At 50.7% G+C, this 71,112-nt stretch overlaps 1 protein-coding gene across 1 annotated transcript; it reads right to left on the reverse strand.

Annotated features, from left to right (window-relative positions):
• Positions 1-8,285: 8,285 nt before the first annotated feature.
• LOC134434776 (uncharacterized) lies at positions 8,286-22,137 on the reverse strand. The gene is made up of 2 exons (XM_063183388.1): positions 21,981-22,137; positions 8,286-9,938 (listed from the first exon to the last, which is right to left on the reverse strand). The coding sequence occupies exon 2, from the start codon at positions 9,746-9,748 to the stop codon at positions 8,351-8,353; it is 1,398 nt and encodes a 465-aa protein (XP_063039458.1). The 5' UTR covers positions 9,749-9,938; positions 21,981-22,137; the 3' UTR covers positions 8,286-8,350.
• Between the last annotated feature and the right edge of the window lie 48,975 nt (positions 22,138-71,112).

Raw genomic sequence — 71,112 nt, forward strand, 5'->3', positions numbered from 1 at the left:
CTTAAAAACACACTACAACATCTCCCCGTTTCTTAACAAATAAAATAAAGGAAACTGAAATGTCCATATAAACTCAAAAATTGGAGACCCGCAGCTGGTCCGGCCAGTCCTCGCTTTCTTCGAGCTGGAGGTCGCCTGCCCATTGATGTTCGTGGGGCGCCACGGTTGACCCCTCTTCGTCCACAGCTTCCTTGGCCTCTGAAGAGAAGTCTCCCAGCTTGAAGTGCTCCTCCATCGGAATCGCGGCGTGATTCACAGTGGGCGAGGAGGCCTTTGCTAGCAGTCTTCGGACCAGGCCGCGGATCAACACGATTAAAACTGAAAATATAATCAAACTCGAGACAACTTTACAAACTGATAACTGAGGCCATGTGGGAGATACAACTGAAACGAAAGAAAATAGTGAAAGTATGACGAAATCACAAAAATGGTTCCTCTCCAAACAACCAATTTAAATAAAACATGCGGGGAGTAATATCTGGAGCTGGGGGAGAATGGGAAGCAACATGATATAAAAGGTCGAGGGGAGGAGGAGAAGCTGGAGGAGAGGGTTCTTCAGGAACTTGGGGGAGAACCGGAGAGTAAGACGAAAAAAGATGGTGTTGTTTCCTCCCCGCCGCCAACAAGCTTGCCAGACCTGTGGTACTGCTTCCTTCTTGGTCCTCTGTTTTGGGACGAAGGGCCTAACCCACTTTGATGGAACCCACCTGGGGCCTGAGGGAGTGGAAACACAGGCATATCCCCTCTCCCAGGTCACCAGGTCAAAGGGGCCCTCCGTCCGCCAGGTCTCTGGATCTTTTACAAGAACCGGTGGCCTGGCTTTAGGCTGCAGCTGCTGGTGACTGCCGAAGTGCCGGACCACTGGAGGATTCTGGCTGTCGAAAGAGCAATTTAGAAAGTTAAGGGTATACAACGCTCTTGACAGCCGGACGTGGGGGGTTTCCACCTTCATTGCCGGTTGTTGCTGGGACAGAATCTTCTTAAGGCTCTGGTGGGCCCTCTCCACCATGGCTTGGCCTGTCGGGGAATAGGGGATGCCGGTCTTATGCACTATTCCCCATTGCTGCAGGAAGCTCCGCAGCTCCTTGGAGGTATATGCAGGGCCATTGTCTGTTTTTAAGGCCCTAGGGATGCCCAAGACAGCGAATGCCTGAAGCAGATGCTTCTGGACATCCGCTGCCTTTTCGCCTGTGTGGGCAGAAGCATAGATAGCCCTGGAGAAGGTATCCACTGAGACGTGGACGTAACACAATCGGCCAAAAGATGGAATGTGTGTTACGTCCATCTGCCACACCTCGCAGCTCGCTAGACCTCGGGGATTGGCCTCCGAGGCCATGGTGGGCATTTGATCGTGCTGGCATTGGGGACATGTGGCCACTATCGCCTTGGCCTGATCCTGCATCAGATTGAATTGACGGACCAGGCCAGGCGCATTCTGGTGGAAGAGTTGGTGGCTGATCTTAGCCTGGCCGAACACATCTGGGAGAGGGGCCTGCGTAACAGCAGCCGTGGCCAGCGAGTCGGCACGACGGTTGCCTTCCGCAATAAACCCGGGCAGGTCTGTGTGTGATCTTACATGCATAACATAGAAAGGGTGCTCGCGGTGGGAGACTAATTCGACGAGCCTATTAAGTAATTCAAATAACCTTTTGTTAGTGGCCTCCTGAAGAACTGCAGACTCAGCTCGCGACACTACACCTGCGACATACGCAGAATCTGTAACCAAATTAAAAGGTTCAGGGAATCTCTGGAATGCCCTGATGACTGTGTCCAACTCAGCAATTTGTGGAGAGACCTCCACAATAGCAACATCTGTCTCCCACTGCTGAGTCTGAGGATCCTTCCAAGTCATTACTGACTTGTGGGATGCTCCAGACGCGTCGGTAAAAACTGTCACGGCATCCAGCGGCTCCCTACTCTGCACCTTTTTCAGAGATAATTTAAACTCCGAATTGAACAATTTGTGGGCCGGCCGATCTACTGCGATGCGACCAGTGTAGCTGTCGAGTGCAAACTGAAGATATTCATTAGTTTGCAGCAGTTCTTCAAAGGTCTTTAATTTAAGTTGGCCTGATTCCAATTTAAGTGGGATATGTATGCATGAAAAATCACAACCTGCAAGATCCCTGATCCTCGATCTTGCTTTGAGGATCAGTTCAGCTACCAACTCCTGTGGCCGTGTCATTCTTTTGGACCGCTGATGGCTCAGGAAGACCCACTCTATGATTAAGAGCTTATCTCCTGAGCCTTGGTCCTTTAAACTTTCATCCCACTGGTAGATCATGCCATGGAGGTGTGGCAACTTTCCCAGTATAATGAATTTGAAGGGCAGGCCCGGATGATAACGGTGGGCCTGCCTGGCCGAAATAGCTTTTTGAATCCTCTCCAAGGCCACCTCTGCCTCTGGGGTGAGAGCCCTAGGGGAACTAAGCCCCTCTCCCCCTCTACACAAATTGAAAAGGGGGGCTAGGTCTTCGGTTGAAATGCCTAGCCAGGGTCTCACCCAATTTAAAGACCCACACAGTTGATGGACATCTGCTAGGGTCTGGACTTTAGTCCGAATAGCCAATTTCTGCGGAACAATGGTCTGCTTTGTGATCTCGAGGCCCAGGTATTTCCAAGGTGGCATCCTCTGAATTTTGTCCTGCTGGAGCTCGAACCCTGCAGCAACCAACGCATTAGTTGTCAGGTCAAGAACATGGGCAAGCAGACTGTGGTCGGGTGCACACACGAGGATGTCATCCATGTAATGGTGAACAATGACAGCATCCCCGAGGGCTGTACGTACAGGTGACAGCAGCGAAGTGACGTACCATTGGCAGATCACAGGGCTGTTCTTCATGCCCTGTGGAATTACTCGCCAATGGTAGCGCTTGGCTGGGGACTCACGGTTGATGGATGGAACCGTGAACACAAAGCGCGGGGCATCATCTGGGTGAAAGGAATTTGGAAAAAACAATCCTTTATATCAATTACTGCCAAATTCCAATTTTGGGGGAGCATTGCTGGGGAGGGCATCCCTGGCTGGAGAGGACCCATGTCAATTATTAAATCATTAATTTGGCGAAGGTCGGTCAGGAGCCGCCACTTATCCTTGTTAGGTTTTTTGATGACAAACACTGGGGAGTTCCAAGGTGACATGGTCTCCACCAGGTTGCCTCTTTGTAGCTGCTCCTGAACGAGCTCGTTGAGCGCCTTCAATTTTTGCTTGTTAAGTGGCCACTGCAAGACCTGTACTGGTTTATCTGATAGCCAATTCAGCTTCCAGGTCTGGCGCTCTTCAGTGGCCACTGCCCAAAAAACCTGGGGAGCCTTTGGTAGGTCAATTCTGGCTCCCCACTGGGCTAAAAGGTCTCTCCCCCAGAGAGGCTCTGTGTAGTCTAAAATGAACGGGCGTATAGAAGCCAATTGCCCGTCGGGCCCCTTAATTTGAACAATGCTCTTTGATTGGTTCGCCAATTGAAGACCCCCGACACCTGAGATCGTACCCGCTGCGCTTTGCAAGCCCCAATGTGACGGCCACTCCCGAGAGGGAATGATCGTCACATCTGCACCCGTGTCCAAAAAACCCCTCACAATCTTTTTGTCCCCGCCTAATGAGAGTTGACATGTCAGGCGGGGTTTCTCCCTGCCCACTAGCTGCGCCCAGGCTACCGTCAGCTGCAATGTCCTCTCTGCAGGATTCTTCCAGTGGTCTTGCTCTGGAACCGGGATAGCCTGGGCAATGATCTGTCCCTTGGGGAGGAAGAGTGGGGGTCAGACACAGTACAGCCCTACTGCGAAACGGTCCCAGTCAGTGGTTACCAAACCCGGGACGATGTGAATGTCTCACGGTGTGTGCTTAGTGTCTCCGACAACAGTCCACCTGCAACGTGCAAGTTTCCTCCAGCAACCCGGGTGTTGAAGGTCCACAGACACCAGCTGGATGTCACTGCTAGGGAGATAAAAGTCCCTAGTTAGCTGCAGCCTGTATGGGGAAACAGAGGACAAGGTGTTAAGCGCAGGTACAGCACCACAGGTAGGCGATGTCAAGTCAGTGAGATATGTCAAATCCGGTAAGGTAAATGTCGGCGGCTCTCTCTCAACTCCTCCCTCCCCGCATGCTGTTGGTTTCCACACATATCAAAATCACAAATACGCAGGTTGCCGCCATGTACCTGACACAAAATACAGCTTTGTATTTGAAAAAAGGAGAGAAAGGAGAGCGATTTAGAAAGATGCATCACCAATTGCCTAAATTGTTTATCATCTTGCAGATCTGCACTTGCTGGGGAGCCTGATTTTACACCAAGGACCTGGGGAACCATTCCCAGCAATTGGGAAAATCCGAGGTCGTCCACGGGCTCATAGATGAGGTCTCCAAATTTACCTCGAAAGTGGGTCCAGCTTTTATAGGCCAAAAAGAGGAAGTACAAATGACTCAATTATATTTTCAGCCCTGAAAGCCCTGCAGCTGATGGCACACTTCACAGTCAGCAGGGGACATGTCAGTTTCTCGGCTGTTTAGGTGGCCTGGAAAGGCCCAGGGTGGCCTTGGACAGTCCGGCGCTTCAAAGGACAAGGAGAGACTTCAAATCTTTTCTCGGTCTCGGTGTTTATTAATTGTTTATCTAAAAGATTTTCTCTCGGCCCAACAGAGGTCTGCACAGCATGTCAGTCATGGGCACACTGAGAGCCCCCAGGGTGGTCACTTATCTTTATACTCAAAATTACGTATACAATATTTATAATTTTTCCCCAATACCTTCTACCCTTATTAACCGGTGCACTTTTAGTAATAACTAATCCCAAAGTGCCAACATCACCACAGAAGATGGAGGCCAAGAAGAAGAAGAAGAACAGGACACGCCCCAATTCCTCCATCTTACTTCTTTAGACTCCCCTGTACAGAAATCCTAAACCCTGTGTTTTACACTCTAATTAACTTATCCCTTCACCATTCACCCAGTGAAATCCTCCCAGTCCTCATACAGGTGTCGTCTCCTGTGTAGGATCAAAGTCCTGCCACCAGACACTTCTGGCAACATTCCAGGACTCCCGAGCCCCCAAGGGTGATCTTGGCAACTCTGCACCTCCATTCTGAGGTGCTGAGATCCCACATCTCCCCCTTCTGTTTGCACCAGGAAGACCTCTTTTGCTATCTGATTCATAGCACGTTTTAAACATGCAAATATGCATGGGACGACAAGTATGAGGACTAGGAGAACTATTAAAACATAGAATCCTACCCTTAAAATTCCTCTCCAAATGGGAGAGATGTCAAAGAATTCTACCATACATTTTGCTTTGGCTGACTAATAGGTAAATTACCCCCATTGCTTATTGCAATGAATGAAAGAACGATGCGCATAAGCATCATGAAACCCATGACTCCGCTTCTGCATGAAATCATTGTTCTGTTTTTCATTCAAGACCCTAGAGGAAAATTCCCCCAAAGTCTTTAGCCTCTTTTTATTTTTCTTCTGAATCGCTCTGTGCAGTCTGAGTCTCGACTTCTGTCCGAGTACTCGTCTCTTTGTTTCTCGGATCCGCGTTTTCGTGTTCTTGCACTCAAAATGGTTTCACGTGTCGTGCCGACACCCACTTCAAACCTCGATCTGTGGAGACACAAGTGAAAGCCTTGCCCCCCACTAGGTGGCGCTGTCACCGGCCTCCCCAGCTCAGATGATGGAATGAGCTCAACTGCTCTTCCTTTTCCGGTCGACTGCCGTGTCGGCGATCTCATTTGAGACCGTGTTGGCTTGGCTTTTAATTCAGCTGAAAATGGAGCTTGAACACCAGAATGTCTCCCTTGAAGGGAAGGGACTGGAACTCCGAGGGTTTTAACCAGAGGCACCAAGTCTGGAGAGGGTGTGGAGCCCCGGGACGTAGAATCCCTAACACAGCCCCTCCTTGCCCGAGACGTCACAGGGGATCGGGCCCTCCCGCGCCCGCGCTCTACTCTCTGTGCATGCGTGCTCTCCGAGCCGCTCCCTGTCTCTCCCGAGCTGACATCACTCTCTCCCCCTCGTTCCACCTCCGAGGTCTCCTCCCCTCGGTCTGTCCCTGACTCTGTCTCCTCCTCTTCTGACGCTGTGTCCATTCCTCCCACCGGTGTGTACAGCCCGTCCCCCACCAGCACCCGGGCCCTCTCCGTGATCCGAGCCGACCTTTGCACCGGGTCTGACGTCACAACCGCGCGCCTCCCGCGTCTCACTACGGTGGCCCTTTGGGGCTCTGCAATTTCCCCCATTTCGCTGTCCATGGTTACCGCCCCCGCGCTGGTATGTGACACCCCCCCCCGGTTCTTGTGAGTTTTGCCCGCCGCGCACGTCTCCGCTACCCTGCCGGCCAGGGCGACTGCCACCCCTGGCGCTGCGCTGACAAAAGCCGCATCGGAACTCGTGTCTCCTATTATCTCTTCACCCGCGCTCCCCGCCTGCACCGCCGCCGCCTGGCCGCCCTGCCCTCCGCAAGAAAGCGCCCACCCCGATCCCTTTTCTCCCCCCTGCACCCCCCCTTCCAATCCTGACTCCCCTGTACTCTCCGGGGTTTCAGGACGCTTTAGGAGTTTCCTGGGGTTTCTGGGTTTTGGGACCGGGGGTTTTAATATTATTTCCTGCTCTCTTTTCTCGAGAGCCCTTTCCCCCTGGCTTCTTGAGGCCAGAGCTAATTTTCTCCCGGAGCTTTGCTCCCCGCCTCCTTCCGAGCGTGCCGCAACTTTTTGTTGCTCTTCCAGTCTTTTCGACTGCACCGAGATGCCTTCCAGCATCAATCTTGCTGGAGAGAGCAGCTTTAACGCTGTCTCGTCTTTTTTTGTTGCTAAAAGATATAAGTGCCTATTGATTTCCTGCCAAAACCCCACTTCGAATAGCAGGCATGTTTCGGCAAGTGGGTAGTTAAGCCTTGCCCACAACAATAACTGTTTTAATTCTTTCTTTGGGATCCCTTCCGTGTATGCTTGAGCCACGCCTTGTAAGGCGGACAAAATTTCCGGTTGTTCCTGGGAGAGTGTGCCCCCCATGTTCTTATTTTTTGACCATCTTACCGAATCTGTCGTCAGAGCTGTCCGAAGGCTCCCGGTCTCTGTCCAGCAGGTCACAGGAGAAGGATCCAGAGGCGCCTTCCGGTTCCGATCCGGGCTGCTCTGCTACGAACTTTCTTCGGCAGAAGCTGAGAGATGGAATTCTCAGGGACTGCTGTTTTTTGCAGACTCTTCTGGCCATTTTTTTTTTCTTCTTTTTCTTTTTTCTTCAGGCTTCTCTCCTCAGGAGCTATCAGTGCTCTCCTGGGAACTCGTCCTAGATCGGAGCTGTCCTCTCGGCTCTTCAGGGCTTATCCCCCCCCCAAAGGGTTGGTGGGGAGTAGCCCACGCAGCGAATGCCACTTGTCGGTTTCTCGGCTGTTTAGGTGGCCTGAAAAGGCCCAGGGTGGCCTTGGACATTCCGGCGCTTCAAAGGACGAGGAGAGACTTCAAATCTTTTCTCGGTCTCGGTGTTTATTAATTGTTTATCTAAAAGATTTTCTCTCGGCCCAACAGAGGTCTGCACAGCATGTCAGCCATGGGCACACTGAGAGCCCCCAGGGCGGTCACTTATCTTTATACTCAAAGTTACGTATACAATATTTATAATTTTTCCCCAATACTGTTTTGCGGAGAAAAGAAGAAACCTCACAACTTTAAAAAAGTTGTAAAGCCCGGTATGTTTATTTACAACGCGCGCCGGACGCAAGTCCCTCAACAAGGCATGCGTGCCTCTGAAGACCTCGGGTCTTCTTTTATCCCCCTTCCAAATGCATATGCATACAGTTTCACAGTAAGTTCATACATATTCATTCCGTGTGACATTTAGCACTAGTTCTTCTTTATCAAAGGAATTTCTAAGTCGGGGGCAAATCGACCTTGTGGTCTTTTCTGTTTTTCTTTCTCTGTCTCCTTGCTGTCTCGGCATGCGAGTTCTTCCTTCAGCTTTGGCCTCACAGACTTTTCACCTCTCTTAGACACTTCACCTAATTCAGAATGGATCTTTACTCTGTCTCATTCCCCCCTTTCCTAGGAAATAAGTAAATTCTTTTACTCAATGAAAACCTTCACAACAGTAAGTGTCTTTTAGTGCTTCACCATGTGCTTTTGACAAAGATGTTAGTACAGCTATTCGTTGTAGCATTCTCTAGTTCTAAATTAACAATATAGTAGATAATCCTAAGCTTACCCCGACTATTAGTAGTAAAACTACAATGGGGTGGCACAACTTATTAAAGATTCCATTTGCAGTTGGTGACCACCCAAAGATCACATCCAATAATCTTAACAAAATTACATATACAGAGATTAGAATGGTTTCTACTAGACAGAATAACATCATTGCTATCAATTTGTACAGCAGCACAAGCAGTTCTCAAGCATACACCCTTTTCCAGTATATACGAGCACAGTTTTATGGTCAGTGACTGGATGAATTTCAAAGTGACAAATACTCTGCTCAGTGTCCAAACACACATCCTGAGCATTAATAGTAAGCACAAAGGCAGTTGCCACATTAGAAACAGGATCATAGGTGAAATTCACCATAGTCCACCAGGACTGAAACTTCCTTTCAAAATCAATTGCATTATCCCACACAACCTTCCGAATTTCAGCTGGAAAATTACCTTCACCCCCTTTCCGTATGATCAGAGCTGCTGTTGCCTGCATCCATAACTGTGCTTGTATACAACTGAAAGCTAAGGACACATTATCTTGAACTGTACCAAGTGCTTCTACTATCAGCTTGTGGTCTTGGTCCCCGGCCGTTTCCCATTTTGACAGAACTTTCGAAATCTGCCACTGGCTAGTTCCTAATGCCAATAGAGATGACTGCAAGGGTTGCTTCAATTTTGTTAGGCTACTTGCTGCAGTGGCCAACCTATTCATCAGTATTTCCGAATCAATTCCATTTAAAACTCCTAATCCTGTCCCTAATATGCCAGTTAGATCCCTTCTTGTTCTGCTCCTGAGGTATGCCTGTTTTTGTAACCATGTTGTCCAGCCCTCAAAGGAAGTTTTTAGGAAGGAGGAGCAGGCTGGTTGGATTTTTGAGATGTTAATTTGCATTATCAACTCCACACGTTTGAGAGACCATTCTGGATTGAATAATAGTTGCTGCTCACCCACATTCCTTACTACATAGGGGCCTACCCCATACACCTCAGGTTCAAGTTTGGGTTGAGTCTGAACTATTTGAGTCTTGGTGTGGGCTGTATAGGATTCTGCTGTGGTAAAAGGTGTAGTATCTATTTTGAATTTAAATGAAAGCCCGATATCTTCCTGTGCCCAAAGGCAAGTTATTTCTACAGGCTGTATTAAGGTGAAATTGCACCAGCAGTCTGATTCATTTGGGCTATCACAGATTTCCTGGTGTTCATGTACACCAGGAGAGGTTGAGACACTAATTTCATTTGGTCTCTCATAAGCTGTCCCATTTATCATCCGGCACCCTACCTTAATTTCTTCTCCTCTGATCCCTTGAAGTGTCCACAGCTTCCGTTCCTGCCATTCCTGCTCCCCATATACCTGATCTCCATGAATTACCACAGTGGATAGGTTTAAATCCTTTATCTCAGAAGGTTTTCCCATGGATCCAGTATACTGATTAAACGCCTGGGACCAAGGCCATTCAGCATTGCTCTGAATAAAGGTACTTTCAAGTTCTAAAACTTCAGTTATGATAACACACAAAACAATTCTACAAACTAAAATATGAGCTACTCCCGACCGCAATATACTCATTTTGCCCGAGTAAGTTTTAGTCTCAGTTCATTGTCTCCTGGCGTCACTCCTCAAGAGGTTTCTGGGCCTTCTTCACCTGAGAGTGATGAATCCAGGCGTTCTGCTCCTTGATTTTGATTGCAGTGAAGGTGGTGAGAAGCACTTGGAATGGTCCTTCCCACTGTGGTTCCAAGGTCTTTTCTGTAAGAGACTTAAAATATACATAATCTCCAGGTTGTATATTATGTACTGGCCCATCTAATTCCCTGCTCCGAGTTCCAGCCACATGTTTCTCAATTTCCTTGAGCTGTTTGTTTAAAGCCACCATGTAGGTGGCTAGTGTTACCTCTCCAATATGGGTGGACACTCCCTTTTGTATTCCATATGGTCTTCCATAGAGTATTTCAAAAGGGCTTAACTTTTCTTTAGCTCGAGGTTTCGTTTGAATTCGCAACAGTGCTATTGGAAGAGCCTGGGGCCAAGGTAGATTAGCTTCCTGCCCCAGTCTTATGATTTGCTGTTTAATCAAATGATTCATCTTCTCCACCTGGCCGCTTGATTGGGGGCGGTATGGGGTGTGGAGTTCCCAGTCTATGCCCAGGTGGCTACTAATCTGTTGTACTATTTTGGAAACGAAATGTGATCCTCTATCTGAGGATATTGTGGCTGGAACTCCGAAGCGTGGCATTATTTCTTGTAATAATACTCTGGTCACCTCTCTAGCTTTGACAGTTCTGGTGGGAACGCTTCTGGCCACCCTGAAAATGTGTCTGTCAATACCAGCAAATATCGATACCCCCCTTTCCTTGTGAGTTCTGAAAAGTCAATTTGCCACTGCTGTCCAGGCCCATGGCCTCTCCCACTCTGACCGAGTTTCGGTCTGGGGGTATTTTTGGGGTTAGTCTGGAGGCAAAGATCACACTGTCGGGTCACCTGAGTAATAGTGGCATATAAATTCCTAGCAACAATTCTTTCAATCAGGTATGTGTATAGGGCATTTATGCCCCAGTGCGTTTTCTGGTGTTCCTCCCTTACTAGTGACCACAATAGATGGGAAGGGATTACCAGTTTCTTTTCAATGGTATACTTTTCAATAGTATAACCCTTCTTGGTTATACGTCCCTTTTTGATCTTCAATTAATTTCCTATCTCTCTTGTTGTATTCTGGCTTACCTTCAAGGGAGATTTGTCCATCTGGAATAAGGACTCCTTCAGTAGCTACCTCACCTTTTGCTGCCTCTTTTGCCTCTCTATCCGCCAGCTCATTTCCTTCTTCCAATTCTGAGCTCAAATTTTGGTGTGCCTTAATATGCATAATTGCTACCTTTTCAGGCAGCTGAACTGCTTCCAGCAGCTGGATTATCTCTTGTGCATGTTTGATGTTCTTTCCTTCTTTCCCTGTGAGGTAAGCAGTCCCCTCTCCTTCCAGATGGCCCCATGTGCATGTACAACTCCAAATGCATACCTCGAGTCTGTGTAGATGTTTATTCTCCTCCCTTTTGCCCTTTCCAAGGCACGGGTCAGGGCAATTATCTCAGCCTTCTGCGCGGAGGTATCTGTTGGTAAGGGTCCAGACTCTATTACCTCTCTGTAGGTGGTCACTGCATACCCATCATGTCGCTTCCCATTGGCAACATAGCTGCTCCCGTCAGCGAACCAGGTCTCTGCATCATCCAGATGGGTATCCTTTAAGTCTGGGTGGCTGGAGTAGGTAGCTTCAATGGTCTCCAGGCAATCATGGTGTACTGCTTCTCCTTGATTTCCACTGAGAAAGGAAGCTGGGTTGACAATATTAGTCACCACGATCTCTACATCATCTTGCTCTACCATGATGGCCTGGTATTTCAGAAACCTCTGTGGTGAAAGCCAGTGGCCACCCTTTACTTCCAGTACTGCGGACACTGTGTGGGACACTAGCACAGTCAATTTTTGTCCCAGAGTAAACTTGCGTGCCTCTTGAATGTTCAGCACAACTGCTGCTACAGCTCTGAGGCAACCTGGCCATCCTTTGGCTGTTGCATCTAGCTGCTTAGAGAGGTAAGCAACTGCCCTCCGGTATGGACCCAAGTCCTGAGCCAGTATTCCCAGGGCAATTCCCTGTTTCTCATGGGAAAATAGAAAGAATGGTTTACTCACATCTGGAAGTCCCAGAGCTGGAGCTGACATGAGAGCATCCTTCAGCTGGTGAAAGGCCCATGTTGCTTCTTTTGTCCACTGGAGATCTCTGCTTCCATCGGCAATCAGAGCATAGAGGGGTCTGACAAGCAGTCCATAATTATAGACCCACAGCCGGCACCATCCTGCCATGCCTAAGAAGGTTCGGAGCTCTTTTATTCTCTGGGGTTTTGGGGTTTGGCATATGGCTTCCTTGCGAGCCTGCCCTAAAGTCCGTTGCCCAGCACTCACCTCGTACCCCAGGTAGATAACTTTCTGTTTTACTATTTGCGCCTTTTTCTTCGATACTCTGTATCCTTGGAGTCCTAGGAAATTCAAAAGGCTTACCGTCCAGGCCACACATGCTTCCCTCGTCCGAGTGGCCACTAGAAGGTCGTCCACATACTGCAAAAGCCTCCCTCCTTCCTGTGGAGCTTCCCAGGACTCCAGATCCTTTGCAAGTTGCTCCCTGAACAAAGTAGGGGAATTTTTCCAGCCTTGGGGTAGTCTGGTCCATGTGAGCTGGGTTTTGCGCCCACTCTTAGGGCTTTCCCATTCGAATGCAAAGATTTTTTGGCTGGCTTCATGGATGGGGAGGCAAAAGAAGGCATCCTTTAAATCTAAAACAGTAAACCAGGTTAGCTCAGGTGTTAGGCAAGTTAATAAAGTGTATGGATTTGCTACCACCGGATACAGATCTTCTGTTATTTTATTGACAGCCCTCAAATCCTGTACTATCCGGTATGACCCATCAGATTTCCGAACAGGTAAGATGGGAGTATTGAAATCAGATTGGCATTCTTTCAGTAATCCTAACCGCAGAAAATTTTCAATTATTGGGCTGATTCCTTCCCTATCCTCTTTCTTTAGGGGGTACTGCTTGATTCTCACTGGTTGCGCCCCCTGCTTGAGTTTGATTACTATGGGGGAGGCATTTTTCGCCCTCCCTGGCACATCAGAGGCCCACACCCCAGGAAATACCTGACCTAATATTTCTTCATCAGTTTCTTCCTTAATGCCAATAGCTGTCAGAGTTAAACTTAATACCTCTATGTACTTTTGATCATTCACCTCCAGAGTAATTTCCCCATTTTTGAATGTAATGGTTGCTTGTAATTGTTCCAATAAATCTCTCCCTAAAAGTGCTTAATTCACCAAATTAGGCATGTACAAGAATTTATGAATACTCTATTGTTTTCTCAATTTATACTTCAAAGGTTTACAAAAATATGCCCTTTCAGACTGGCTAGTTGCTCTTTGCACTACAACATAATCATTTTCTACTGGTACTAAAGCTTTATTTAAGACTGAATATGTAGCTCTTGTGTCAACTAAAAATCCTACTCTTTTCTTCTCTTAGCTTCATTGTTATGGATCTGCTGGGGTAGAATCCCCCGGTCCTCTTCAGTTGTTTTGTACGTGTGCAGCTATCTGTTGGTCACTCCTTCTTCGTTCTGGGCATTGGCTTTTCTAGTGACTAATTCTTTTGCAGATTGCACACTGGTTCTTGCTTAGCTGAGGTGGTCTTTGTCTTGGCGGTCTCTGGTTGTATTTCTTCTGCTTTTCTTCCTGTACTACTGCCACTAACTTTTTCATTCTTTGTTTTTATCTTTCTTCTTGGTTACTAAATACTCTCTAGGCTTCTTCTAACAAGGCTTCAAGATTCTTCTCATCTGGTCTCTGAATTTTCTGAAGTTTATGCCTGATATCTCTAGCAGACTGCTTTAAAAATGAATTAACTAGTTGATTTGTCCCTATCTCAGACTCCAGATCTAATGATGTATGACGACGCATAGTATTCCTTAAACGCTCTAGAAATTCAGATGGAGTCTCAGAAGGCCCCTGCTTAAGGGAATATAAGGCAGACCAGTTTATGGTTTTTGGAATAGCTCTTTCTACTCCTGTTGCTATCTACTCTTGATACTCTGCTAATTTCTTTACCTCTGCCGACACATTAGGATCCCATTCTGGGTCTTGGAGGGGGAAATGTTCTTTTACATCCAGCTGTGTGGCCTTACAGTAATCTTCTGCCCAATTCTCTGCTGTCTTTAGGATCAGCTGTTTCTCTGTTTCAGTGAAAGCATCTAGTAGTAGCTGGATGTCAGCCCAGTCTGGATTGTGTTGTTTGATAACATATCATAGGCATTTGGCAGTGAGTATCAGGTCAACACAATAATTCTTCGCAATCTTTTCTCATGTTTCTAAATCAAGGGTGGTAAATGGCACTTTAATCATTAATTTGGCTCCTTCTGGTCCCACTGCCTGTCGCAGAGGAGCCTGTAGCACTACTTGCCTCCTAGTTCTAGATGCAACTGGACTCCCACGGATGGGGTGGGTTCTAGTAGATGTGCATTCTCTACTTGAGTCCTCCTCCTTTTTGGGGAAGTACTCTTCCTCTTCATCTTCAGTTTCAGCTTCAACTTCTCTAACCTCCCCCCCTCGGGGAGGAGGTGGAGGAGCTTTCACTCACTCAAATGTGTCTCGTTCTTGCTCCTCAGAACGATAGGCCTTATCTGATCTCATACATCGTTGTCCTATACTGCATGCTGAACAACAGCGTTTGATTTGCATTCTCTTTGCCTTGTTATCTTTTTCAAGGGCTAAGACCAGTAGGTCTGAGGGTGATTTAATCTCACAGTCTTTTTGCTACTCTTGGTGATTTCCTAAAACAAAAAACTTATCAGCATACGAGACCTCATCTCATTAACTTTCTCGTCTTAAAAACAACATTAACTGCAGTAAAGTATTATAGTCTAGGGTTCCAGTGGGTGGCCACTTTGCTCTGTCTTCTAACTTGTATAAGGGTTATTAGTGTGTGCAATACTGGATTAGATTTTTTTTATTCTCAGAGCTCCCCCGGCTAGTGACTTCTTTCTAGTGGGCTAAGATGCACCCTAAGGGGTTGGCCTGTGGAACTTCTTTGCTCTGGTTAGTTCTCATTATTTCCTTCTTGCCCTATCTCGCTTCCACCCAAACCTCTTTTCAGAGGACTTCACAGTAGCTTCTCAATCTTCCTCCCACACACTCCAAGTGGCAGGTATCAGATGCGATTTCCCACACACAAGTTTTAAAATCTTAGACTCTGAATCAGCTTGATCAGAAACTTCTAATCTACACTTGGGGCACGTGCTCTGTCGTTTGTTAGAACAGCAATACCAGTGTTTCTCACAAACTATACACTGTAATAATACTTGTGCAGCGTGCCAGCCCCTTGATGTACCAAAGGCTACCCGAAATTTTTTGCAAAGGCAAGCTATTCTATTTATTACAGGGAGCTCTAAATCTTTTACGGCAAGTTGTTCTCAGTCTAGACTTACAAGAGTGTTAGCTGAAGTCTGGTAGAGTTTTTTTAAATGAATTTGCTCGTCTCCCCTATCTATCCAATAATCTACCGGATTCACAAACTCTCAGGGGTCGAGTCTAAACCACTGAGGCAGAGGAACCCCTCGGGTTCGTCTAGCCACAGTGAAAGTATGCACAACTTACACTACAATTTACTACTTTTACTCAATAAACGTCTTCACCTACGCTTTTCTACAGTTTACTCTGTTTTCTCTGTCGGGCGCTCCCCGCCCCCAAAGCCTGCCTTGGCCGGTGTTTACTCAGCTTCTTCAGCGGCGGGTAGGACTTCCCCCCCCTGTGAAGTAGAGCACTATGGATCTACTCTCTTTTATACAACATACACTTTATACACTTGCACAATTACAAATACAGCGTGCCGATCACTCAATGCAACATACAGCAACACAGTGTCCGGACACCACTCACACACACACAAACAAAGAAAACACACACGGGTTCAGCTCTGCCCTATCAGAACAATGAACCCCAATACACGCATACACGGGTTCACCCAGCTCACCCCCAGAGCTGCTGGCGGTTCTGCTCTATCAGAACGATGAACCCCGTCTCTAATACAGCTGCTCTATCAGCTGAACCCAGACGTCTCTGGGTGGTTTACTCCTTTGCTCTCCTTCCTCTCCCCTGGGGGCCCCTCAGTACATACCGTATCTTCCTCCGCAGGCCAGCAGGTCCTTGTCTGTCCCAGCAGGAGGCAAGTCAAGAGGAGCAGAGCCTCCTTCAGGAAAATATTAAGGCATGCCTAGGAGTCCGTCGGCCCCCCCCCGCCCCTGCGAGGACAGAGATGGAGACGGAAAGTGTCTCCTTCTCCTGGCTGGCTCACCAAGAATGTTTTGTGGAGAAAAGAAGAAACCTCACAACTTTGTAAAAGTTGTAAAGCCCGGTATGCTTTTATTACGATGCGCGCTGGACACAAGCCCCCATAAAGGCAAGCGTACCTCTGAAGACCTCGGGTCTTCTTTTATCTCCCTTCTAAATGCATATGCATGCAGTTTCAAAATAAGTTCATACATATTCATTCTGCGTGACATTTAGCACCAGTTCTTCTTTATCAAAAAAATTTCTAAGTCTAAAACAGATTAACTTTGTAGTCATTTCTGTTTTTCTTTCTCTATCTCTTTATTGTCTCTAAAATGCAGCTTTTCTTTCAACTTTAGCCCCACAGACCCCTCATCTCTTCCAAACACTTCACCTAATTCAAAATAAATTCCTACTCCGTCTCAATCTCACACCTTTGCTCTGGCTCAGTGCAGAATTGCAGGGTTGCAGGCGCTTCCTCCCAGAGCTGCGTGAGGCGCTGGCTCCTGCAGATAGGCCCCGTCAAGCTGTCCCTGCCTCACGCTGGCCTCGCTTCCCCTGGCACAAGTGCCAGGCCTGAAGGAGCTGCCCTGTGCTCCAGCCTGCCGAGCAGCCCGGCTCCCTGCCCCGGTGCCCAGAGTGCTGCACACACTGCTGGCCTTTGCCAGGAGTTCCAGGGCAGCCGCAGAAGAGGAGGAATCCTCAGCCAGCCCAGCGGCCCGCAGCTGCCCTTGGCCTTTCTCTGCTCCTGGGCACACTCCAGACGGCCATGGCCTCCAGGGTGGGCTGTGCCCAGCATGGCTGCGCTTCCCCTCGGCAGCAGCCAGCTGCCACCTGGGCTCTGAGAGCGGAGGATTCGCCCGCTCCCAGCAAGAGGCACCCAGGGCCCAGCTGCTGCCTCTTGCAGCTCCAAGGGCCTCCTTCCAGCCTGCCTCTGCCGGGGCTCAGCCTGCTCCGGCCTCTGCCGGAGCTCTGCTGGGGCTCCAGCCCGGGCAAGGCCGGGCCCGCTCTCACCTCACAGGCGCTGACAGCTCTGCCCCACAGGAGACCTTCCCAAGCACCCTCTCTGATCTTTCTGCTTTCTCACTTGAGCAAGGCTTTCCTCCAGCCAAAGAGATTATTGCATGTAGGGATCCAAATCCAAGTGGCAGGAGCCCAAATGCTCTCCAGTCACGGCTGAAGGCCTGCATCTGCACAGGGTGTTTGGGCTGCCTCATTCTTCTTTTGGTTTTGCTTTCAAATGCCATTGCCCTTTCTGCCTCAAATAGAAGTACCAAAGCTGGCCAAAAACAGACCAGTGGGCCATATTCCAAAGGCAGTGTGGTCTGGAGAGGATGAATGAAGAACATCTTTCCCCACTTTCACACCATGCCAAAGACACTGTGTCACTTTCCACCTTTAAGAAACAACAGACAATTCAGAAGGAATTTTTGAGCTTATTCGCAGAGTGAGAAGGAAGGGAATCTTCAAGGTGAGGTGTGGTTTCAGAAACTTTATTCATTTCCAATCCTACTCTGCAGTCCTATTAGACAATCCTACTCTAACCCTAACCCTAAACCTATCCCGAATCCTAATCCTAATCCTAATCCTAATCCTAATCCTAATCCTAATCCTAATCCTAATCCTAATCCTAATCCTAATCCTAGTCCTAACCTACAATCCTACTATCAACTGGTTGAGGAATAAATGGTCCTGATGTGATTGTCATGTTCTTGTCTCCCTCCTCTTCTTCCCTGAAACAATCAGTGGCACCAGGCTGGACGCAGGCTCAGCAAATGTTACAAATGGATGCTGCCCAAAGGGAAAAAAAAACAAATCAACAAAAAACAATGGACCATGACTTTCCAAGCTCAGTGCTTCACAGGATTCCTCTGGCTCCTAGAAGGATACAGGAAGAGGAACAATGGGACCATCTACACCTCCAACTTTATGTGCAGGACTTTGCCATCACAGGCAAACCTGGCCCAGAATCCCACTCATCCATTTATCCAGGTGTCTTCATCTTGCTGAGATTTTTGCCTTGCCAGTACTCTAGAAATGGTGCTTTCTGTCCTTGGAGTTTCAACTTTTCAGGAAACTCCAAAGCCTCACACTGGTCCCTCTCTTTGAAAGACAGGCACTGTGCTGATTTCCACAGGGAGACAGAGCAGTGTCTACCGTTCCATGCCCTGCCCCTCGTGTGCTGGATGGCTCCTTCCTTCCCAGCAGGGCCAGCCCAGTGGCACTGGGCCCTGCAGTTCCCTCTCTGCCACACAACCTGGCAGTAACCCTGGCACAGTTCCCGTCTGCTTGAGCATGCCAGGCAGCAGATGGGGCTGGGACAAGTCCCTCCCAGCTGTCCCTGTTTGCATGGCAGAAACCTCTGAGGGTGGGCTGGGGGGCACCAACCAGGGCCCCTCAGAGCCTCACAGTGAGCCCCCCACAGCCCCTCCTGCCCACAGCCAAACCTAGGCTGGGACTGGCTTCCTTGGGTTTCTCCACCACCATTTCATGTCTCTGAACCCTGCATTGCTCTACTTCAATTCTTTTGCCATTAGATAAAACTGAACACCCCACCAAATTACAAAAGAGGGTGACAGAAACAGCCAGAGGACCTCTGTGACTCAGGAAATGCAGAGGGAGCTGGAGTTATTCAGTTTTGTGAAGAACAGGCCCCAGGGAGACGTTATTGCCACTTTCCAAGACTTCAGAGTGGCTTTGAAGAAAGTGGGCAACACCTTTTTTAACAGGGCCAGATACAATAGGATGGGGGTGAATATTTTTAAACACAAATAGGATCTAATCAGAACTTGTTTACTCCGAGCATGGTGTGACCCTGGCACAGCTTGCCCCAAGAGCTTGTAGGTGCCCCATCCCTGCAACCATTCCAGCTCTGGTGGCAAAGGGCTCTGAGAAACTTGATGTCTTTAAATAGGTCCCTGCTCATTGCAGGACACTTGCACCAGAGGACCTTTACAGGACCCTGCCAGCCCAGCCCAGTCTAGGATTCCTCACCATTTTCATTTGAAGAGCAGCAAGAGTGGAGGTGAGGAGGAAGGGGGCTCATCTGATGCCTTGGGCTTGAGTGGAGGAGGAGCCCATCCCTCAGAGCCTATTTCACCTGCAGCCCCTTCACATTTTACCTGCAGGAGCTCCTTGGCAGACCAGCGCCGCGCCTCGTCTCTCTGCAGGCAGCAGCTCAGGAAGTCACGCAGGCAGGATGAAAATAGGTTGGGCTGCTTCAGCTTTTGTCTTCCTCCTGTGGCTATCAGGAGTTGGGGCTGGGGAAAAAGGAGACACCAGGCTCCACCTGCTTCTTTCCCATCTGTCACTGCTTTCCCAGATCCCATTGATTAAGCTCCACTCTGCAGTGGCAGTTTCTGCCCTGGCAGAGACCCAGAGATGACTTTTCTTTACCAACCAAAACCCCAAACCCTGATGCAACCACAGACTCTCCAACATCCCACAGATCTTGCCTTGGCAGCTGATTTCATATACTGACCTAGTTAGTGGGAACTACATCAGCACAATCACATTTCCTTCCCTGAGGATTCATACCAACTTGAGAGGCTTTTTGGAAGAAGGACTTTGCTATACTAACTCTACTCTATCCAAGGGTTAGTATATGAAAAGTATTTCTGCAGTGCTTCTTGGTCCCTTAAGCACAGCTGCCATAAAACAAAATGAATCAAGTTTTTTGCTTTGTTCTTGAAAACAATGGGAATTGGAAGGAAAGAAAGGAAATCCACCAGGTATTCCTCAGGTAAGGAAACAAACATTGGGAATCTCATCTTCAACATAGACACATTAAGATGCATGCACAAATGTACTGGCATGAAAACACCTGCTTGGACATACAGGAGCCACCTGCAGCTCTGTCTCTCAGCAGTCTGAAAATTTCTGCTTTCCTTACATGGAAAAGAAAAACCTTTCATGGTCAAATCAGAAGGAGAGGTTCCATTCCTACGGTCACCCTCTGCTCAATTGGCTACTCAAGTCAATGCATGAATGCTAGGCCCATCCCAGAAAGTGCCAGGAAACAAATGGGAGGTTTTGGCAGGCTCTCCACATCACCAGGCTCTGGCTTGGTGATGTGCAGAATGTGGCTTGGGCTGGGAGAGAAACATGGTCACTGAGTGTTTCAGCATCACTGCACAAGAAGCAGAAGAGACTCTGTGGCCTTTACACCCTCATGGCCAGGTTTCAGGCATGTTTCCCAGTGAGAAGAAACTGCACAGGGAGTTAAGTTCCTCCCTAAAAACCAGTGCCTTAGCAACTTTCTTGTGTTTGGGCTTCTTTTCTTCATTTCTGGAAATGTAACACCACTTCTGAGAGGCTTGCCTTGTGGTTTGAGGGGCATCTTCGCAGCCAGATAAGTGGGAACAACTTGAAACCCAAAGCAAATGTTGCCTGAGAAGAGCTGGGAAGTGTTTGCCTGTGGTGAGGCTTGAGCTGTCTGGCAATCCCCTTCCATGATGTGCAGAAACATCCAGCTGCTCCCCAGAACTTCTTCCCTCTGGGCACGCAGGCCTCTGGAAACACCTGAGGATTCCAGCCTTTCTCCTGCTCAAGAGCATCTAACCTAAGCTGAGCTCCAGTGTCTTCAGCAAGGCCAAGGATGCTCACTTCCATGCAGCTGACAGTGTCCATGGAGCTCAGCAGGTCTTTCTGATACTCCTCAGGCCAAGGAATTACAGTGTAGATTGGCAAGACATCGACTGATCATTATCCAGTGTGGTTCATGTGGAACCAAGCTCTAACACGCTGACAAGTCAGAGGGAGAGAGCTCATTCTGCTTTTGCAAGATGGTATTTAGAAACATAAGACACTGACTTGGAACTATTCAAACCTCAACTTGCAGACTCCATCTCAAATAGACAAAAATAACAATGGCAAGAGGCCTTGGAGTCTCCATAAAAATGCCCACCACTGTCATGATAACTCTGTGCTCTTGGCACTGAAATAGATGGTGACCAAAGAGACTTTGCTATTATCCTCTTTAACCCAAAGGAGAATTTCAAAGCCGGAAATGGCAATGCACTCCCCTTGTGTACAAATAATTGATGCGGCTTTCTGTCCTTTTCCCACATCACCAGAGGTGACAAAGAGGGTTTTATCCTGACTCTCAGCTGAGCTCAGCCACTGGCCATGGTGAGGAGCTGGAGCCCTCCCTGTCATTAGAACTGTGCAGGCCAGGGATGGCCCTGCTCCTGAGGTAAAGAAACACAGCACCGGTGTCAACTGCCCACGTTGGATCCCTGCCCAGGCACCTGCCTGCGAGCTCATCAACTTGTTAAAGTACCAAGAAACAGCCAAGGGTTTGGCAAACAATTCTAACTGCAGTCGGAGATAAACACATCCTACACTTATCCAGGCCACCCACACACATGACTGAACAATGTACAGATGACTTGAAAGCCTGAAAGTTTCAACGACCACAGGATTTGGAAAAGATGCTACAGAATGGAAGAGAAGAGCTGCGTTTAAAAAATGAAAAAGCAAGCAGAACAGCTTGGGCATTGCTTTGGTAGTAAGTTTTTTTCTCTTTTCCTTTTTTGTTTACTTTTCTTTTTCCTTTTTTCCTATGTTTTCTATGAAATTTAAACTGGAAAGGTCTAACCTCTATTTCTCTAGATATTTATCACATGTCTACCCTGTCCACTGAAAAATTCTTGTCCTTCAGAAACAGAGTTCCAACATTGTTCAAAAAACAAGTGGGAAATGTCAGGCATGGCTGGAGGCCAAAATGACAGGTTTCTGAACTGGTTAGGTTTCTGAACTGCCACTTCCCTTTCTGATACAACCAAAGCTACAGCAGATGCTGATGTGTTGCAGGGGCATTTTTAGAAGGGGACCTTGGTGGAAGTGGTGCCAGCAGATGGCAATGGGATTTTGTCCAATGGCACACAGAACACGGGACAGGTGAGAAAGACAGTGGGATCAGTGAGTATTTGCACCTTACCAAGACAGGCGTTGCATTCCAGGAAGGAACTTCTCGTTCCACCATTTCGATGCCCACGATTCCCAAAGACCATATGTCCACTTTGGGGCCACATGGTTGACCTGTCACCACTTCAGGCGCCAGCCACCCAGCAGCGCCGGCCACGGAGCTCTGTCTGTCCTGCTCAGGGCTGAGCTGAGCAAAGAGGCCAAAGTCAGCTGTGGAGAAAACAACAAACCATGAAAGCCAGCTCCAGTTAGGAAACCAAGCAAAAGAATTCCCCACTCTCAGGCTAAGAATGTGCTGTTGGATCTCCTGGAGGACTGTTCATGCTCGATTTCCTTGGGGCTTTAGCCAAGGGAGTATGGAATTGGCCACTTCCAAAAAATCCCAGGTTTCTTAACGCTTCTCACAGCAGTGGACTTCATTCCCCTGAAGCTTTAGATTGTAGATCCCTCTGTCTAGAAGGGACACACACAGAGCAAGGCCACTCTTGACTGCTTGTGGTTCCTTATACCTCTGTGCACATTCCAACTGTACCCTCAGCTTGCAGTTGGGGTCCCTGCACTGCCACCAGCACCATTTCTGGGGAGCTGGCAGTCACTCCAAGCAGCCCCACACCCACATCCCTGGAACGCTGCACCTGACCAAGAATATACTGACCCAGCTTGACAGAACCGTCAGTTCTGAGAAGGATGTTGCTGCTCTTCACATCTTGGTGGATGACGTGGTTTGAATGAAGAAAATCCAGTCCTTGCAGGCACTGAGAGAGAAAACAGAAAGAGGAGGGCAAAAATGAGTGATGCGATTTCATCACAAAAGAAAGGAAGCAAAGAATCTAAAAGATTCCCTCTCCAGGGGAATGGGAAGTAATGGCAGAACAGTAATGGCCACTGAGAGGAAGAGCTTGCTGCTCCAACACTTGCAGAGCAGGACCTTTCTGAGGAAAGGCACGTCAGCTTTTGAAAGAGCAACAGCACCTGCTGTTGTAGGCTGTCCCCTGCAAACCAGCCAGGGTGACTCCTGCTGCAGTGGACGTGCTTTTTCCTTGCAGAGGACAAAGGAGGGGTTTGGAAAGGAAAAGTCCCTCCCTTTGGTGTTTAGTGGATCACTTTTGGGTGGGAGGCTGCATGGAATAGATTTTCTTGCTGGCCTCAGCACAGGCGTGTAAGTATCACACCAGTCACTTTGTGGAAGCAAAGAGCATTTTTGGCTGCACTTCTATCCTTTTCAGCTGAGGACTGTGAGAAATGAGTCTTTTTTCTTTGCTGGTCATTTCAAATCCTGCCACCAGCACCTTTGCTTTTACTGGCAAGGAATGCAGTGAAGACAGACTCCAGGCAAACATTTAGAGAGGCAAGGTGGAGAAGAGCAAATACAAATACAAATACAAATACAAGAGACAGAGTGAGAATACTACAGCAGGAGATAAGAGTACTGGCACTGAGTACAGGGAGTGAAGGGGCACTGGCAGGCCTTTCCCTGTAGATGCTTTTACTTGCCCATAGAATAGCAGCAACACAGAAACAAAGCTTGGCACAGGAAATCACTCCAGCTCTGAGCCCCCGTTTCCCAGACAATCCTGCCCAAGCCCCTGGAAACACAGATGGGATTGCTGACCTCCCGACTGATGGCTGCCATCTCATCTTCCGACAGGTAGGTCTGGCTGATGACATTGCTCAGAGTGCCTCCATCCATGTACTCCATAACCAGGGACAGTTCCTCACCCACAAGGTAGCTGAAAGAAGGAAACAAGGGCATGGAGATGAATGTACATGGCTAGGTTGCTGTTTGGAAAATAAGGGTTGATTCTTCTTTTCAGGTCTCTTTGAGACAAAGACAAAAAAAAGGAATAGACATTTCCTCTTGGCTGTGCATTGTTTACCATCTGTGCAGTCTCAAGGAGAAAGGCACAGCTGCAAAAAAGGAGATGTCTTAGATGGGCAGTAAGCAAAATGTGCAGTTTAGAAACAGCCCAGATAAAAAACCTGTCACGCATGGTTTTTCTGGAAAAAAGCACCTAGTCTTCCTGGCATGCATAGCAATGAAAACCAGTGGCAACAATCCAAGGGAAATCCTTGTTAGTTTACCTGGACAGAAGAAGACACTTGAAAAAAATCAAGCTCCAAAACAAAGTGGTGGCTGTGAATATAGAGATCATTGATTTAGTAAGACACAACTCATCCGGGTTTTTGAACAATTTTCAAATACCATGTGCCAGCGAAGACTCATGCAGACAAAATGCAATCTCTTCTCATCCACTGGAGATGAAAAGAGCATCCACTGGAGATGAAAAGAGCAATAATAATTAGCCAATATTAAAGCTCTATTTTCTGCCAGTGACCAAAGTGGGATTTTACCTTGCATGTTTGCAATATGTAAACAAACATTCATGGGACAAAAGCACAACTCACCTGTCTAAACAGTTGACCAGGTTGGGATTTCTATTCACCTTCATGACCATGAGTTCGTTGACTTTTAATTCCTTCTTCCTCAGTCCTTGAAGCTGTATTTTCTTGATGGCCACCTAAAATGACATTGAAAATCAGTAATTTGAGAGGTTGGTGGCACGAGACCACAAGGCACATGGAGCGAGTGATTTTGCAATGACACAGCTGAGCTGTGCCAAACTGCCTTGTGATCAGGCACTGCAGTAAGTAGGAACTGACATTCCAACAGCCCATTTCTCTGCTCCCTTGGGAGCCAGTTACAGGACATGTGGGGGCACTGACATTTTGCCTTGACCACTTGGTAGCAGCGGTGTCTCAGTTATCACCCACAAACCTCTGACCACACTCTCTGCTGCGTCATTTGGGATTCAGAAGAAGTAATCCATGCCTTAATACTCTGTGGGTACATCTTGTGATATGGGCAGGGCTTAGGGCTTTCAGGGACGCCTTGCAGATCTCTCCCTATGTGCAGTTCCCAAGTGCAGCACTGCAGGTGGCTAAGGATCTGCCAGTAACTTTCAGATGGATTTGCTGGCAGCCAGAAATGAGAATTCAGGACTCTGAAGCTGTAGCCCCAAAGAGCAGTGAGGTGCTCAAAGGCACCACCTCTGTTTTAGCAATGGAGAGCGAGTGAGCGCGTCCTTCTCTGGAAGGAACCGCTGCCCTCCGTGCCTTCCTTCCGGCAGCTGAGGAGGACAAAGTCCCAAATGTGTTTTGTGGGCTGGCACCAGTCTGTGCTTCTTGTGCCTTTTCAGCACAGCTCTGCCCAAAGCTCCAGCCACAACTCACACCAGAGGGGAAAGCCCTCAAGTGCAGCAGAGCCTGCAGGGGCTGTTGACATTTACCTCTCCTCCTGTGGCAGTATCGAGTGCTCTATAAACATCTCCAAAACTCCTAGAAACAAAACAGAAGCAGAGAAAGGAGAAGCCATTTAGATCTTGCAGTGAAAGCCAGCCCACACAGGAGATCTCTGCTGTAAATGCCTGCAGGACACTGGAAGCATGAAGATGTCTTTGACAATGCCTTCTGAGCACACCTAGAAATTCTGATCAGCACTGACAATCTAAGCCCAGTGCCTGAAAACATTTGCAGTTTGTCTGACTTCACACTTGATACCTATTCCACCAGGAAAACACCTGATGCATAGTTTTCTACCATTAACATTGCTTGGACTCACCCACTGCCAATATTTTCCAGTTCAATGTATTTTAGAATAGGACTTTCCATCTTCACCATTCTCCCTGAGGGAAACAAAATGCAAGATGTTCGCTTTAAAGCAGAGATCACACCTTCTAGGAGATACAAAAGGCAGCCCCACTGTCTGGAGCTCTGAGCCTCCCTTGGTGGACAGCTGGCTAACAACAACAGGAACAGCAACTGGAACACCAAGAAAAGAACAGCAGGCCCACAGCAAAAGTGGCTGTCACAGAGACTGATTTCCAGCATCCTTTGAAGGGAGAAACCTCTTGACAGCAGACACACAGGGAAGCACAGGGAGATACATTCACAGGACACTGAGACCAGAAGAGAATACCTACCTAGGCAAGTAAGTTTGTCATCTAGAAACATTAAGGAGAGCTGGAACTAACAGTGCCTTTGTTTTCTTGGGAATAAACACTGTGAGATTTAGAAAAGGTTTCCTACTTGCTAAGATTAAATGCACCTGGACATGTAGAATCAATTCCTCTGAACAGATGTCAAGTCCAGAACAGGAGGAATATTGCCAAGTGTTCCCATCTTTTCCACCTTGCAGCAGTTTGCCAGAAGAATGCCTCTGCATTTGTAAACCAGAGCAGCTCATGCTAGAACCGATCCCCACGGGGCTTTCAACATCAGGACCCTCACCCTTTATGAGCAGGCTGAGCTCACAGACGCCCTTGCCCGTGCTCCACGTGAAGAACCGCGCCGCTTCTCTTCACCCTGACAGCGCGGATCAGTCGCTCCCATTGCACTCGCCCTCTCGGCACCCCACACGTCCCCATCTTCCCAACCCGGCAAGGCGGGCACGGGCACAGAGGACAGCAGTGCTCCTCAGGCGTCCCTGTGACACAGAGAGCTGCCCAGAGGAGATGCTGACCCTCTGGTGAGTCCAGGCCGTGTGAGGCAGAAGCCGGCCCAGAGAAGGGGCTGCTGCCTCAGGCAGCTCCGCGCTGCAGCAGCGGGACCCTCCCAGCTCAGGAAGGCTCCAGCCTCTGCAGTCCCACCAGCTCTCAGGGGCAGGGCAGTGACCACAACAAGGCTGGCAAAGCCCAAGCATGAGCACTGACAGGCACTGATGGGAAGAAGCCAGAGTGAGCCTGAGCCCCAGACAAGCTGTTGCCCCCATTCAGGACACAACAGGATGGGCTTTGAGATCAGCTACGCCGAGGCACAGATCAGTGCCCTTTTTGTCCCAGCTGGTGATGGTTGACACAGAATCCACTGGGCTGTGTTCTCAACCCTACCAGATCTTATCTGAGAGCACAGCACTGGCAGCCGTTAAGGGCAAGAAGCAGATTCATTGGGTTGTGCTGCAGAATCACAAAGGGCTTCATGTGTTTTCCTAGAGACTGATCTCAGCAGGGCTTCTGCCAGTGGCTGGGACTCAAGCAGTCACAGCCTTCTGCTGATCCAGGAACAATCCCTGCTTCTGCCTTCGGGAGAGAGAAGGGAAGCCCAGGCAAACTCCAGCCAGTCTAAGCTGCCCTCAGAGGCAGCAGGAACACCCAGAGCTCTCTCTTGCTTCCTCGGAGCACTGCCAGCACTTCTGTGACACTAAACTGAGCAGAACCCTTGGTACAGCTGTGCTGACGTGTGCACACAACTCGCTGTCCCTCAGATAAGAAAGATACCAGACGTACTCTGCTGCTCCAGGGAGTCACCCGCCGTCTCCTGTTGCTGAGCAGCAGCTGGGTCAGCACGGCAGGTGAACCAAGGGCTCAGGCTCCACTTCTTCAGCTGGGGAGCAAAGGCTCCTTGGGATGGCACTGCTGCTTCTGCAGCAGCTTCAGTGTCAGAGTCAATGTAGATCTGAGACAAGAAATGAGTTGATGTCAGGAAGGTGTGGCAGAGATTGCCCTGAAATGCAAGAGAGATTGCCATTTGAAATGCAAGCCCTTAGGAAGCTGCTGTCAGCGACATGCAGAGCTCTTCAACTGGATTGCTTTGGATGTCCACTTGTGAAACCAAATGGTCAAAAGCAAAGGCTGGTTTGACTCGAGTTCATAGCCAGTTTCGTGTTCTGAAGGATGACTGCAGCAACGACCGCTCCAGTTCCTCCCAAAGACTCCTTTCCCCCTCCTAGGTCTGCAGATACATTTGCAGCTCCTCATTCTAATGTTCTACCTCCTGCCATGAAATTCTCTTTTTCTGCACCTTCCTCGGGACGTGCTTATCCTGCAGCATCTCTGGATGGGTCAGTTCCTGGGCCTCATGCCAGCCTCAGGGCTCTTGGCTGCCCGTCATTTGCTGGAACTCTCTGCAGGCTGCCAGGTAGGATGGCGACACTTCCACCTCAAGTCAAACAGAACAAAGCAGTCAGAGACTACAGCTTGTCCCCGTCAGCCAGGAGTCATCGACTGGGAAGAAAGTAAAGGACAGGAGCAGATTTGCAAGGGATACAGACAGCTTGTAGCTCGTATTCCAAATCTATGTGAGTGACCATGTTCACCTGCAAAAACACCTCAAGAAACAAGGCCACCTGGAAGAAACCAGCAGGAGTTCATTCGCATGACTGCTGGCTAAATGGCCAAAGGAGTAATGCCACTGTCTAGAGCATCAGCTGAGATCCAGCAGAGCAGGAAGTGTCCCTGAGAGCAGCTCTGACAGAGGCCTCATCAGGATGGCACTCAGAGGCATCACCCACCCCCTGCTGCTGCTCTGCAATGGAAAGGCAGGGCAGGCAGAAACCACCCCTTGGGTGACTGCAGTGCCTGGTGCTATTTCACTCGCTTTCCTAGAGCCTTTTGCTCCTGAAGGAGGTGATTCATTTTCTCTTGGATGATTTTAATTTTTTCATCTAGCCTCTTCTTCCTTGTCTTTATCCTAGTCTCAGTTTCTTGCAGCTGTGCCTCCATCTGTTCGTCAATTTTCTGCAAACAACAATGGAAAGGACTCTCTTTCATGAGTGGAGTGACTGCCATTCCTTCATTCACCTGTTTTTGTTGATTGCCCCTCTGCATAGGGAGATTCTTCTCCTCTTGGATGTCTTCATTCCTCCTCTTCACTGCCATGATGGCACTCTGAGCTTCAGGCAGCTCTGCTTGTGGCTCTGCCTTGATGTTCTGTGCACACAAAAGCAGAGCAAGTGACTGAGAGCTGCCATCAAGCTCAGCTTTTCCCTCTTTTAGCCTCAAAATCAAATTTATTCAGCCCCTTTTTCTGCTTCTTTTCCACTCAGCTCTGTTTCCAATGTAACCTTCCTGTCCTGGTGCTGATCTCTGCAGATTCCAAGGCTCTGTGCTTCCAGTGCCTGTGGGACCCCTGGCCTCCTCAGTCCCAGGAGCTCTGGTTTATGCCCCTCTCCCTGCCCTTCCCTCTGTGCCCTGGCCAGTCAGGCTCACCTGGCCATTCTCCTGTGGCTCTTCCACCTGCTGCCTGAGCTGCTCTTCCTGCTCTCGGGCAGGGAACAGCTCTCCCTGAGTCTGGCATGGCAGCTCAGATGAGGCAGTGTGCTCCTGCTCTTTCTCTAGAAGCACCTGCACAGAAAGCAAGAGAAGATGGGTTTCAACTTCCCATACGCCCTTTGTGGGCCAAGACTCACAGGCTGCTGGGCTCACACGTTCCCAAAGCACTGTGCTGCTGCTCTCCTGGGTCGTTCTTTGCCCGAGGGGAGGCAGAGATTCCACAGTGCCCCTGGCCCTACAATCAGGGGCCATCTGGGACTGAAGCTCCAACAGCCTCTCAGGCAGCTGACAGGGAAGGGGTGGCATTTCTCAAGGGTCTGGTGAGAGCCTCCCTCTGCTTCTGCCATGTCCTGTTTGTCTTTGAGTAGTGACTGACACCCCGCCCTGTCCCACAGCTCCATCCTGGCTCTGCAGGGGCTTCCTGGGTGAGCTCACTCCTTGTGAGAGACACTTCTGGAGTTCACCTTCTCTTCAGGCCGGCACCAGCATTCCTTCCTCCTGACATCCACACTCTCGTTAGAAAACCGGGTCATTCAGGAGATAAGGATGCATGCAAAGATCTCTGATGGAAGTCAGAGAACCCCTATGGCCACCTCAGTATATGGAGGACGACCAAGGTGTTTCTTCTCCCTCTTTTGTCAATGGAGAATTCTGACCAGCACTAACAGAGTTTCTCATAAGGCCCCATTAACGAATGCACGTACACAGCCCTGGGGATGCCAGCGAAGGAAACCATGTGTCATGTAATGCAAACCATGTGTCATGTATGAGCAAAGTCACCAGACCCCAGCTACAGCATGGGATAGTTCCACTCCCTCAGGACATGCAAAAATTTAAAGAATAAAAAGAAGGCTTCAGGGCACAAGAGGCTGGAGGAGGAAAACATGAGGCGAAAAAACAACCATCTCTGGAGGGGGAAACATCTCTGTCTGCTCAGGATCAGTCAATGGAACTTGTCTCTACTCCTCTCCTGAAGGGATGCCTTTAGGTGAGCTTTGCATCTTCCACTGGTTTGGAGCTGAGCCAGGAAGATTCAATAGACAGATAGATAAACAGATCTCACTTTTTTAATCTCTCTTTACTGTGCTGTGGCATTTACATTCTTTGAATACAGAGAGATATAGTTCCTCTCTCTCTCCTAGGTTTTTTTTAAAGCAAGGTAGTGAGAAACTTAGAGAAGAAAACAATTATCTCTACTGGCTGTTCTTGTTGTTTAGTACATGTAGAATGTGTTATAGTGATTGTTTACTGAAAGTGATTTGTTAAGTGGATTTTAGTGATAGTTGTTTAGCTTGATTAGCTAATTAGATAAAATCTGTGTTGTGACTGTCTGGAGACAGTCACGAGTTTTTCTTTTGTAGCTTTTTAGTATAGTATCTCTATAGTATAGTTTTAATATAGTACTAGTGTAATGTAGCATAGCCTAAGAAAGCATTTGTTTAACCTTCTAAATCATAGAGTCAAAGCACATTATTCCCCACGTGGAGGTCACCCTGAATCAATTCTGTCCCTTCTGTCACTACACACATCAGCACTCTGCAGCAGTGCCCCAATCAGCAGCCATCCTGAACTTGCTCTCCTGTTGCTTCAGTAACCCACACTCTTCGGGAATCTGGAGCATGTCGGTCCTTATGGAATGCAACCAAACCCAGAGCATTGCACTGGGAACTGCACTCTTTGTGCATCTGTGCTTGGGCAAGTTCTTCTCTTGGACTCGACCACACTGATGGTGCTGAAGTGGCTGGAATCAGAAATGCAGCCCTGCCCCTCCCAGCTCCTCTAATCTCTGAGCACCAGCTGGAATGCCAGGGCATTGATTTCCTGCTCAATTCCCAAACACAACACACACTGATTCCTTGGGCAGCCAAAAGACACAGGAGTCATTAATCTGAAAGTAATGTGTTTCTGTCAGTGCTGGAAAAGGGCAGGAAAGATTGAGTAAAAGCTCCCTTGCTCCCTGGAGACGGAGAAATTGCACAAGGCTTCTCCTTCTAGCAAACAAACAAATAAACAAAATATAAAAGTGTTACCTACTCCAGTGTCTAAAGCACTTGGATGCAGTGAAGGGATGTTTGCCAGGGAAACAACCCTTGTGCTGAGCATTGGCTCTATGGATCTAAAGCAGGGATGTATGGAAGTCTGCCTCAAGGTCCCTCAGGAGCCCCCATTTTCCAGGCTAAAGCTCCCTCAGCACCTCCTCCCTGGCCTTGTGCTGCACCCCTTGCCCAGCTCCCCTGTCCCTCTGTGCCCACGCTGCAGCCCCTCCATGACTTTCTGCTTCCCAGGGCCCACAGCTGCACACAGCACTCCAGCTGTGGCCGCAGCGCTGCCCAGCACAGGGCCACGCTCCCTGCCCTGCTCCTGCTGCCCCACTGCTGCTGGCACAGCCACCGTGCCCTTGGCCTTCTTGGCCCCCTGGCCCCACGCTGCCTCATCTTCAGCTGCTCACGGCCGCCAGCCCTGCGTCCTTTGGGCCCACGCAGCTCCCCAGCCACAGAGGTGCCCATTGCACTTCAGATACTGCAGGCATCATTGCAAGATGGCCTTCCTGTTCTATAACCACATCTTCTAAGTAGATATCATAAAGTTTGATAGGAATAGAATTCTAAGGGACTCTGACTAAATTAAAATGGTCTAATTCAACTGTACAGGAAATTGCTCCTATGTAAATATTCCACCCTTTCTGCTGTCAGCAAGCAAGGTTCTCTCTTCAAAACTAGGTTTGTAGTTCTTCAAAGCTCTGATATAGAAATTTAAAATATCCATTTCGCACTTTGTTATTTTTCTTCAGGCATGAAAATGGATTTTCTTTCAGCCTTCCTAGCTGGCTCTCTACACTCTGTTGCTACTGGCCCAGCTCTCAGCTTGCTCTACAATTCTTAAACACCAGGAACATGAAATGTTCCTTTCTCACTCACCTCAGGATCTTCAGCACTGCTGAATACACGCTTCAGGTGACCTGTAGTGGGAAGGGAAAATGAACCAGATGCTGTCAGAAAACTGCCTGGGCTGCTGAATCCCACAGAACAAGTCAACCCAAACAGAGATGATTTCCCGTTTCACAACATCCCTCCAGCAGACACATTTCATTCACACAGCCAGCAAGGGATCAGGACAATATTCTTGCTTGTGCCTACACTTCAGCCTGTTTTGCCACTAAATGAATACAAATATGACCAAGAAAATGCAAATTGTTCTTTAACACTCAGTGCTCCTGTTCTACCAAAGACATAAAACAGCTTCTGAAATCCTCTCCTTGAGGTTCTTTTCTTTTTTTTAATCAGTTGCATGCACCGGTTCTCATTAACTTGCTTGAAACAGTTGCTCAGAAAAGCTTCCCTAAAATCCCCCTGAGCTGTGGCAGACACTCACTGCTTTGGAGTTTGCATTTCCTTGCAAAGGGAATCACTATTTTAGTACTTTGAAAAAGGTCAAGTTAGACAGTAAAATCCTTTCATGATAAAATTTAAAAAGAAATAAGCTTTCTCTGAATTCTGGGAACAACTGCAGAGTTTTTAGAAGGCCTTCCAAGAAGCTCTGCCAGTCTACAATCTCAAAGGTGTCTTGCTTGTCCCAGCAAACTGAGGAAATGGCAGACTCTGCTGCCACAGACTCTCCCCTGGAGGGAACAGAAGCCCTGCAGGTTCCCCTGCAAATGCTGCCCCTGTGGCTACAGACACCCCCTTTTTAGCTGAACGTCATGACAGGAGCTTTACCACACCACTGGCATCCTAATGCTCTTTCCCTTTCAAAATCAGAAACTCAGCCACCAGGAGGAAGACATACAAAAGCCAGGTTAGGATACACCCTAACCTAAGTAGAATGGAAAACTCTACTTACGTGCAAAGTGTATAACGTAATACGCGGAAAAACAAACACCATAAGCAGCAAAAGCTGCTGTGGCCAGATGGTGGATCATATTCCCAGAGCTGTGCCAGTCTTCTCCAACACTAGAAAAACAAATGGCGTCTCAGAGTGCAACTACCCACTGACCAATGCTCCAACCAGGAGGGTTCTCCTGATGTGAGCAAGGCTGCTCTGACACTCAGGCCTTCTGTGCACCAAGGCAACCTTCTGATGTCACCACAACGATGTGGCAACCATGCCGTGACATCACAAAGCAAAGTATGACAAAGAAAAGCATCGCAAAGCATGTTAGTCTGTGAATTTATGCAAAGCAATAACCAACCTTCCGTACAGCAAACACAAAAGAGCCAGGGAAGTTCTTCTCTGTCACAAAGAAGCACAAATTCCCCTCATGGTTCAGGGGATCCAAGGGGAACTCCAAGAGTGCCTCAAGCACCTACAGCCTGTACCCCAGCTGAGCACTCAGATGGGACCCAAGCAAAGGAAACCAGACCAAGACAATGGCCCACAGCATTGCACATGTGAGAAATGACTCTCACTTTTAACATTTTAAGCTTTAGTAAACCTTAACAAAGGACTGAATAAGGAAAAATTGCAGCATTGGGAGTCTCTGTGACTAGCAGCCATGTTCTCATCTACAAAAAGGATGCTCTGCCTTTTATACCCTTATCCCCTCCAAAAGTTTTGTCAGTCAACTCTTTCTCTGCTGTCCAATGGTGGGGATTACTTTCTTGCATCCTGACTGGAGGTCAGGTGTTTTTACACCCTGCCTGCTGGTCACAAGCCAGCCCTCTCCAAATGCCCTGACTACCCAGGCTATTACAAGGGGGACGGGAAAGAGGACTATGGGAGGATATATTACAATACCATCACTGCACATTTGAACATCCACATAACATCTACTTCTTAATTGTCAGAGCCAACCATTGCATTACTTGTCCAGAACACACAGAACCGGGAGAGAGGCCACTGTTGGCATCACAGCTGAAATGTTTCCTAACAAATCTCCCCACATATTTGCTCCTTTATTGGACATGCCCAGGGCTCCGGTGCGGGTACATCTCTGCCTTTCTTCCCCTTTGGCAGCAGTCAAACTGACAGCATCTGCCCGTCAGCAGCAGCTGCTCCAAGCTGGGAACGCCGCTGGCCGTGCTGATTTCCAGAGGCTTCTGTGTGCCAGGGGAAGCCAAGGAGGGAGCGGGTTGAACGGTGCTGGCGCTGCTGCTGCTCTGTGCCAGAGAGCCCCGGCTGGGCAGGGCACGGTGCCCACTGCGCTGCGGGCTCCTTCTCCTGCCACAGCTGGGCACACCTGGCAACAAGGCATGACAACCTGTGGGCAAGCCAAGGGGTTGCTGGGGCTGCACTGCTCTGCACACACCCAGCACACCTGCAGCACAGAATTTTAACCCTCAAACAGGTAAACCAAAGGGAAACAGCTGGAAAATATTTCATTTCAACCATTCTTTATGCTTCAATAGAAATGACCAAAATGAACGTCACCGAGCAGGGCCCAATCCACACTGCCAGCTCAGTGTGAGAAAAGAGGCATTACTTTATTTCAGTGCTGGGTGCGTGAGGAATCACTTCCCTGAAACATGCACGCCCACGTGTTAGTATCCACGGAACTAAGACATTACTTTCATTACTTTTATTCATTACTTTGCTCAAACTCACAGGCTAAACATTCTCACAAAGTGTTTGACATGTTTAAATCACTTCCCCAAAATTACTGACATTTAGAGTAGGGGTCTCTTGAGGGTCTCTGGTGGCCATGTGGTGAATATCCTGTTCCTCAAATTCTCCTCCCGTGGCTAAGAGCCTTCTTCTGCTTGAATGCATTGCAGCTACCTCCTCAGCAGGCCCACTGTCTTTATTCTCAAGGCTAAGACATCCACTTGCACACAGTAACCACTGCTGTGAGGGAAGGTACGACTAAGCATTGCCTGTTAAAGCTTAACAAATTCACAATTTGTTGCAGGTCAACACTTCCCCAACGTCTCTCGTTCCTTCTCTGGGACTCAAACACAAGCATTTTGTGATCCCTGAGCCCAAGGCCGCCTCCAACCCTCCTGTCACCCAGCAGCCCTTCTCTCCTCACAAACAGCAGGGCCAGCAGTGCCTTCCCTCACTGGCTCAGTCACCAGCTGTGTCAGGAGTTCTCTGTCACACACTGCAGGACCATCCTGGACTGTTTGCTCTCCGCTGCACTCTGTTGCCAGCAGACATCCCCACCCTGCTCCATGCCCCTTGCAGAACCCTGCACCTGCTGTCCATGGGCACCTGGAAGGGGAGGCACTCACGGCAGAGATGCACCAGCTGCACTGGGCAGGAACCAAAACCCTCTGGGGCACAGCTGCTGGCCTGGGTCTGGCACAGCTCTGCACGCCCCATTCCTCATGGACTTTGGGCTGGAAATGCAATTGCACTTTCTGCCTCATGGAGAAACACCAGGGCTGCACAAACAACGGCCAGCAGGCCACATCCCAAAGGCACTGCAGCATGGAGCTGAGAAGGAAGATCCTTCCCCAGTTCCTAACCATACCAAAACCACCATCATTAGGACTTTTAATCTTCTGAATGTAGAGCTGATTCACAGGGTGACAAGGGAATCTTCCAATGGAGTTGAAGTTTGGTAGAGTTTTTATTCTGAGTCCTACTCAGACTGTTGATCTGAAAATTTATTTGAAAATATTTTTAAAAGGCTGCACAGTCATATGGTTTTGTTCTAATACCAAGATGGCTAAATGAAATGTACTGGCATTTTAATTGCATCCAAACTGATTAGTCTGTAAAAGCCTTCCTGCAGAATAGCCACTAAACAAGAAATGAAAATCTGTGGACTGTTGACTTTGCAAATTTCTACTAAATTTATCAGACAATGAGGCATTTTTAGGTAGATCAAAGAGCAAATTAATTCCTATGGATAACTTGATTTGGATAAACCTGTTGATTACAAATTAAAACTGCCAGCACATACTAAGTGGAAATCTGAATACTCACTCCTATGAGCTCTGATGTATTAGATAGTCATTGTTTGCCATATTAACAAAAATTAACATTCTGGCTGTTTTTTTTTTTTTTTTACTTACAACCAGCTCTTCAACACTCTTTGTAACATCAGAAAGAGAATTTGTAGCAATGTGAACCATGGGTTGGTGGGGCATTGCAGAAGGCTCCTATGCCAGCACTAAACGTTCACATTTACCATGGCATCACTTCTTGCCTTTAATTCCAAGCTACAGCTCAGTTCCTGCAGTATAGATGCACACTTGTAGTCTGTATTTGCAGCTGGTTCTTACCTTCCTGTCCATAAAAAAATCATGCTTGGATCTCAAATCAAAATAAAACGAGGAGAGAGTCAGGTTCTGGATAGGTATAGCAAAAACTAAGAGTTTTTTTGCAAATATGCTGGAAAGTTGTTTGTACATGCTGCAAAACCAGCAGATTAAAGACTTGCACTCTAGCTTGCAAGCTGAGCTTTGCCTGTTCTTTCTGGACTGATTTCTTGAGGCCAGACACTGAACCTAATCAGTAAGAAAATCCAAACCACAGGAGTAGTTTGAAGAATATTGTAAATTATTCTGTTATGATGCTTTTTGCCTAAAAGTTTTGGCCATCATCTGATTGGAGTAATTAGAGGAGATGGAAGCCATCATACTGTGCCTGTGCACACAATTCCTTCCCAGGAGTAATCCATGAAGCAACGCTGACAAATCCACACCAGCAGCTGCTGCCACACAGCCATGAAGCAGAGAATATGTATTTCTGCTACACTTGGACAGCTGAAGATGCCTCTGCTGAGCTAATTTTAGTGACTGCCCACCACAGATGAGACCTTGTGGTCAGTCTCCAACAAGTCAGGGCAGTTAATATTCTGCCTAGATGAAGTAAGTCTAGCAATACATAGACCATGGAGCCTGAGGAAAGCCAGCAGCTGTGGGAGATTTGTTTCCATATCTTTCTTTTTACTAATTTATTGCAGTCTATTATTTAAAGAATGGAAACTTTTGGCATATCATTGGCTGGAAGGTTGGTCAATCTTCCATTCATGACTCCTCTGAAAACATCACCCCATTGTTTTTATCAGTAGCTCTTCCATCATCATGGCTCACACAGCATTTCCTGCAGCTCTTGCTGGAGCCAGGGAAAGGCACCAGGAGAAGGGGGAGGAAGCTGTGTGCAGAGACTGTGTCAGCTGAAGAGAAATTTGTTCCTCTGATTTGGCTGAATGGCTGCAGGAACCTTGCTGGCACTGCTGGCGGGGTGGTCTTTTGCAGGGCTGGGCAGAGTTTGGGGCCCAGGATCCCTCCTCTCGGTGGGACACCAGGGTGAGCAGCCCCTGTCCCAGCCAGGAGCAGAGGCTCTGTGGCTCTGCCCTGGGCACAGGGACCTGCCACTGCCCTGAGCTCCTGCCGCGGCTCCTCTGGGGCAGCTCCTGCTCTGCAGTGATCATGGGCGCAGCTGGGGGCGGCTGCAATGGAGGGTGGCTTCCAGTGGGCTCTGCTGGTCTGCCACACTGGAGCCAGCAGAGCTTCTGGAAGGAGTCTCCTCTTGTGAGCTGCTGGAGCTGGAGCTGGCACTGGCCACAGAGCCGCTGTGCTCATCCCTGACAGGACCAGAGCACAGCAGCCTCTGGGCCTCCTTGCTGCACGATGGCAGTGAGGAGGCCATGGACCAGAGGTTCAGTATGTATGACTCAGTTTCCTGATAAACTGTGCTAAGAAAACCCTGCAGATCTAAGACACTCCAAGAAATCTGTTGGCACGTTGGGAACTCAGAATTGTTTGCATTTTGAACAATTTTCCTATGAGTGCTTTTGATTGTTTTTGTCATTTTGTGTTGATTCAGTTGATCCTTCAGAGAAGCTTTCCTAATAATATAAAACATGGTGAATGGTGGAGACCCTGGGGGGGCATTCCCTGGTCTAGGGAGACACAAGAAGCTTCCCCCAAAAAGCTGTTAGACCCCATTGGCTCCTTCCCCTGTTCCTGTGTCTGTTCCTGTGTTCCTGAGCCACACCTTCCCTATTCCCTGATCGGCCCCCTTATCTTTGTACTGCCCTGAGATCAGGGTCAGCCCCCAGGCCCCCGTGGAGACAAAGTGAGACCCTCTGTGTGTGGGTGCTGGGAGCTGAACATCTCCCTGCACAGCTGAATAAAACATCTGTGGAGATCATGCAAAGGTCCTTTTTGCTTCTCTACCCTGGACTGTGCTAGCAGCAATTCAGACTGCTACAGACTGCTACAGACTGCTGCAGTACTGGCACCAAGATTTTGGCAACTTGACCATAGGCACAGAGGGCGTGCAGGATGCTGCTCTATGGATTCCTTAACCAGCCATCTCTGGTGCTGGCATATTCCCTCCAGCTTCTGGTGCAGCCAGGGCCACCTTTGGTCCAGTAGATGACATTGTTATTTGAAAAATTCGGCCCACTCCTTGGGCAGGAGCCCATCCACAGGCTCTGGTCCTGCAGCCCCTGCTCAGCTGGGGACAGTGTTCCCTGTGGGGAAGATGGAGCAGCCATCACAGGGTCTGGGGGGCTGCTTTCAGCAAGGTGGCCAGGCTCTCTCCCTGCTGGACTCTAGCAATTGTTTGGGGGAGCTGATGGCAAATTGTATGTAGTCCTCTTCATCCTACTCAGAAAACCTGACAGCTTCTATCATTCTTCTGCAGAGTGGGCACACTGGATTTCTCTTTGCCCACTGCAGGATGCAGCCCAGGCAGAACTGGTGGTGACGGGGCAGAGAAAAATTTACGTCCTTCTTAGTGACCTAGCAGACGGGGCAGCTCCATTCTGTCCCCATGGCCATGTCTGTCTGTCCCAGCAGCAGGGAAGAGCTGAGGACCATGAGCTGCTCTCATCAGCAATCTTGCTTGGCCAGAGCCCAAGCTCCAGCCAGAGTGGTCCAGGCTCTGTCAGTGCCCAAACATAAGCAGAAAGGGATGTTGTATCACAATCCATTCCTTGGTGAAGGAGGTCCATAGCAGCCTCAAGAGCACCTCAGACACTCAACAGTCAAGGCAGTAACATATGGTCAGGACACAGATGGCAGTTCATGGCTGGGAGAGCATTCATAGACATATCCAAGGACAAATTTCCCAGGAACTCTCCACAGCTCTGGGATCTGCCCATAAGCTCTGTCAGAAGCTTCAGCAGAACAACCAAAGTCCTACAAAGCAGCTTCCAGACACTTTTCCTACCACCCTGCCTGAGTAGCCGGGTTGCTTGCTGCAAAACACTCTTTTTCTCCTCTTCCCCAATGCCCTGTGCACACTTGCAGACAAAATAAAAAGCTCCTGGCCCTCTGTGTGATGTGATAATACAGTTTTTATATTTCCATGCTGGGATGAAAGAAAGCTGTGCTGTGGGTCAGGAGAGGCCAGGACCCACTTGGCCTTCCTGCAGGCTGAGGTGGTCCAAGCAGACATCCTGCTGCTTTTTTGGGGAATGTGTGAGGGGGAGTGGAGGGGGTGACAGAGAGGCCGAGATCACAGAGTGGAAACTCAGCTCCAGAGTGGCAGTGCAGACTCTCCCTGCTGAATGCCTGCTGGGGCTGACAAAGAAGGAAAATGCCCCAATAACAGCCCGGTGGCACTGTGTCTCAGGGACAGGTACAGGGAGGTGACAACAAACAGCAGCATGGCCCGGTCTCACAGCTTCTAGGAAGCAGTGACAGAGGGGCTCATGTGCCAGAGATTTCAGAAAGGCTGTCTTCTCAAATGGCCACTCTGAAACCCCTCTCTTTGCCTCTTGGGTTTGTGAATGCTTTTGACAGCCACAGCATCCTGGGGCAACGCGTTCCACGATTTCATTAAGCGCTCCTTGAAAAGCACCTCCCATTGTTCAACTGAGCTGCCAGCCTGGTCATTTCAGAGGGTGCTGCCTTGGTGGAGAGAAAAATCAATCTTCTGCCTTTCAGGGAGCTGAAGGAGGAGGGACTCTTCACCATCAGACACCTGGCTGGGTCCCATTCAGAGGTCCTGCTTTGTAGACTTCGTGAGGTTTGCTTGGCAGTTACCAGCGAGGTGAGAACATTGTTCTGAATTGTCCCCCATACTTCATACACGGCGGGTAGAGTAGGTATGTGCTTGTTCATCTCCATGTGTGCTCAGAGTCTGCCTTCATTTCTGATTTTAGACCTGATATTTCTAATGTCTGTCAGCTGTCTGTAGGATCTGTGGGTACATGCAGCTGTATTTACTGGCAGGTCGGGTATCTGACACTCATCTTTGAGTGTGGAGCCTTTATAATGCAATGTGCAAATGCAGAAACTGAGACACTAATGACGTTATTTGCCAGAGTCCCAGTCTCTGCCCAAGCTGTGATTCAACACTGCAAATTATTCTGTAGACCTGAGCCTGTGTTTTCTGTTTCCTGGCTGAGTGCTTCAACTGCTGGTGTTGCTTTTTGAAAAGGAGCACCTGACTCTTTTATCTTTATCACTTGTCCCTTTATGATTTGAAAGCAGCCCTTGCTTTAATTTTCTAGTAAAAGGGCCTAAAATCAAAGCTGTGGACATTTTAGAAGGGTTAAGTAGAACACTGAATGAAACTTTTATTTTAGGCCTGCAGTGAGAAGTTCTGAGGCCAGAAATTGGTGGCAGAGTAAGTGCCTTTCTGTGCTTGTGCTCTCCTGCTCTTCTTGTAATTTTATGTTCCTCTGGACACGGTGGGATGTGTTGTCATTTCCTGGGACTTCTGTTGAAGACAACTGGTTTTCTTTTCAAGGTGATTCTTATGTTTCCCCTCATGGCTTCCCCAGGTGACCAACCTCTGTTCCAAGGTGTCCTGCTCTGCCATTGTCACTCTGGGAGAGCTCTCTGTGACCTTGAAGAAGGACATGGACTCTGAGGTGGATGAGGTTGCTCGGGTCCTTCTCCAGATGGTGTCCAGCTCCCCAGAATTTGTTCAGAAGGTAGGCAGTCAGACCCTGGGGATCATGGTGGAGAATGTGACTCCTGCACGAGCAATGATTGCTCTCATGGACATGGGAGTCAAGCAGGTTCTTCTTTTAGAAATTCTTCACCTTTGTGTGTGTGGGAGGGAGAAGGGATGAGAGAGAGAATGGGAATGGTTGGAGGGAAGGGTCCTGTATCCTGCATCTTCTGTGAACTCAGTGACTTAATTCTCCAACCAACCTCACTTCTTTCCTCTTGTCACCTATTTCTGCCCTCCTGCAGCCCATTAGTTCTCAGAATCACAGAAGTGTAGAATATGGGGAGTTGGATGGGCCCATCAGGACCATGGAGTCCAGCTCCTGGCCTTGCCCAGAACAGCCCAAGGGTCACACCAAGTGCCTGAGACTGTTGTCCAAATGTTTCTTCAATTCTGTCAGACTTGGTGCTGTGACCACTGCCCTGGAGAGCCCAATCACCCTCTGGGTGAAAAACCTTTTTTCCTGATGTCCAAACTAAAGCTCCTCTGACTCAGCTTCCTGCTGCTTCCTGGAGTTCTCCCAGCCTGTCAGATTTTCCTAGATGTGGTGACTGATGGGGAAGGGAAAGTGCCTGCAAAGGCCAAGGATAGAGCCTTGTGCTTTTGTGGGCAGAGGGACAATTGCAATTGCAGCTGTGAGCAGTGTTTTGTATTTCACAGTGCTAACCACTGAGGCCCTGGGAAAACCACGTCTCCTCATGATGCCACTAACTTGGGAAACGAAGAGCATCCTTGCCCTCATGGAGCACATGGGGGACAATCTGCTGGGTGTGGCACAGCCTGCACAGCAGGTGCAGCTCCTGCCAAAGGAGTCTTGTATGACTGTCATGGCCTTAGAGCTCTACTTTCTATTCAAAGTGATGTTTCATGTTAGCCTTGAGATGATAAATCACTTTACAGGCACCTTCACAGGCTGACTGCCATGGGACAGTTGGAGCAAATGCTGCCTTAAATGTTGGTGCTGGGCCTGATAGTTCCCAAGAGACACTCTCTAGAACAGGACAGCCTGGCTAAACTGCCTGCCACCCTTTCCTCAGCTTTCCAATAGGGTAAAACATGCAGATGGATCCATTGCCAAGCCCCACAGAAGAAACAGGCTGCATTGCTGGATATTCTGCAACTTCACAGCCCACCACGTGTTTTCCCTGCATTTGTTGTTTTCCAAAATTCTGCAGATTTCAGGATACATGGGTGAAAAGAGCCTCAGTCCTGCTGCAGGTCTCTGTGGTGTGCATCTGCCCCTGTTCTCTCCATTGCCCTTCCTACTCATGGCATGGGGGGCCTGAAGCAGCTCCAGATTGAGGACAAGGTGAAGGCAATCATGGCTCAGCCTCACACAGAGGTGAGGGGGGAGCTGGGCCAATCTCTGCTGGCAGGAAGGGTCTTGTGGCAGCCCAGAGAGGCTGTGCACATTGCCAGGGAACAGCTGTGCCCTGCACGTGCCCCTGCAATGAGCTGTGCTGCTGCCAGTGCCCCTGGAGCAGTGGGGCTGCTGAGCTGTGGGGCAGGCAGAGGAGCAGGAGGGTGCATGTGCAGCTGAGCCATTCCTGGGGAGCACAGGGCTCTGGGCTCCCTGCTGTCCCAGGGCAGCCCAGAGGCCAGGCTGGGCCTGTGCCAGCTCTGGGCACGTGGCTCAGGGTTTGCCCTGGCCTGCCTCAGTGTCTGCCAGCAGGAGCATGTTTCCCTGTGCAGCTGTTTGGACATTTCCAGGAAATGTGTTCCAGGAAATACGGAGCTTCAGATGCTTTAGGTTTGCATGGTGGCCTCTGTTAAACTTTGTGTCTCCGCTTTGCAGATCTGACTGGTTACCGTCTTACCGAGAAGATTTCTCGGGACACTTTCCATGTTCCCTCACCCACAAAGTCCTCGCCTCCCATCCAGAAGAGCTCTCTTTCCTCCAAGCTCAGGAAGAAGCTGCCGCCTGTATGGAGAGTGTTTGAAGAATAGGATTGATGCGTTAGGCTTGATAGTTACAGATGTACATATGTTCTGATCTTTAGATGTAGTTTTGAACTAATGTGTTTTGATTCTGTCTTTAAGTTTTGATGACATGTTTTTAATTCTATATATTTCATTTTGATGATGAAAAAAAGTAAATAAATAAACAAAATTGAAAAAACCAAGAGGAGAAAGTGAGACCAGGACCTGCCAGCCTAGAGATTATGGGAGTGCAGCTCACTCGGTGTGCCAGTGTCTCACCACATCCTTTCCTCATTGGGCCTCTCCTCTTCCTCTTTGGCCATGTTTTCTTTGTGTCATTTGTGCTGCTCTTTGTTACTTAGCATTACAACAGAGTCACCTGTTGACCTGTTTGAGGGACAATGGATCCAAAAGATCCTGTCTAGTCAAAGTTTTCTACCTAGGTGTGTTCTGTGCTCACCAAAGGCCTGAGCAAAGAAACCAAGAGAAGTGTGCCCAAATCCCAAAGCTTTGCTCCTTTGCCATCTCCCACAGATCTGGCTCACAGGTGTCTTCAATCACAATTCCATAGGTAAGAAGTGGTCGTGTATTTCACCGGGAAAAGATGCACTGCTTTGGCAAAGTCACCTGTATGTATATTTACCCGGGACAGCACTCCATCTGTGTTGTTTGCCCCTTGTTTGCAGAAGGATGAGTGCACTGGGAGGCCAATAACAAGTGACAAGGGTTCCTCAGATCTGCACTGCAGCCTGGGTGCCATTCAGCCCAGAGCTAGGGGACCATTTGTTCCCATGGACCAGTGCTTGCCAGTGGAATGAATTCCTGCACAGCTGGAAGAAGCAATTCTGGATTCAGCTCCAGCTCTTGGTGGGCTGCATGATCATTGACAATGCTGCCCTTCCAGAAATTATTCTGCAGTTTCCTTTCATAGTCATTTGAAGCTTTGAAACTTCACATTTCAATTTGCTTTGCCTTAGGGAAAAACACTTCTGGGCCCAGTGCAAACTGTAACCTTTTGACAGCAAAGTCCTGGTGGTTGCCAGCTTCTGATGTTACACACTGTCACCTGGCTGCATGTGTTTGCTTGGCTCTGGGTCTAGTCCCGGCCTAGTAAAGCCCAGGCAGGGTGGCACGTTGCAGGGAAAATTGGTCCATGAGCTTATGGGGTTGCCATCAGCAGCAGGGTGAATGTGCCCTGTGGGGATTCCTCTGGAGACAAAATTAGGGACCTACCCCATGCCACAATATTCTCTTAGATCTTTCTAAAATATCCTAGGAAAGGCTGTGAAACTTCACATCTCCTTGCACACCCACTCTTTGAAGAGGGGCGTTTTTGTCCCTCCTCAAAGTCATTGCTCTTGCACATGAGAAACATGAACATCAACCAACAGGAATGATGCATGGTCCTGCTGCTGCTGCTGCTGCTGCAGAGCACTGGGCAGTGCAGACCTGGGTGTTACCAATATGAGCACTTAATTAGCACTTCATGCTCCTTCAAGCTGTTCAGATCTCAGGGCTCTTTGTTTCAAAGCAGACACTGGATCATCTCTAGGGAAGAACAGGAACTGGGAAACAGCCACTGCCAGCCTTGCAGGGGTGTGGGGGAAAACCTGAAGTGTCTGCATCGAAAGATGAATGGGAAGAGTGTAATTGCCAAAGCAAACGCTTCATTAGGATAGCAGGAGCAGTTCTTTACTGCATGTTTGCATGAAGATCATTTGGGATCTCCTTTTTGTATCTCATGCAGAAAAGGAGCTCTTAATAATACCACGCTACTTAAACCAGATTGGGATGCAGCTCTGTAGTGGTTCACAATGAAGCAGACTGCCTGCTGTGTCACTGCCAGCCCTGCGGAGCCTGTGAGGGACCAGAGTGTATCCCATGCCTGTTTTGCCTCCAAGCAGAGCTTGGTTTTCCTTATTAGTGTGGAGTAAATACAAGAGTAATAAAATGGACAATTAAACTGGCCACTTTGGAGGATATGCTCATGCTTTCACACATCAGTCCTGTACCTCATGCTCCCAAGGCTTGTTACTCAGCATTAAATATTTTAACAAAAAAACCTCAGCTCTCATGTTACATCTGAATAAAACTGCACAAGATCATCAAGAATTCTGCTGTCAGGAACAAGACAAGAGCCTTCCGACACTCACTTGCAGCTGTCCTGGATTGCTGCAGCCCTTTGTGAAAAGCTGCAGCTGACAGAGTGTTTGGAGTTGGTTTGGGCCTGTATGAAAGATCTGTGGAGCAGTGTGCAGGGCTCTCCTGGCAGGAAACTGTTTGTCCAAGCCCAGGGACACGGTGCCGGCAGGAGCGGAGCGGCCCCGCTCCCAGCCCGAGAGTCTGTGAGCTGAGCCACGCCGGGGAGAAAAGGCAGCGAGGGGCTCCAGCCCAGCTGCTTCACTGCCCTGCCCGCCCCATGGAGCTCTGCCATGGGAGAAAGCCGACGCCGGATGAGTCCCCGAGCTTCCATCAGCTGCTGGAACTGCTCCGTGACAGCTCCTGTTCTTCCGAGAGAGACCCCGGCGCCTTCTTGTAACGCGTGTCATGGGGGGATTCTGTTTGATAATAAACTGTTGGGGGTTTTCCACTTTCATCTATCAGTAATAATTTCCTATTGCTGGAAATGGACTGTTGGAACACTTCAGAGGAAATGATTTATTGCACAATATCCTGTTTGAAGTTGTCTGAAACTGTGTGAGACAGATGGCTTCACACAGGAGCATCCCCAAGGCTGCTGAGGGGAAGGCACAGAGGAAGACAAACCCAGTATTTCTGAGGGAACTCCTTGACACCAAACCAACCTGAGTTGTCAAACAGCAGACCTGATGTTTCGAGACATGGGCCACAGGGGAAACCTTGCAGTGTGTTTGGTCCAGGCTGGGTTATGCTCGAGGCAAATGTGTTTCAGTGTGTTGGATAATACTCTTTTCTTGACCTAGAGATGGGGACACTGAGAGGTGTTTTAAAAACTTTTATTCAATTTTCAGTCTTATGAGAAGGGTGAGACAATACAGATGTTATAATTCACGCCATCACAATCAGAAGCCAACTATTTCCTAATTATAATACATTATAATTAGTTTTTTTGGTCTATCAGCCTTTTGCCATGCCACGTTGTGAATGCCTTAAAGCCAATTATTAAAACTGCCCCTCGTGGGTCTCACTACAATGCATCTTTCATAGCTCTGTTTTTCCAAAATCTTATTTTCAAGGCCATCTTTTGGAACTTTTTTTCACGTCCATTTCTCTCTCAACAATATCTGTCCTATTCCATGGCATTTTTAAGTTAGCATTTCTTGTCTCAAGGTTTATTTACAGATTCATACTCTGTGGGCATTCTACTAGGCCCTAAAAGCTTTCTAGATATCCATTTCCCACATCAGTGCACTTGGCTCCTTCTCTCCTCATTGTGCCTGGCAAGCCCAGGAGCCCAGAGCTCCTGCAGAACCCATCCCAGCACTCAGTGGGAGCAAACTTGTGTCCAGTCCTCACCTGGAGCTGTGGTGCCCAGCATTCCACCTCATTGCAATGAGGAACTGTTCCTGCTCTTTCAGAAGGAGCTAAGGAGGTTTGGCCTTCAGATCAATTGTCTGCAGGCTCCTGCAGTGCCTGGTACTGCTCCCTTGCCAGAGGCACCCCAGGCCAGGGGGACACATCTGGGCTGCTGTGTCTGCCTCTGGGGCTCCCTGTTCTGGGCAGTGAGGAGGAGCTGCAGAGGCTCTGCAGGACTGACAGGATGGGCTTTGGGGCTGGCAGGAGAAGCTGAGGGACCTGGGCTGCTGGAGCTCCTGAAGAGGAGGCCCAGGGCTCCTCCTGCAACTGCTCCAAGGGTGGTTTCAGAGAATCCCAGAATCAGCAAGGGTGGAACAGGCCATGGAGATCATCAAGTCCAACCTGTGCCCTGACACCACCTTGTCTCCCCTGAGCCTCCTCTCCTCCAGGATAAACAACCTCAGCTCTCTCAGCCACTCCTCAAAGCCCTTGTGCTCCAGGCCCCTCCCCAGCCTTGTTGCCCTTCTCTGGACACGCTCCAGCCCTTCCATGTCCTTCCTAAATTGGGGGCACCAGAACTACAAACAGCAATCGAGGTGCTGCCCAAGCAGTGCTGAGTGCAGGGGAAGAATCCCTGCCCTGCTCCTGCTGGCCACACCATTCCTGATCCAGGCCAGGAGCCATTGGCCTTCTTGGCCACCTGGGCACACTGCTGGCTCATGTCCAGCCTGCTGTCCATCAGTCCCTGCTGGTCCCTTTCTGCCTGGCTGCTCTCCAGCCCCTCTGGCACCTTGTTGAGGGAGGTGGGCAGGGAGGGAACAGGTCCAGATCCAGTCCTTCCTGAAATGTGGTTTTTGCTGGCACTGCCAGTTCCCAGATTTTGATATTTCCCTATTCTGGCACAGCCCAAGTGCAGCAACTTGCTGGCAAAGAAAGTCAAAACCAAGCAAAGACCTGGTACCTACAGCAACCCGATCTCATGTTTGGTGACACTGCCAGTACCCAGATCGGGAATGTTTCAGATGCCTGCACAGCCTAATTCCAGCAGTTTGCTGGCACAGGAAATTAGAATCTGGCAATTTCTCAGTGCCAGCAAAACCTGGCTGAAAAAAATGCAGCAATTTTCTGAAAAGAAAGCCAGAACCCAGCAGCTTCCCGGCCCTGCCACCAGCACCGCCCAGGTCTGGTGTTTGCTGGGCAAGTGCCCAGATCTGGAAATTTCCCAGTGCTGGCACAGCCCAAGTCCAGCAATTTGCTGGCACAGAAAGCCAAAATCTGGCAATTTCCTGATGCCAATACAGGTGCCCAGACCTGGTGTTTGCTGCCACTGCCAGTGCCCAGATCTGGAAATTTCCCTATTCTGACACAGCCCAAGTGCAGCAATTTGCTGGCACAGAAATCCAAAACCTGTGGCAGCTTCCTGCTACTAGGTCTGGCACTGCCCCCACATCTTGTGTTTCATGTAACCAGAACCCAGATTTGGAAATTTCTCAGTGCCAGCAGAGCCCACATCTGGCAGATTTCTGTCGTTGGCAATGACACCACCCAGATTGGTCTTGGCTGGCAGTGCCAGTGCCCAGATCTGAAAACTTCCTGGTGCCGGCACAGCCCAAGTCCAGCGATTTGCTGGCACAGAAAGCCAAAATTTGGAAATCTGCAGGTTCTGGCACCAGCATCATCCAGCTCTGGTGTTTGCTGGGACCGCCAGTGCCCAGATTTGGAAATTTCCCGATGCCTTCACAGCCCAGGTCTAGCAATTTGGTTTTAGGTAGCTTAGGAAGCGAAGTTCCTTGGACTGTGGCTTTCCTTTTTCTTGGAACTGTTTAAACCTGTTCTGGACTGAAAGCCCAGACAAACACCGGCAGCTCACACCTGTGGCCCACCAAGCTCTGGGATGCTGCATTACAGCACCAGAGGGACTCAGGAGAGACCGAGTGAGCAAACTACAACCCACAAAAAGGACTTCCTGAATTTGCCATCTCTTCACCACTGTCAGAGGTTTGATTTAATATTATTCATTTTTCATGTTTGTGAATACTTTACTTGTTAAATAAACGGGTTTTTTTCACATTTCTCGAGGGAAGTCTTTTCCTGAACTAGTAGGGGGAGGGGCCATTTGAACTTGCTTTCTATACGGACCCCTTTTGGAGATTTCCTCCCAAAATTTGCCCTAAGACAGCACAAACAGTCACAATGAAAATTTCACCAGTGGCATAATTTCCCGGAGGCAAATCTTGTGACAGAAGCTTGACCTTGTTCTCCATGAGAGATTCTTGGGAAGAGCAGACAGGTGTAGATTCCTGGAAAACTGAAACAGCTTTCCAGAAGTGAAATGAAAATAAAAGAAACAATCCAAGATCTTTTCCTCTATTTATTTCTATGTTCCCCTTTTCTATGTTGCATCCCAGTAATTCCAGATGCACAGCACCTCTAAGATCGGTGACTTAGTGATTTTTAGGCACTAAAATACCATGAGCCACACAGAATTTTCCTTCCCCTGTTTTTACAGGAAAGCAACACTGGAGATGTAAGTGCAGTGCACTGCTGGGCTCAGGTAGGAATCCTACCCCAAGGGAAGGTGGCCCGACAGTATTTGACGCTCAGCAAGGACAATGCACAGCACCAAGCAAGGGCATCGCTTTGCCAGAGTGCAGGAGTCAGGGCTCTGCATCTGGGCCCAGCACTGCCAAGTTCCCGTGTTTGGGCAGACGGAGGGGCTGTCCCCGGGGCGCGCGGGGCTCGAACGTGGGGCTCGTGGGGCGAGCGGGGAACGGACACGGGGACGAACGGCCCCGGTGCTTCAGTTGCAGCGGCGGCAGCAGTAGCGGCGGCAGCAGTAGCGGCGGCAGCAGCAGCGGCGGCAGAAAAGAGATATTTTGAATACTCTCTTTCTTTCTCTTCTCTCTTTTCTTTCTCTCTCTCTCCCTTTCCCGCTGTCGGGCACCCTTCTCCCGCGGTCCCTCGCCCGGCGTCCCTCTCCTCTCCCCGCCTCCCTCTCCCCGTGATGGGCCGGGCCATGCCCCCGGCCCGCCCCCGGCCCCGGGCGGGGCTGCCCCGTGCCCGGCCCCGGCCGTCCCGCCGCGATCTCGCCTCCGCCCGGCTCTGGCCGTGCTGGCGGTGGCGCTGCCGGGCGGGCATCAGGGCCTGGGGCGGGGGCGGCACCGCCGCCCTTCGGCTCCGCCTGGCCCGAGCCTGGCTCCCGACCCGACGCAGGCTCCAGTCCCGTCTCCGGCCCCGGCCCCGGCCCCGGCCCCGGCCCCGGCCCCGGCCCCGGCCCCGGCCCCGGCCCCGGCCTCGGCCCCGGTCCCGGCCGCGGCTCCTCCCGGGGCCCGTGGAGGACACAGGCGGCGCGGCCGCTCCCGCCGCCTCCGCTGCGGCTTCCCCGGCCCGAGCTCCGCCGCTCGGCAGCGCGGCCGCCGGCCCCGAGCCTCCCGTGCCGCGTTCCCGGGAGCGAACGCCTGGGCATGGCCGGCCCGGGGCGGGTGAGGGGCGCTCGGGGGCCGTTGCTGGCCCCGGGCCGAGCGCTGACAGCCGCGTCCCGCCCGCAGGGACGGCGCAGGAGGCCCTGCTGGAGCGGTACCGGCTGGGATCGCTGCTGGGGCGCGGCGGCTTCGGCAGAGTCTTTGCAGCCACGCGGCTCTCGGACGGCGCCCCGGTGAGCGGCGGGGCCGGCGGCGGGCGCAGGAGGAGGGGATGGAGGAGGAGGGGATGGAGGAGGAGGAGGGCGGAGGATGCGGCTCGCAGTGCGGGCGGCGAGCTCACCCCGCTGCTGCCCTTGGCTTGCAGGTGGCCATCAAAAGGGTGCCACGGAACCGCGTCCGGCACTGGGGCGAGCTGGTGAGTGAGCGGGGCCAGCAGCCGGGGCTGCCGGCCAGGGATGAGCCGGGGCCCGGCACGGTGGGAGCCGTCAGGACGCCCCGAGGGAGAGCGGGCGTGGGGCCAGCGCAGGGCGCAGAGCATCCCGGGCTGGTTGAGGGCTTCCCCAGGCCTGGCACGGCATCAGCTCCACTGACGGCATCGTGCTCCTCCCGCAGCCCGACGGCACCAGCGCACCCCTGGAGGTCGTGCTGCTGGCCAAGGTGTCCACTGGCTTCCCCGGTGTGGTCCAGCTGCTGGAGTGGCTCGAGCTCCCCAACTGCATCGTGATGGTGCTGGAGCGGCCAGAGCAGTGTCAGGACCTGCAGCGTTTCATTCGGGCACGGCAGTTCCTGCCCGAGGAGGAGGCGCGGGAGCTGTTCCGCCAGGTGCTGGAGGCCGTGTGGCACTGCACCAGCTGCGGGGTCCTGCACCGGGACATCAAACCAGAGAACATCCTGGTTGACCTGGACACCGGGCAGGCCAAACTCATTGACTTTGGCTGTGGCACCTACCTGCAGGACACAGTCTACACTCACTTTGCAGGTGAGCCTACACAGGGCTGTGCTCCCGCTGCTGACATCTCATGGCCCAACATCTCCCAGTCCAAGCTGGCTGTGGCAGCGGGGATTCTCCCTTTTGCTGCCAGTCAGGGCACTGAGTCTTCAGCTGAGTTGCTTTAGAGCGGGGCTGGGTGGGCAGCGATCTTCCAGCCCTGCTGGCAGCTTTTGCCAGCCACTCTGCCCAGGACTGGGGCTGGGCTGGGGCAGCCAGCCCGACCAAAACCCCCGTGGGTGGGGTAGCAGAGAGGGAGGGTGGAACCTGTGCCCCAGCCACTTTGTTGTGCAGATGAGAGGAAGGGCTTGGGATGCTCCACTCACCCTGTTTCCCTTGGCTTCATAATATTTTTGGGGAAATGCAGGCAGGGAGGATAAGGGCATGTTTTTTCCCCAGCATGGATTTTTCCTTTGCATGTCATGGTGGGGCCTAGCTAGGGCTGCCCTCTTCCAGCACCAGAGGCTTCTTTTCCAACCCTAACTTTGTGTACAAGTCCCAGGTGCTGGCGAGAGGGCAGTGGTAACCCTGTGTGGCCCTGATGCAGCCCCCGCACACCCAGGGATGCTGGCGCCAGGCTCTGGGAGCAGCAGCATCCCCCTGATGAACTCCATCTGTATTCCATAGGAACACTGTCGTACAGCCCCCCAGAATGGAACGACTTTGGCTGGTACCATGGCGAGCCAGCTACCATCTGGTCCCTGGGCATCCTGCTGCACCAGATGGTCTGCGGGGAGCACCCTTTCAGGAGGGGCCAGAACCTCAGCTGGGGCCAGCTCCCACTGCCACAACGGCTCTCTCAAGGTGGATCCTCTTCTCTGGGCACGGGGGGAATCCCAGTGCTGGGAGCCAGCAGCGGGGTCGTGGGCATCCCACTCTGGCAGCTGCTGAGGGGGTGGCACATGTCCTGCTCTCCTCCAAAACAGGGAGTCAATGGGAAAGTTTAGGCCCAGCTCTGAGCACATCCAGCACGGCCTGGGCATGGGAATAGTGGGCTAAATCAGACAGGAGCCTTCTCTGGCTGACCGTCACTTTCTGCTTTCTCTCCCCAGAGTGCAAAGACCTGATCAGGTGGTGTTTATCTGTGAACTCCTTGGACAGACCCGCACTGGAAGACCTGTTCTGTGATCCTTGGATGCAGGATATTCCTCTGCCATAGAAGAAGGGAGAGAGCCACAGGCACACTTTGATCCAGAGCCCTGGTAAGTTCCTGCTCCACATATGCCTTGGCAATGAGAAGCAAAGGAACCCAGAGCTTTTTGTGCTGCCAGTGTCACTGCACCGGGGTCATGGGATGGGAACACACAGCCCTTGTGCTGGAGCTGAGCTGCTCTGCCCAGCACTGGTGGCTGCCATCCCAGCTGATTTTGCTTGTCCCGGTTCCCTGACAGCTGGGGCCCTGGGCAGAGCCCTGAGAGCCTGGTCTGCACCCAGGGAAGGAGAAGGAGCCCCTGGAGAAGCTGTACCGGGTGGGGATGCTGCTGCTGCTGCTGCTGCTGCTGCTGCTGGAGACAGCGAGGGTGACATCAGGGATGACAAACTCTTCCTCAGCCTGGCCAGGGGAGGCTGAAGGTGATGCACTTTGATTCTGGCACCTTCTTCAAAGCCAAACTCCACAGGGAATTTGCAGATGAGTCCCCACCCGGGGAAATTCTGCCAGATTTGGGCATTGCCCAGCCTGGCTGGGAGCCAAAGGCTCCCCCTTTTCTGGGGCAGATGCAACTCATTCTTCAGTGGCTGCCAAGCTGCTTTTGGCAGGGCTGGGAGGATGGGCTGGTGTGGGTACGAAATGGGAGTGGGCTCCTGGCTCTGCCAACAGCCCCCAGCACCCACCGTGCCCCAGGCTGGGGCCAGGGCTGGGGCAGCCAGCCCGACACAAACAAACCCCCATGGTGGGAGCAGAGGTGGGGCTCCAGAACCTGTGCACAGCTGCTTTGCTTTGCAGGCAAGGAAGGGCTTGGGCTGCTCCACTGCCCTTGTTTGCTTTGGGGTCACTGTGATTTTGGGGGGCAGTGCAGGGGGAAGAGAGAAACTGTAGGCTTCCCTCACCAGTGGGTGGGTTCTTCCTTGGCATGCAGGGGTTGGGCCTTCCTCAAGGCACTGACCGAGATAAGACTTTATAGCATTTTTCTTGTTTTCCCTTTTTGTCTCTAATCTCTTTTCAATAATGTGTTGTTTGTTTTTCCAGAGGAAGCATTCATGGTGGTCCAGTGTGGATGGGGAAGTGCTGGGGAGCAGCTGTGGCGTGGATGGGCCATGCCCTTGGAGAAGGCTGAGGCCATGGTTTGGGAGCAGCTTTTCTTGCAGCCGTGGGTGGTGTGAGGTGGGTCCCTGTGTGCTTGGCAGGGTGGGATCAGAACTTTTGGGAGCTGGCAGCAAGCACAGGAGCATCCTGCTCTGGGCAGCTGCTGAGGGCTGGATGTGCCGTGGCTGGCTGCAGGCTGGGCACATGTGCTGCCCTCCTGCTCTGTGCCAAAGGCAGCAGGGATGGGCAGCTCTGGGCACAGCTCTGGGCACAATCAGCATGGCCTGGGCACCGCAGGCCTTGGCACAAGGGCACAGGAGCCCTCAGCTGACGGGCGCTTTCTGCTTTCTCTCCTTGCAGCTGGGCTCTGCGGGTGCTGAGGCTGCTCTGGGCTCAGCCAGGGCTCTGCTGGGCTCAGCCCTGGGCCCAGCTGGGCTGGCTCTGCCCTCACATTGCTCTCACAGCTCTGCATCAGACGAGCCCGTTGTCAGCACAGTGCATGAGCTTTCTGATGTAGGTGAGTGAGACTCTGCTGCAGGCCCAGAGATTGCAGCTGGGGACACACATCCAACTGGCAAGGACCCAAACTCTCCACAGTCCCAGCTGAGTGCCTGGATCTGTACAGGGTGTTTTGTCTGTCCCATTCTTCCTTCTTGACTGGCTGGAATTGTGCAATTGCACTTTGTTCCTCCTCTAGCAGTGCCACGAGTGGGCCAAAGCTGGCGAGTGGGCCGTGCTCCTGAGGCAGTGCAGTCTGGAGCTGGTGGATGGAGAATTGCCCTTCTGCAGTGCCAAACCAGAGCAAAAAGCCGTAAGTGGGACTTTGTGACTCTAAGAAACTCTTGGCAGTTTCAAAGGGAATGTGCAGCTCATTAGCAGGGTGAGAAGGAAGGTCATCTTCTAAAGGATTTGGGCTTTGACAGAGTTTCCATTCCCAGTCCTGCTTGGAGCTGGAAGGGCACAAAGCAATTTCCTCTTGCTTCGAGCACAATTTCAAATACCAGTGTTGGGAGCAAAGCCCAAAATCTTTTAAGAGGTTGCTGAGGTCAGTAAGATGGATCCATGCCATCAGCACATTTACAATGTAAAGAACTGAGTTCTCTTTTGAAAAAGATCATTTACCTCTTAATGGAAAGAATGTATATTTTCATTTATGTTTTGGTTTTTTCACTAACATTGTGTTATGTTTTTTCACTAACACTTGGATTTTATTCTTATCTTTTACAATTTACCTATTTTCTTCCTTTTTCCTTTTTTTCCCTCTAAATAGAAAACATGTCCTACAGAAGGAATGTCCTTTGCTCCTGGTTCCCGTGTGGAGCAGCTCCCTTCCTGCTGGCTGAGCTGCTCAGGCAGAGCCCGGCAGCTCCTGGCCCTGCAGGGCTGAGGCTTTTCCCCGTTGCTGGGCACAGACTGATGGAGCAGCACTGCTGAACACGGGCACACAGAGGGACCAGCAGCAGCTGCCTTTGGCCACCTGAGGCTCCAAGGCCCAAACTCTGAGCAGCCAGGGCTGGAAGAGACTGGCAGGATCTGATCCCTGACTCTGGGCCAGGGCTGCACAAATGACCCCACAGCAGCAGCAGCAGCAGCAGATGGAGCTGACTTTGAGCACAGCCCCTGCCCCTCTTGCCTCCCGTGTGCAGCGGTGTCACAGCAGCCTGAGGCACCTGGGAGCCCCAGGGCCAGCAGGGACTGGAGATGGCAGCCCTGGGCTCCTGGAGGCTGTGCAAGGAACGGAGCTGGGCACTCCCTGTGCATGGGGAGCTTCCAGATGGAAAAGGCTGCTGTGCCCAGGCAGCTGCAAAGGCACAGAAAGGAGGCTCTAGAACTGGATCTGTGCCAGTGCCACAGTCCTGGGCAGCAGCCAGCGAGCCCTGGGGGAACAGAGGGCACAGCACGAGGGACAGAACCAGGCAAGGGCAGAGACTGGAGAGAGCCAGGCCTGGGAGCAGGAACAGCTGCTCCATTGCACTCTTGGAGAAAGCTCTTGGCTGGTTCAAAGTGCTGAAAGGCGTGAAGGGCAGAGAGGATGCCACAGCAAACAATGCTCCTGTTTGCACAGACTCCCCTCTCCGGTTCCCAGAAGGAATTGCATGGACTGTGTTCTTCCCTCCAAGCCGTCTCGTTCAGCATGAGCAGCTCAGCACCAGGAGCTGAAGGAGCTGAAGCCTCAGGCCACAGGAGCTGGGCAAGAGGGAACTTTTGGAGCAAAGGAATGCTGCTAAAATAGCCCCAGCTGAATGCAGTGGATAGAATCATGGAATCACAGAATCCTTTCTGTTGGAAAAACCCTCTGAGCTCACCCAGTGCAGCCGCTCACCCAGCAGTGCCAAGCCCAGCACTAAACCACGTCCCTGAAGTGCCAAGGCCTGGACACCAGCCCTGAGTGAGGCCTGGACAGCAGGCCCTGAGCCAAAGGTGGCCTCTGGATGAACCTTCCAAGCAAAGGTTCTCTTTGTATCTGCTCCCTGATGAAAGATGCATGGTCATTAGCAGTGTGATAGATGTAGCCACTCATTAGTGAAACATGTATTGACCTTTGTGTATTTAGAAGCCAGACAAGGCCATGAAATCTGACATCTGGCCTTGTTTGGGGCTGAAGGATCAAAGTCACCTCCCTTGGTTCCTCCTTGAGCCCTGGCCAGGCTTTGGGAGGGACCCAAGAGGAGGGTGAAAGCAGATGTTGCCACCCTAGCAGTGCTGTCAGTTTGTTCATTCAGCACTGTCAGAGCTGGGCCCTCTCCCAGCGGGGTTGGAGCCTCACCTGGGGCTGGAGGCACCTGCAGGAATTGCCAGTGCCCAGGAGTGGCTCTGCAGCCCTTGGCTGTGACAGCTTCCCCAGCTGCTGTGTGGGTCTGGGGGATGGTAAAGGCTGAGGGTAAATGCTGCAGGATCTTTCTTAATCACTGCAGGCAATCTTTGGTGGGGATGGTTGGGTGCATTGCTGAGCTGCTCCTTTTGTGATTCTTTGCTGCTCTGAACTGCAGGAAATGACACTGATTCCTTCAGTTGGAGTCTGTGTCTCTGGTGCTGACTTTGGCCACTGGTAAAACAAAACTGGCCCAGTCTGGCCAGATCCCAACAAAATGTCACTTGTTCAGTGTCAGTGTGAGGAATCAGTCCCATCAGAAATTCCCAGCTGGGAAGCCCTTCCCTGGAGTTCCCTGGCTCTGGAGTGGGCTGAGGTTGGATCCCTGTGTGAGCAGTGGGGCAGTCGGGTAAAAGAAGCTGCACCCCTGGATGGCTTCAAATGCATCCAAAAATTGCAAATGGAAAAGGAAAAGACCTTGTGGGTTTGGGCAGACAAAGATGAATTTGTTGAGAGTACATTGGGAACAGCACCTTCAGAAGAAACAATTATGGTTGGAATGCTTCCACATGGAGCAAGAGAACAATGTTTTAATCCTGAGCTCAAATGCATTTGTGCAACTGAAATATCTATATACATAACAATTATATATGTATTTATAGTATAATAAGACCTCAATATATCTATTTATATATATTTATTTATGTCTGTATCTATCTATATTTCTATATCACTATCTATGTATAAAATTATATAATAATGTGAAATAGTGCTAACAATACTAATTTTGTAGCTTTGCCTGCTCAGGGATGTAACACTAAATACCCTACAGAACAGGATTGGCCAGGACCCTCGTGTCAGTGGTCAACTTTTTGAGATTGTATACAATGAAAAAGGGAGAAAGGGAGGAAATTGGCTATTTTTGCAGGGTTTGCTGATACTGTGATGCAGAGTGCTTTGTCTGTTCCTGTGAAAAATACAGTGATCTTGCCTGCAGGGTTTTTCACGTACAAGATTATGCACAAGCTGCAGGATTGGTTGCACGGGTGAAAGGGTTGTTAAAAGAGCAGCTGGAAAAATGAGGAGATGGGAACCTTTGTCCATGGAGAACCCATCTCCCAGATGTGCTCCATGCCCTTCACAATGGCCCACTGGGAAAATGAAACCCCCTGGCTGTGCACGGCTGCCCCCAATTTGCAAATCCAGCCATGGGCAGTGAGACTTGGGCTGCCTGGGAAATTGTTCTGGCTGTGATGGCCCCTGGCAGGGCCAGCCCAGAGGCTGCAGGGCTGGGCCTTCATGCATTGGAATTAATGTGGAGAAATTCAAGGCAAATGAGAGCTATCAGTACTGAAACAGGAGTTTCGATTCCTCCAGGACACTTTGATTTGGTAACTGCTCCCTTGGAGCTTGGCCTTGCAAAGTGTTCCTGTCATGGCAGGAGGAAATGATGCAGAATATCAAGGAGAAATTACAGTAATTCTGTAAACAATAACAAACAAGATTGGATTGTTCAACCCCATGACAGGGTAGCACAATTATTGATTTTGCAATTTTAAGAACGATTGTGAAAACAGGAGATCCACCTCCAGTCACCACCGTTTGTGGAGATAAAGGGTTTGGATCCAGCAGCCCTAATAATGGAGCCAGAGTGTGGGTCCGGAGGCCAAAAGGCCCTCCTGAGGCAGCTGAAGGAGCAGCTCCTAGGAGAGACAACTCAGAGTCCTGAACCCTGGGCAGGAACAATGGGAATGTGTCCCTGCAGCCAAGGATTCTGTGTGAGAACAAGCAGATCTGACAGGAGATTGTTTTACACATCCTGCCAGACCAAATCTCCCTGTTTGCCCCAAGAGCCCCTGTGGAAAATGCTCTGATCCACGGGACTCCATGGGAAGGCTGCTGTGACACTGAGGGACTTGCACAGGAATTCCATCCAGGAGCCTGGGTGCCCCTCAGGGACTGGGACCCGGCCCCTTCCAGCCAGAGGGGAAAGGGCCCCCCAAGCCTTGTTAGCCACAGACAGCATGGTAATGCTGAACAGCAAAGGGCCTGGGGGCATGATTCTGGAATTAAAAAGGTGCCAGCTCCAGGCACAACAGAATTCTTGTTCCTAATTGGAATGAGATTGAAAAAAAAAGAATGAAGAACAGTGTCACTAAAGTACTACTGATGTCTATAAGGTGTACCTTGATAGTCAGCCAGAATCTTTGTCTGCCACAAACACCTCTAGTGTTTCACCAAGGGATTGGTCATCAAAATGTAATGATGGGTTATGATGGATTGCTGAGCTTCTTTTGTAATTCTTTGCTAATGATGATGTGCTTTGCTGAGCTTATCCTTTTGTAAATCTCTGCAGCTGTGCATGATATAAATGACACAATTCCTTAAGCTGATGTCTGTGTCTTTGGTCGTGACCCTGCCCACTGGTGAAACAGGGCCCCTTCTTGCCTAAGTGTTCCCTGGGAAGGCAAAAGCCCTCACTCCAAAATTCCCCCCTTCCTCCTTGTTCCCCCCTTCACACCCTGAGCATGATGTGCTCTGGTCTGGGGTATGCCCGGGGTCAGTTGGGGTCCCCTGTCCTGGCTGTGTCCCCTGCCCAGCTCCCCCGCCACCCCAGCCCCTCCCCAGCATGGCTGGACGAGGGGCAGGACAGGCCTTGGCTGTGCTGCAGCTCAGCAAGAACAAAACCATCTCTGCGTGCCCAGCCCTGTGCTCAGCACCCGGCCCAGCAGTGTCTCAGTGCCAGGGGCTGTGCCCTCAGTCCCTGCCAGGGGTTTCCATGGCAACTGCCAGGCCAGGTGACCCAGGTGTCCCCCCAGTGCTGGTTGCCATGGAAACAGTGCCCAGCCCCGCCCCTTTCTGTCTGGCTGACCTGGCCTTTGGCCCTGGCAGTGCCGGTGGCTGCTGGTTCCTGGTGCCAGAGCGGCCAGCGCGGCACAGGGCAGGTGGCCATGGCACAGCCCCCAGCAAGGGATCCCCTCTGGCTCTGGGCACTGACACCAGCCCTGAGCAAGGGCCCAGGGCAGCTTTCCATGGCCACCAACCACCACAACAGGGCCGGGCATTGGTTGCCATGGCACCAAACCAAGGACCGGGTCCCCGTGGCCATTGCCATGGCACCTGGTGGCACCAATTCCAGGTACAATTGTCACTGGAATTGTACCTGAAACAGCCCTGGCACCGCTTTGTCCCAGGGTTGCCATGGCCGCTGAGGACAGCAACAGCTCGGCAGGCAATTGGCCATGGAACCTGGCTTCAGAAATGGCTCCTTGGGCTGGTTTCCAAGGAAACCTGAACTGATGGGGGTTGCCATGGCACCCAAACCCAGCAGTGGGGTCATTGCAGTGTCCATGGCAACAGTCCCTTGCAATGGCACCACTGTGTGTTGGGATGATGATCCACCCTCACAGCTGGCCCAGGGCAGGCCTGGAGTGCTCTGGGTGGCACCTCGGGCTTGGCCCACACTTGAGGAGGATGTCTGTTTGCAATGGGGAAACTCAGGAGTTTTAGATTGCTTCAAAAATCAAAGAAGGCAAATCCCTCTTTGGCTGTGTGCAGCCACTTCTCCAAGCAAAGCAGGTTCCAGGTGAGTGAGGAGAGACACAATGGGCTTGGGGAAAGTGGAGCAAGGTTGTCCACACTGGCTCAGAGCTCAAGGCACTGTTTCTCTGCGCAGGCCAGACCTCCTTAGGAGAGTCCCTGGATCAATATCAATCACTGAATGCTGCAATCACCTCTTGTGTAATAGGAACAGCAATAAAAGACACCCTTTAAAATAGGACTACATATTTCCTGGAAGCTCTTTGAACTATTAGTCCATAACTGTCAAAGGAAAACCTCCTAATGAACTACACTGGAGCAGAGGGAAATCAAGGCAGAGCTAGGGTTTGTCAGGACGTGCTTGATCCTCATGAGCCTCACTGTGCATTTGGAGTGAGCCCTGGAACCTCAGGGCCTGGGAGGAGATTGCACAAACCTTGCCAGGAGTCAAAGGCAGAGGAAACACCCAAAGTATCTCCAGGCATTCATGGCTCCCACTGAGGTCCCTCTCCAACACAGGCTCCTCATGGACTCCTTGCAGGAGAGAATTGGTGGCCAGGATGGCACAAAAACCTCTCAGACAGTGTGGAAAGGAAAATCCAAAGCACCTTCAACATCTTGAGTCTCAAAGCATTAATGAGCCCCACTGAGTGTCAGTACAAAGCTCTCAAGGGACTAATTAACGCAGATATTTGGGGCCATGATTGCACAAACCTCTCCCAGAGTCTGTATCCAAAGGGAAACGCCAAGTACCTTAAAAGAACTGAAGTAACTTGAAGCATTAATGAGCCCCACTGAGTGGTGTTACTGAGAAAGCCTCTGCAGGGGATAATTACAGCACATAATTGGAGGCCATGGCTGCACAAAGCTCTCAGAGTTTCCAAGGCAAAAGCAAAACCCAAAGCCCTTTCAAAAACCGGCAGGCCCTGGGAGCATTAAGGAGCCCCCAGAGCCATTGCTGAGCAAGGCTCTCCAGGGACTCCTTCCAGCAGATCCTTGAGGCCACTGGGATGTGGTCTAGGGGGGGATGCTGAGGGCAGGACAAGGGACTGACAGTGCCCAGCTTGGCTGGGGCTGTGCCAGGAGGCCCTAGTGCCTCAGGAAAAGGTGTCTCCTCACAGCCCTTGGTGGCACAGACCCTGCTGCTGTGCTCCAGGGCACCAAGAACTGGCTTCTCTTTGTCCCCACCCATCAGCACTGCCTGCAGATCTCTGCTCTGCCTGGGGCCTGGGGACACTTTCTCTGTTGTTTCCCTGTACACGACAGTACAAGAAACTTCAGTGTTTCAATAGAACTGAGTTCTTGAAGGTTCTTGAGGGTTCTGTGACATCACAGAGCTGGCTGTGACATCACAGAGCTGGCTGGGAGGCCATAGAGCAGTGTCTGCCATCATAGAGGGTGGCTCTGAGGCATCAGAGAATGGGTTGTGACATCACCTGGTGGCTGTGTAACGTCATAGAGGAGGCTGTGACATCACAGAACAGATTGTGACATCACAGGGTGACTTTGTGACATCAGTCTTCTGCAATGTCACAGCACAGCTGTAATCACAGGGTGACATAGAGTTGACTCTGTGATGTCACAGGGTCAGTGTGATATCACAGGGTCAGTGTGACATCACAGGGGCTGTGTGACATCATGGGGGCAGTGTGACATCACAGGGGTTGTATGACATTACAGGGGCTGTGTGAGGTCACTGGGGAGGTCACTCTGCTGTGGCCCCCCTCACAGTTCCCCCAGAGCAGTCCAACCCTGCTCGTGCACAGCGGGGTCCCCTCTCCCCCCGGGTCCCCCTGCCCCCGGCCCCGCAGCCTCCCCCAGAGGATGTTCCACGAGATCGACCCCAGAGCCTGAATCGGGGCCGGGGGGCCGGGCCCTGGGGGTAGCACAGGGACCCCCGGGCAGCGTCTCCATGTCCCCCAGGCCAGAGCCTGGGCCAGGGCTCCTTCACCCTGGTACCAACGAGGCCTTGAGAGGGCTGAAAAAATCCCCAGCAAGGGAGCAGCAAAAACCAGATTTAATATTAACCAACAGCAGCACAAAGTTCCTCCGCAAGAGTCACTCTGCTCCTGACTGGGCACTTCAGGCACACCAAGGAAACAAAGCAAAAACAAAACCAAACAGAATCTAGGCAATCAAACCAGAAATTAACCTAGAAGTGTCCCTGTGTGTGTGTGTGTGACACAAGGACAGCAAGGGCAAGGATAAAAGGAACACGGCCTGAAAGCTTAACAGACCTCAAACTTAACAGGACTTTACTAATACATTAACCTTAACTGATACTTTCAACCTCACAGTTTAGCAAAAGAGCAGAGTATAACAGCATGTAACCTAACTTAAACCTATGACTTCGCAACTTAACAGAGGAATAACACTTAACAATATTGAACTTAACATATAATTTATACTAAAGGTAACCGCTTAGCAAAAGAAAACTTCTCAGCAGCATTTAACTTCATTTAGGCCTTGTGATTTCACCTTCCCTACAGGCCTGACTGGCTCAGCTATCCAAGGCACTCAACCCCTCACAGAGCAGCATTTCTGCCACATTTCCCCAGCACAGGCACTCCTGTGTACACACAGACACAAAGAGTCAGTGCAAGGCACCTGTCAGAAATTCCCCTGAGGGCAGGGAATGCTCACTGTGGATCTTTGGTATCTCCCCAGCGGGCAAAGAGTTGAGCCTGGAGGAGTGGAGGGACCGGCCCAGGCTCTGTTGTTGTTGGGGATCCCCGAGTGCAGCAAACAGGAGAGTTCCCGGCTGGGAGAGGCCCCACTCAGAGGGAGTCGCTGGCCCAGGAGAGCTCCAAGGGCTCCTTTTGGAGCGCTGTTTGCAGGGCCCCAAGGAGGGGCCTTCAGTCCCAGCAATGGCTCATCCTGGCCGCACTTGGCACCACCAGCTTTCTTTGGCAGGATGAGAACAGGGTGTGTGTTGCCACTGAGGGAACAAACACAGTTCCCAGGGCTACTCCTACAGAAAGCAGGAGCTGGTTGGGCAGCAGCAGTGCCTGGAGCAGACAGTGTTTGTGATGAGCTGCAGAGGAGCTGAGCCCAGGGGCTGTTGGCCAAGGCCGAGGCCCAAGGAGCATTTCTCAGCTGGCAGGGCGGCCTGAGAAGGGGAGGGGGGAATGCAGCAGCACAGGGCCCATGGAACCAAGGGACCACTGTGACACTGTGGGGCCTTGTGAGACCAAGGGACCATTGTGACACTGTGGGGCCCTGTGAGACAAAGGGACCATTGTGACACTGTGGGGCCTCATGGAATCATGGAGACCACTGTGACATTGCTGGGCCTCATGGAACCAAGGGAATTGTAGTGATACTGTGTGGTCCATGAATGTAGGGATCATTGTGACACTTGCAGGCCCCATCAAACCAAGGGTCCACCGTGACTCTGAGGAGCCTCATGGAACCAGTGAGACCATTGTGACCCTGGGGTTCCTTACAGAACCAAGAGGACCATTGTGATACTGTGGGGCCTTGTGAATCCAAGAGGCCTTTGTGACACTGCAGGGCTGCATGGAACCAACCATTGTGACATTGTGGGGCCTCGTGTCATAATTGGTCCCTTGTGACACTGTTGACCCAAAGGAGAACCTTGTGACACTAGAAACTCCCAGGGTCCAAAGGGCCATTGTGACATTTCAGGGCTCATGGAACAGAGGAGTCATGTGATATTGTGGGGCCTGGAGAGCTACGGAGACCATTGTGACACTGCAAAGCCTCATGGATTTGTTGGGAATATTGTGACACCACTGGGCCTTATGAAACCTAGGGACCACTGTGACAATGCTGGACTTCATTGAACCAAGGGTCTATTGTGACACTGCAGGTCTTCTTGTAATCAACAGGCGATTGTGCCTGACTGGTCCAGATGACCTTGGCACATTGAGAGTCTCCTCATCTGCTATTGAAATACTGGGGCTCTGTGCTTTCCTTCTCATGGAAAAGAAGTGGCCTTCTCCTCCAGACACCCATGGCCAGAATTGGGATTTCACCTCCAAAATTCCATATATCCAGAGATTGTTCCAATAGGAAGATTGTCAGGACAAATCTGGCTGGTAATGGTTTCACAAGGGTCACCTTTCATCTGTCCCCAAAACTCTGGGGAAGGCTCTGTGCTTTCCTTCCTTTGGGAAAGAACTGTCCTTCTAGTCCAGGTGCTCATGTCCAAGATTGGGATTTCACCTCCAACATTCCGTGTTGTGAGAGACTGGAGATTGTTGGCTGAAAACATTTTGTCAGGGGTGGGGGGGAGAAAGGGGCAGGTCCAGCTCTGCCCGTCCCTGGAACCCAAGCCCTGCCCTGCCCTGGAACCCCAATCCCCCCAGAGCCTCTATCCCAGCCCAGGCAGGGCTTTCCCAGCCACATTCCACACTCCATTTCCCAGCTGGAGCCGCTGCTGCCTCTGAGTTGTGCTGCCCCAGCCCCAGGGACGCTCTCCTTGTCTGCCCATTCCCCCATGGTCTCTGGGCAGGGATGGCCTCAGTGGGGGCTGCTGACATCCTCAGCACCTTGGAGGCTGCTGCTGAATTTTCCTGCTGCAGGGGCTTGTTCAGCCTTCACCTCTTCAGTGCAGGAATTCAGTGTCCCAGGGCTCATTAACATTCAGAACACCTTAACAAGCCAAGCCTCTGGGAATAATTTGATTTTAATTTTCAAATCATTTGTGGTTAATTAGATGAATTCCAGGAGTCTATTCAAGGTGAATAAATTCTATTTAAAAAGACAGTGAGAAAAGATTACTTAGGCCAAATTTAGGGGTTTTTTCCCTGTCAATTTATTGATACGTGCTATCTCCAGCTGACACTGAATCCAAGTACCTCCTCATGCAGTTTGATTAGATATGAAAATCAAGACCCTTCATGGCTGACAGTGAATCAGACCCTGTCCCTACCCCCACCCCACCATTTCCCCATCCAAGCCCTGGCACTCAGAGCAGCCTTGTGCAAATCTGAGCTCCCTCCAGCCCAGGCTGCACCTGCAGCTTTCAGCTCCTTGGCTCCAACTCCCACCTGCTTTCCTTGGAGAAGGAGCTGCCCGAGACACAGAGGGCTGTTCATTTCTTGTCAGCCAACAAAGCCAAGGGAAGGCACAGCTCCATCAAATGCAAAAGTCATTCCTCTGATGGATATTAAATCCACTTTCCACAGCAGACAGTCTCAGAGCAGTGGAAAACACCTTCTGTGCCCAGCACAGATCCCAAGGTCCCCCCATACCCTCCCTGCCTAGATTCTGCCCAGATTTTCCCTTTGCACACACAAGTCACAGGCTGAAGTCAGGAGCTCCCTCCATGCCCAGAGGGAGGAAAAAAGTGAAAGGGGATGAAGATTTCTCCTGTGCAGAGCCCCTGCAGTGGGAACCACTACTTATCAGGTTTGTGTCCTTTGGGCTCAGGAACTGGTGACATTCAGGGGCACAGAAGGGTTTCTTGCCAAAAAACCACAATTTGAACAGGATACAGTTTAACATTGCAGCAAACAGAGTTCTCCATGATGTCCCAGCAGCATCTGACATGTCCACCATCCCCAAGGGATTTCTGTACAGGAACAGTTTTAGACAAAGACATAAGAAAAGGCAGTTCTGTGATAGATATAAACACAATAAAGATGTTGATTATTGATATATTTATTTGCACTTCAGAATGATTGGGCAACTTCCTGCAGCTCAAAGCATGAAGCCAGTCAGTTGAGAGGCACTTGAATGACCAGAGAGCATCTGGATGAGGAAATCTGGGAGCAATGGGAAGCATAAATATCCAGCTCGTCTAGTGAAGAGATGTCCTTAGACATGGCCATTTCAATAGGAGAGCTTGAAACCCCAAATGGAAAAGAGAGATTTATATAATAGAATGGATACTGGTGACACCAGTAGAAAGCAAGATCAGTATTTCTTCTCCTGCTATCTGTACACCTCCAGGAAAACCCTGTTCGTGGTGGGAAAACTTTGCCATTTCTTAACAGTACTCAAATGACCCAGATGATAAAGTTTTGCCTGTATATGATGAAACTAACAGGTATTAAAACCTGTGCCCCTTTCCAGGCAGACATCAGCTGTGTGCCCGTGAAAAGGCAGGGCCACTTGTACCCTGAGGTACCCAGCTGGGATTGCATCTCTCCAAGAGCACCTGAGGGAGAGCAGAGCACGTTGCAAACTGCAGGTCCCTGACAACCCCACAGGGCTCCTCACCCATCAACATCTGTTCTGTTCCAGTCTGAAACAGGGCCCAGCATGGTGCTGGGATCATCAGAGAGCTGAGGTGTGTGCTGGAATTCAATGTCCTCCCCATCCCACAGCAGCCCTGCATTTCCCTCCTGCAGCCTTGGTCTCCAGCACAGCCATGGAGGCACTTTGGGCTCTGGACTGTTCCTGCAGCCCCCAGGGCAGCTGAGCTCTGCCTTTGGCACAGTCAGGCCTGGCCAGCACAGGCCATGCTCAGCAATTGCTTGTGTGTGCCTGGCCTTGCTGTCAGCCCCGACAGCGGCTGCGTGGCCCCTTTGTGGCCCTGTGCTGGCCCAGCCATGGTGGCCCAGCCCCTGTGCGGGCCCAGCCCAGGCCAGGAGCATTGTGGATGGGAACGGCCCCTGTGCCGTGGTGCCCACAGCAGCCTTGGGGCTCTGTGCCCCATGGCCTCCCTGCTGGGCAGCCTCTGCCAGCTCCTGCAGAGCCCCTGGCACCTGTGAGGATGCACAGACAGCCCTGCCCCGGGCTCTGCTGGCCTCTGGGCCAGCAGAGAGGCTGGCCAAGGCTGGCCATGGCTGGGAGCAGGACCTGAGCCCCGCAGGAGGATGGAGCTGGACCACAGCCAAACTCAGCCCAGGCCAAAGCTGGGCTCAGCAGCCAAGGCTGCCAATGCATGGGCACAAAGGCTGGTGCTGGCAAATGTCCTGGGCCCCCTCCCTGCTCTGTCCATGCCACCAAGGGCACAGGGCAGCCTCCTCTCTGGGCCACTTGCCTGTTTGCAATGCCTTGCACAGGCGCTGGCCCTGCCCCACAAGGCCTGGCCTGAGTCCTGCCCCTGCGCGTTCAGCCAGGCTGAGATGGACACTGATGGTTTCTGGGCCAGGCTCTCTGAGCCCAGCCCAGCTCCCTGCAAGCTCTGCCAGCTGTCCTGAGCTCTGGGCAGCACCAAGGGCCTCTCCCCAGCCCAGCCCTGCCGGCTCTGGTCCCACAGCTCTGCTCAGGCCAGGCTGCTCTGGGCACTGCCCCATTGCCTCAGCCCCTGGCAAGGGCACAGCAGCAGCTGCAGCTGCCACAGCACTCAGCCCTAGCCATGGGGGAAGGTGCTTGGCCAAGGCCAAAGGAGGCTCCCTGGCTTCCCTGCTCCCTTCGGGCTGAGGTGCTGAGAGCTCTGCAGCCCCTGCTGCCATCCCATCTGCCCAGGGCAGCACAAGAGCCCTGGCCTTGGGGCCCTCAAGAGCTGCTCCTGCCGCAGGCCCAGGGCCCATGCCGAAGCTGGGGCCTGCCAAAAAGCTGTGCCCATTTCTGTTCATTGCTGCTCTGATGGCAATGGATTCTCAGCCACTTGGAGGTTGATGATGAATTTTATTTCTCCAGAGGCTTCTTTTTTCTTGAGGTCTTCTGTTCAGAAATTCAATGTAAAAGGCTAATAAATATTTGTTCCAAACACACCTTAACAAGAAAAGCCCTTGGAAATAATAAAAGTGTTTTTTGGTTAATTAGACAGATTACAGAAGTCTATTTAATGTGAATATACTGTATTTAAAACAATGCAGAGAGAATTGTTTTTTCCTGTTTTCTTATTTTGCTCATAGATTGATATCAGCAATGTCCAATTGATATTGACCCCCAGCACCTCCTCATGCAGTTTGAACAGATATGAAAATCCAGACCCTTCATGGCTGACAATGAATCACACTTTGTCTCTATCTCCTCCCCACTATTTCCCTCATCCAACCCCGGGCACTCAGAGCAGCTGAGGAATGGAGTCACATCCAGGGGTGTCCCCAGGGCTCAGAACTGGGGCTAGGTCAGTTCAATCTCTTTATTGCTGATCTGGATGAGGCCATCGAGAGTACCCTCAGTCAGTTCCCAGGTGAGCCCAAGCTGGGTGGGAGTGTGGCTGTGCTGGAGGGCAGGAAGCTCTGCAGATAGATCTGGACAGGATGGAGCCATGGGCCCAGGACAATCGGATGAGGTTCACCACAGCCAAGGGCCGGGTCCTACCCTGGGCTTACAACCACCCCAAATCCCTGACCATACCCTGCCCCTGATCCCTACAGCCTGTCTTGTTTCCTTCATCCCTGCATTGCCAGGGACTTTGTGGGATAAGGGAGCTCTGCTCTGGCTATGGAGGGAGGTCCAAGTGCTACCACTGGAGTGGGAACCACAACTCATCATGTTTCTTTCTTTTGGGGGGTGTGGAATCGGTGACACTCAGAGGCACAGAAAATTTCTCTTCATGGCAAACAGGCTCCAGTTGAACAGGACACCATTTCAAACCAATCACAATCCTCCCTGAGATATGTGCAACGTCCCAGCAGCATCTGATGAGTCCACCATTCACAGGTGATTTCCTTACTAAAATTAATTTCAGACTAAAGAACAAATAAGTTCTTGTATCAGGATGCTCATCCTGGACTGGGTGCAAAACAGCTCAAACGATTCCTGATTTGCCAAGCTGTCAGTGGTGGATGGAGATGGGAGGTCAGGCTGCTCTTGCTGTTGAGGAAATGCTGAAAGCAGCCTGACTCATTTCATCTCCTCATGCCCTGGCTGATCTCTCCTCTTTCCCCTTCCATCCACTGGCTTTTGTCTCCCCCCAGGCCTCCTGTGAAGAGCCTGGCTCTGTGTTCCCCATCCCCTCCTCGCTGGCACTGCCAGGCTGGGATGAGGAGCCCCTCAGCCTTCCCTGCTCAGGGCTGGACAAGCCCAGTTCCCTCAGCCTCTGCTCACAGCCCAAGGGCTCCAGCCCCACCTTGGAGGCCCTTCCCAGACCCTGCTCCAGCTGCCAGACATTTTTCCTGCCCTGGGCAACCCAATCCAGGCCACAGTGACTGGAGAACCCACGTCCTTGATGTCCTGGTCACACAGCCCTGGCCCCTTGTCCCCATGTCAGGCTCTGGGGTGGATCCTGTGGAACATCCTTTGGTGGAGGCTGTGGCTCCAGGTGGGCCGGGGGGATCCCGGGGGACAGGGACCCTGCTGGGCATGAACAGCATTGGACTTGTTGGGAGAAACTGTGAGGGGGAGCTGGGGCAGAGTGACCAACCTAGTGACCTGACACAGCCCTGCTGGGATGTCACACAGCCCCTCTGTGATGTCACAGCCTGCTCTGTGAGGTCACAGCCAATTCTCTAATATCACACCGCTGGTCACTGATGTCAGAGCCCACTCTGTGATGTCATAATCTGCTCTGTGATGTCAGACCCCTGCCCTGTGATTTCACAGCTGGCTCTGTGATGTCACAGAGGAAGTCTATGATGTCATAGCTTTTCCATGACCTCACCTACCCTACTCTGTGATGTCATTGCCCACTCTGTGACCTCATGTTACCAGATGATAAATTGCATCCACCAGCTGAGCTGACACCTGGGGTTTGTTTTCCACAACACCAGACCTCTGGAAACCACACAATGCCCATTGTGTGGTAAGGGAACTGGAAGTCCAGCCGCCTCAGTGTCCTGCCAGCTCAGCCAGGCCCACTGGAACATTGGGGTCCGTGACCACCAGGGACCACCAGAGAGACCCCCAGGATAGAAGAATGCATGAGTAGAGGGGAGGGGAAATGTGTTAATTATTTTGAGGAAATGATTATCCATATGTGTGTTTAGTCTAAGACAATCAATGAATATGTGTGCAACATACAGAAAATAAACAGAAACTTTCCTGTACTCAGCATGCACAGCTTTGGGAGGAGCTATCCCCTGTGCATACAGCTGAATAAAGAATGCTGATTCTTAATGCTACATTGGGGTTAAGGAGATTTCTGTTTTAGTGACATTTTGGTAACACTCCCACTGCCAAAGAAAGCTCTGTCTCCTGCTGTCAACAAATAGAGAAGGGCTGGTGGCAGATGTGGGGCTGCCTGGGGCACAGTGACCATGAAATAACCAAGTTTTTATTGTTCTGTGAAAGAAGGAGGGGCATCAACAAAACTTCTACACTGGAATTAGAAAGGGCAGACTTTGGCCTATTAAGGATGCAGATTTGGGGGGTACCAAATCAGGTACTGATTATTTTAAGGAAAACAGGCCTTAAAAACAAAGGGATCCAGGAAGGATGGACACATTTCAAGAAAGTAACCTTAAGGGGGAAGGAGCAGCCTGTCCTAGTGTGGCAAAAGATGAGCTAGTGAGGAAAATGACTGGCCTGGCTGGCCGTGGAGATTTTGTGGGAACTCAGGGGAAAAAAGAAAGAGCATCAACATTGGACAGAAGGTCAGGCAACTTAGGAAAAGTTTAAGGATCTTGATAGGTCATGCAGAAATAAAAGCTGAGAGGTGAAAGATCAATGAGAACTTAACCTGGCCACTTCTGTGCAAAATAGTAGTAAATGTTTCTACAAATAAATTTTTAGCAAAATACGGGATAAAGAGAACCTCTACTCTTTTTTTTGACACAGTGTAGAATACAGTAACTAAAGATAAGGAAAGGCTGAGCTGCTTAATACCATGTATGTCTCAATGTTCAATATTAGGGCAGGCTGTCTTCAGGACAAGTGCTTTCCTGAGCTGGTAGGTGGGCACATGGAGCAGAACAGCCCCCTGTAATCCAGGAGGAAGCAGTTGGTGACCTGCTGAGCCACTCAGATGCTCACAGGTGTGTGGGATCAGATGGGATCCATCCCAGGGGGATGAGGGAGCTGTGGATGAGCTCCCCAAGCTGCTCTCCATCATTTACCATCAGTGCTGGCTCACCAGGGAGGTCCCAGAGGACTGGAGGTGCCAGTGTGAGCCCATCCCCAAGAAGGGCTGGAAGGAGGATCTGGGGAACTCCAGGCCTGTCAGCCTGACCTGGGTGCCCGGCAAGGTTATGGTACAGATCACCCTGAGTGCCATCACAGGGCACCCACGGGATGGCCGAGGGATCAGAGCCAGCCAGCGTGGATTTAGGAGTGGCAGGTCCTGCCTGACCAACCTGGTCTCCTTTTATGACCAGGTGACCCACCTATGGATGCAGGAAAGGCTGTGGATGTTGTGTGCCTGGATTTCAGCAAAGATTTTGACACTCTCTGACAGCATTGCCTGGAAAAGCTGCAGCCCACAGCTTGGGCAGGTTCCCTCCTCGCTGGGAGATTTAAGAGCTGGCTGGAGGCTGGGCTCAGAGAGTGGTGGCGATGGTGCTGCACCCAGCTGGTGTCCAGGCACTGGTGCTGTCCCCCAGGGATCTGTGTTGGGCCCAGTCCTTTTTAATATCTTCACTGATGATCTGGCTGAGGGGATCGAGTCCACCTTTCACAAACTGCAGATGGCACCAAGCTGGGTGTGAGTGTGGATCTGCCGGAGGGCAGGTAAAGAAGACACAGCCTTAAGCTGCACGAGGGGAGGTTCAGGCTGGGTAATAGGAAGAAATTCTTCACAGAAAGGGTAAGTGGGCATTGGAATGGGCTGGCCAGGGGGGAAGTGGCAGAGTCACTGTCCCTCTCCAGTGGCACTTAGTGCCATGATCTGGGTGACAAGGGAGTATTAGGGTATTGGTTGGGCTTGATGATCCCAAAGGTGTTATCGAGCCTATTTGATTCTGTCATTCTGTGATAATTGGGACGCTCTGGGGCCATTGTGACACTGCAAGGCCTCATGGAACTAAGAGGACCATGGTGACACCGTGCAGGCCCACAGAACCAGGGGTCCACTGTGGTGCTCTGGGGCCAAATGGAGCCAGGGAGTGCGCCGTGACACTCGGGGTCCTCATGG

This window comes from Melospiza melodia, unplaced genomic scaffold (assembly GCF_035770615.1).
Source record: "Melospiza melodia melodia isolate bMelMel2 unplaced genomic scaffold, bMelMel2.pri scaffold_47, whole genome shotgun sequence".
NCBI classification, from domain to species: domain Eukaryota; kingdom Metazoa; phylum Chordata; class Aves; order Passeriformes; family Passerellidae; genus Melospiza; species Melospiza melodia.

Coding starts and splice junctions, on each gene's coding strand:
- LOC134434776 (XM_063183388.1), bottom strand. CDS start 9,748: ATGAGTATATTGCGGTCGGGAGTAGCTCATATTTTAGTTTGTAGAATT.